A 72,089-nucleotide genomic window follows, 5' to 3' on the forward strand; every position below is an offset into this window, starting at 1 on the left:
TGGTACATGACTCTTTTTGAATTATGGTTTTCTCAGGGTATATGCCCAGCAGTGGGATTGCTGGGTCATATAGTAGTTCTATTTTTAGTTTTTTAAGGAACCTCCATACTGTTCTCCATAGTGGCTGTATCAGTTCACAATCCCACCAACAGTGCAAAAGTTTTCCATTTCTCCACACCCTCTCCAGCATTTATTGTTTCTAGATTTTTTGATGATGGCCATTCTGACTGGTAAGAGGTGATACCTCATTTTAGTTTTGATTTGCATTTCTCTAATGATTAGTGATGTTGAGCATCCTTTCATGTGTTTGTTGGCAATCTGTATATCTTTGGAGAAATGTCTGTTTAGGACTTCTGCCCATTTTTGGATTGGGTTGTTTGTTTTTTTGATACTGAGCTGCATGAGCTGCCTGTATATTTTGGAGATTAATCCTTTGTTAGTTGCTTCGTTTGAAAATATTTTCTCCCATTCTGAGGGTTGTCTTTTCATCTTGTTTATGGTTTCCTTCACTGTGCAAAAGCTTTTAAGTTTCATTAGGTACCATTTATTTTTGTTTTTATTGCCATTACTCTAGGAGGTGGGTCGAAAAGGATCTTGCTGTGATGTATGTCATAGAGTGTTCTACCTAAGTTTTCCTCTAAGAGTTTTATAGTGTCTGGCCTTACATTTAGGTCTTTAATTCATTTTGAGTTTATTTTTGTGTATGGTGTTAGGAAGTGTTTTAATTTCATTTGTTTATATGTAGCTGTTCAGTTTTCCCAGCACCACTTATTGAAGAGGCTGTCTTTCCTCCACTGTATATTCTTGCCTCCTTTATCAATGATAAGGTGACATATGTGCGTAAGTTTATCTCTGGGATTTCTATTCTGTTCCATTGATTTATATTCCTGTTTTTGTGTCAGTACCATACTGTCTTGATTACTGTAGCTTTGTATTACAGTCTGAAGCCAGGGAGCCTGATTCTTCCAGCTCCGTTTTCCTTTCTCAAGATTACTTTGTCTATTCAGGGTCTTTTGTGTTTCCATACAAATTGTGAAATTTTTTGTTCTAGGTCTGTGAAAAATGCCATTGGTAGTTTGATAGGGATTGCAATGAATCTGTAGATTGCTTTGGGTAGTACAGTTGTTTTCACTATGTTGATCTTCCATTCCAAGAACATGGTATATCTCTCCATCTGTTTGTATCCTCTTTAATTTCTTTCAATAGAGTCTTATAGTTTTCTGCATACAGGTCTTTTGTCTCCCTAGGTAGGTTTATTCCTAGGTATTTTATTCTTTTTGTTGTAAGGGTAAATGGGAGTGTTTCCTTAATTTCTGTTTCAGATTTTTTCATCATTAGTATATAGGAATGCAAGAGATTTCTGTGCATTAATTTTGTATCCTGCTAATATACCAAATTCATTGATTAACTCTAGTAGTTTTCTGATAGCATCTTTGAGATTCTCTATGTATAGTATTATGTCATCGGCAAAGAGTGACAGCTTTACTTCTTCTTTTCCAAATTGGATTCCTTTTATTTCTTTTTCTTCTCTGATTGCTGTGGCTAAAACTTCCAAAACTGTGTTGAATAATAGTGGTGAGAGTGGGCAACCTTGTCTTGTTCCCAATCTTAGAGGAAATGGTTTCAGTTTTTCACCATTGATTGGCTGTGGGTTTGTCATTTATGGCCTTTATTATGTGGAGGTAAGTTCCCTCTATGCCTACTTTCTGGAGGATTTTTATCATAAATGGGTGTTGAATTTTGTCGAAAGCTTTTTCTGCATCTATTGAGATGATCATATGGTTTTTCTCCTTCAGTTTGTTAATATGGTTTATCACATTGATTGATTTGCATATATTGAAGAATCCTTGCATTCCTGGCAAAACCCCACTTGATCATGGTGTATGATCCTTTTAGTGTGCTGTTGGATTCTGTTTGCTAGTATTTTGTTCAGGATTTTTGCATCTATGTTCATCAGTGATATTGGTCTGTACTTTTTGTGTGTGTGTGACATCTTTCTCTGGTTTTGGTATGAGGGTGATGGTGGCCTCTTAGAATGAGTTTGGGAGTGTTCCTTCCTTTGCTATATTTTGGAAGAGTTTGAGAAGGATAGGTGTTTGCTCTTCTCTAAATGTTTGATAGAATTCACTTGTGAAGCCATCTGGTCCCTGGATTTTTTTGTTGGCAGATTTTTAATCACAGTTTCAATTGCAGTGCTTGTGATTGGTCTGTTTACATTTGTATTTCTTCGTGGCTCAGGCTCAGGAGGTTGTGCTTTTCTAAGAACTTGTCCTTTTCATTGGAATACAGTCGCTTCTAGTAATCTCTCATGATCCTTTATTTCTGCAGAGTCACTTATGTCCCCTTTTTCATTTCTAATTCTATTCATATGAGTCTTCTCCCTTTTTTTCTTGATGAGTCTGGCTAATGGTTTATCAATTTTGTTTATCTTCTCAAAGAACCACCTTTTAGTTTTACTGATCTTAGCTCTTGTTTCCTTCACTTCTTCATTTATTTCTGATTTTTATGTTTTCTTTCCTTCTGCTAACTTTGGGATTTTTTGTTCTTTCTCTAATTGCTTTAGGTGTAAGGTTAGGTTTTTTATTTGAGATGTTTCTTGTTTCTTGAGGTAGGATTGTATTGCTATAAACTACCCTCTTAGAACTGTTTTTGCTGCATCCCATAGGTTTTGGGTTGTTGTATTTTCACTGTCATTTGTTTCTAGGTATTTTTTGATTTCCTCTTTGATATCTTCAGTGATCTCATGGTTATTTAGTAATGTATTGTTTTGCAGCCATGTGTTTTTATTTTTTTACCAATTTTTTCCTGTAATTGACATCTAGTCTCATAGTGTTGTAGTCAGAAAAGATACTTGATATGATTTCAATTTTCTTAAATTTACCAAGGCTTGACTTTTGACCCAGAATATGATCTATCCTGAAGAATGTTCCATAAGCACTTGAGAAGAAAGTGTATTCTGTTGTTTTTGGATGAAATGTCCTATAAATATCAATTAAGTCCATCTTGTTTAATGTATCATTTAAAGCTTGTGTTTCCTTATTAATTTTAAATTTGGATGATCTGTCCATTGGTGAAAGTGGGGTGTTAAAGTCCCCTACTATGATTGTGTTACTGTCGATTTCCCCTTTTATGGCTGTTAGCATTTGCCTTAAGTATTGAGGTGCTCCTATGCTGGGGGCATAAATATTTACAATTTTTATATCTTTTTCGATTGATCCCTTGATCGTTATGTAGTGTCCTTCTTTGTGTCTTGTAACAGTCTTTATTTTAAAGTCTCTTTTGTCTGATATGAGAATTGCTACTCCAGCTTTCTTTTGATTTCCGTTTGCATGGAATATCTTTTTCCATCCCCTCACTTTCAGTATGTGTCCCTAGGTCTGAAGTGGGTCTCTTGTAGACAGCATATATATGGGTCTTGTTCTTGTATCCATTCAGCCAGTCTGTTTCTTTTGGTTGGAGCATTTAATCCATTTACATTTAAGGTTGTTATTGATATGAATGTTCCTATTAACATTTTCTTAATTGTTTTGGGTTTGTTTTTGTAGGCCTTGTCCTTCTCTTGTGTTTCCTGCCTAGGGGAGTTCCTTTAGCATTTGTTGTAAAGCTGGTTTGGTGGTGCTGAATTCTCTTAGCATTTCCTTGTCTGTAAAGCTTTTAATTTCTTCATTGAATCTGAATGAGATCCTTGCTGGTTAGAGTAATCTTGGTTTTAGATTTTTCCCTTTCATCACTTTAAATATTTCCTGTAACTCCCTTCTGGCTAGCAGAGTTTCTGCTGAAAGATCAGCTCTTAACCTTATGGGGATTCCCTTGTATGTTATTTGTTGATTTCCCCTTGCTGCTTTTAATATTTTTTCTTTGTATTTAATTTTTGATAGTTTGATTAACATGTGTCTTGGCATGTTTCTCCTTGGATTTATCCTTATGGGACTCTCTGTGCTTCCTGGACTTAATTGACTATTTCCTTTCCCATATTAGAGAAGGTTTCAACTATAATCTCTTCTAATATTTTCTCAGACCCTTTCTTTTTCTCTTCTTCTTCTGGGGCTCCTATAATTCTAATGTTGGTGTTTTTAATGTTGTGCCAGAGTCTCTGAGACTCCTCAATCCTTTTCATTCTTTTTTATTTATTCTGTTCTGCAGTATTTTTTCCACTATTTTATCTTCCAGGTCACTTATCCATTTTTCTGCCTCAGTTATTCTACTATTGATTCCTTCTAGAGAATTTTTAATTTCATTTATTGTGTTGTTCATCATTGTTTGTTTGCTCTTTAGTTCTTCTCGGTACTTGTTAAACGTTTCTTGTATTTTCTGCATTCTATTTCCAAGATTTTGCATCATCTTTAGTATCATTACTCTGAATTCTTTTTCAGGTACACTGCCTATTTCCTCTTCATTTGTTAGGTCTGGTGGGTTTTTACCTTGCTCCTTCATCTGCTGTGTGTTTTTCTGTTGTCTCATTTTGCTTAACTTACTGTGTTTGGGGTCTCCTTTCTGCAGGCTGCAGGTTTGTAGTTCCCATTGTTTTTGATGTCTGCCCCCAGTGGGTTAGGTTGGTTCAGTGGGTTGTGTTGGCTTCCTGGTGGAGGGGACTGGTGCCTGTGTTCTGGTGGATGAGGCTGGATCTTGTCTTTCTAGTTGGCAGGACTGCATCCAGTGGTGTGTTTTGGGGTATCTGTGAACTTATTATGATTTTAGGCAGCCTCTCTGCTGATGGGTAGGGTTGTGTTCCTGTCTTGCTTGTTGTTTGGCATAGGGTGTCCAGCACTGGAGCTTTCTGTTCATTGAGTGGAGCTGTGTCTTGGTGTTTAGATGGAAATCTCCGAGAGAGCTATTGCCATTTGATATTATGGGGAGCCGGGAGGTCTCTGGTGGACCCATGTTCTGAACTTAGCTCTCCCACCTCAGAGGCTCAAGCCTGACACCCGGCTGGAGCACCAAGACTCGGTCAGCCACCCGGCTCACTCTGGGCTTTTATTTTGATGATGTGGCTGTGGAGAGCTTGGGCCACTTTTCTGGGAATTGGCCAAGGAGCAGCATGAGAGTTCTGAGCATCTTGAAAATGCAAAACCAGTGTGGCGGCCGTCCTCTATTCCAGGAAGTGCAGAAGCCTCCCCAAGATGAGTGGGGTAAAACCCAAGATGCTGTGGGAATCGCTGTGCTTGTGGAGAAGAATCTGAACCCAGCCCTTGTGGACCTGCATGCCCTGGGTTCTGCCCCTGCCTCCACACCTTTTAAAAAAAAAAAGAAAAAAAAGTAATCATTTTATGTCCACAGGTAGGAAGCAGTGTAGCTTTGGAGATACTAATCATTGCATTTCATGTCATGAGTAATACATTTAAGTTCTCTGCTGTACTTTATCTAATAATATGTATATGCAGCATGTTTACCCTTTGCATGCATATTGTAGCTCTTAACGGTGTATTATGTATAGGCAGTTAGTTCCATTTATTTTTTTAGGGCTTATGATAAAATCATGCTACTGTAAAATGAAAAACTAGTAGTCATGCTCAGAGATATTGGAGTCTTTATTAAAAGACAAGCCTGGTCCTGGTCTTAACTTTTTGCTGGGCTGGAGGTACAACTAAAAATAGAGGTTGACATACCATATATCTAAATATTTAAAAGTTACAAATGAAGCTAACAAAATTATAAGAAAATATGTGCTATCTTCCTACCTTGATGAACAGGTCTTCACAATAAATCACAAGACCAGTTAGAACTTGAAATTCTTGGAATACTTGGAGCTTCCTAGGGAGAGCCAGACATATGGCCTTTGGCTTCTTACTCATCCCACCAAGCTCTCCATTCCGAATCACAGGGTGCTTGGTACCTTGTGCCCATGTGTGCATGCTGCAGTCCCCATCGGCAAGCTTCATGTATAGCTGCCCCTTGCACACACATCTTTTTGGCCACTTTCTGGCTTGGCAATGGTGGCTTTGCTTACTGTCTGGTGAGAGGCCTGTGCAAGTCCTGGAAACACACTAAGGCTGTTTTAGTAGCTATTTCCAGGGTCCCAAGGCCCCAAAGCCTTGGTGCCGCACAAGGTGTGGAGGACCATAGCTGGGAGAGGGTAAGAGCAGACTGTAAATGCACTGGCTCAGGCCAGGAGCCCTCTTGTCCAAGTGGTACTTGAGAGTCCAATCTAGAAATTTAGTCTTCACTTACTTTACCTGATGGTTGCATTGTTTTGAAGGTTGAACTTCAGCAATCCAAATGAAAAGAGACGCTCTGTTCATTTACTCACATGCAGATATTTTAGAAGTAAAAGTGAGTTACCAAGGAAAATATGAGAGGAACTAATATATGTAATAAACCATGATATTTAAGGGAACTTTTATCATGACAGTAAATACACTTCTGTGATTTTGTGCATTGTGGGTTTTACTTAAAATCGAAATAGCAAAATTCAGTGTGATTTCCGGTTGCCTGTAAGTCATTAGGCATTTGTAGTCTTCACAAAATGCAAGTTTTTATGCATGAACTTATATTTTTCACTTAATTTTTTTCTAGAGGTTTTAGGTATTAATCTGCTAAGAAAGTTCCCTTTGATATGTAATACAAAAGTCAATTCCGTAGATGAGAATAAGTAACCAAAAGAATTTAATAACTCTACACTTTGATTCACTTGTCTTCAAACCTAAACATATAGTTAAGTAACTAAAAATAATCAATTTTTAAAACTGCCAGTAATTTTGCAATAGAAAGAATAACAATACCCCTTCTGGGATTATACCATGAGAAGAGGCCACACCCTTCCTCTTAACTTTTCTGCAATTTTCTATCACAACTGTTGCCTAATCAGTCTGAGAGAAATATTTGCCCAGATTAACTATAGATTATTGTATTCCATTTCAAACTGAAAATTTTATTACAAGTACATAGTCAAGGATTTAGTCTTCCTTCACTCCTGGTATTTTATCAAACCACATTTAATATACTCATTTGAAAGCATATCCCTTGTTAAATAACAAGGATACTTTTTGCTTTTTGCTTTACAAATGACAAAGATGAAATCAACTTTCTATCAGGTCAGGCAAAGGCTCTTTATATGGCTGTGTTTAGTAAGAAGGCAGAGGGCAGGTTACCCAAAGGCAGGATGTAGTTTCACCTGTGCAAGATACATAGGCAAATGTATGAAGTGAGATCCTAAGGCATAGAACCCTTTGCAAAAATTATTTTGGTGAGATACTGGCTCATTTTTCTGCATCAGTTTTGCTGTATTTTGGTGCTTAACGACTCCAAGTCATAGAAGCATCTGCTTCAGGCACGCAAATGTTACTTCCAAAAAGCACACTATTTGCTGCTGCAGTCTGGGTTTTAAAGAACCACTTGTATCATTTGTGAAAGTATCCCAGAAATTAGAGCAGGAACTTGGTCTCAATAAAGTCCTGGCCTCATCTCTGCGGTCAGAGGATTACATGGGGAAATTTCTTATTAATACTGTACATTAATCGGTGCCTCAGTCCACGCATGTGCTGGGAGAAATTTTATTATATTTGGAAGGTAAAATCCCCACTGACTAGAAACCCTCAAAGGATATATTCAGCTGCCATTAAATGCATTGACAGTGCAGTGACATTTATATGCACACATTTCCATCACTGAAAGTAAAATAAATTACACGAAGTAATTTCAATTACTTTATCAAACACATCTGCAGGATTTCATGACATTTAAATCATTACACACGGGCCGTCATAAGGAACAAGTGTCTGAAGTGAGATTCAGTCCTAAGGGAGTAGCACAATTTTTTCTCTGAAGAGTTTCTGTACTGAGAATGAATATGTGTTCAGTCTTTTTGAATCTTGTTCAGTGCCATTACTTTTCAGCAATAGGCCAGAAATCGTGGATTATGGGTTTTTTCATAGGGCCTACCATAATTTGAGTATTAGCCTATCAATGACAGTTCCTCTGATTGCAAGTTCTTACTATGGAATTTTTCTTCTTTCATTAAAATGATTTAAGAAATAACTGTGGAAACTAGGCATCAGATTTTCAATTTACAAGACCAGAACTGGAAAAATTTTCTGGTCTATTATGGTGGTGGGATGAGTCTAAGAGTTGGCCTTGAGGAGTTTGGGGCCTTCCTGAACTTTTTTTTTCTGTCAAATCTATGTTGCAATGGACACAGAAGGTATTTTGAAGGGAGTAAATTAGTTGGAGGAGTTGTTTGGAGAGGAATGGTAATAGTGGTGATGTAGGGCCATGAGCAGCTTTGACCTTTTCGAGCATCAGCAGAGAGGTTCTGCATTATTTCTCTCAACTCCAGGAGCTGAGAATCAGGTCCAGCCCCAGGCCTCACAGCACCACCCGCATCTCAAAGACTGCTTGGTTGACGACTTTCACTCTTTTCCATTGATGATTATTTTCTTAGTATGTTCTTTATCTAAATTTAAATTATTATAACAGCCTCCAAAAGAGACCCCAGTAGACATTAATTTCAAACAAGTGGTTTTAGAATATCAACAAGAAAAAATGAAGTAATGATGTTATACAGAGGAGTAGTGTTTAAATAAATATCCAGTTACAGTAAGTAATGGTGAGCACAGGGGTTGCAAAGGTAACTTTAGGAGAAGACTTAGATAATTTTTCATGTAAGATTACATTATGGGTTTTGGATTCAAGAGGGGTCAAATGACAATTTTATTTCTTCACTAGTTTTTATGGAAATTAAGAAAAGTGCTTTGTTTGAACCTTAGTTCCCCTCAAAGTAGAACGGGGATAATGCCATTTCTCAGAATTTTTGTGAGGTTTGTAAACAATATATGCAAAATTACTAACATAGTATTTTTCTGTGTGCAGTTAATAAATTGTATCTGTTATATCAAATTGCTAAATGAATAGGAGAGATTCAGATAAAAAAAATAAAACTCAAAGAAGAAAGAAGCATTTATAATGAAAAAACCCAGATAGCTATTACATATGGGAAATCAGGATAAAGGTAAGAATGCTAAGATATGGTGGAGAGGTATTAGGAGGAAGTAGGTAAGAATGTAGGCTTGAAATCCAAATTACTTGTGTTCAAGTCCCAGTTCTACCATTGAACAGCTGTGTTTCATTAGGCAAATGGCAAGCACTTTATATTTCATTTTATATTTTACAGTTTATTCATCTGTAAAATGGGGATAATGGTAACCATACCTACTTGATATGATTGTTCTGAGGAATGAATGAGTTGATATTTATAGATCTAAATGCTAGCATGTAGAAAAGCACTGAGTAAACATTAGTCTTCAGTATGATTGCTTGGACTCTTGGGTGCTATTTGATACTTTTCTTTTTTGCTTTTTCAGACATAGTAATAGGGAAGATTGTCTTAACAACGATTAAAAAAAAATTTCACCAAATGGTTTTTAGTTTGAATGTAAAATGTCCTAACAGGCCATCAGTCTCTAACAACCAAAACAAACCAGATAAACTATAAAAATCATAGTTAAAAAATATCCCTATTATAAAACTGAGCACATAAAGAAACACAAACAAATAAAACATCAGAGTGAGGATCCCTTTATAGGAGAAGAGAGACTTACCACTGCTCTCATCATTGGAGGAAATGTCTACCAAAGATAGGAGAGGGAAATACTAGCTGAACTGCTAACATATGTTTAATAGCCATGTATGGGCTGTTGTAATAGAACTACCAGGGACACCCCACCATAGAGCAAGTCTTCACTCACCACCAATTGGAAAATAACATTTTAAAAATGTACAATACCATAAAAAATCAGATAAGAAAAAAATCAACCTAATGATACTTAAGATCTCCATACTAAAAACTGTAAAATATTACTGAGAAATTAAATAAGACATAAAAATGGAGATACACTACATGTTTCTAGATTGAAAAATGAACTTTGCTGAGATGGCTATACTTTCTAATTTGATATATACATTCAATGTAATTTATATCAAAAAGGCAACATTGCTATTCTGAGGAAGTAGACAAGATGGTTCTAAATACATATAGAAATGAAAATAAAATAGGATAGCTAAAACATCTTGAAAGAAGAAGTTGGAGGACTTTACCTGGTTTCAAAATTTATTATAAATATACAGTAATCAAGGCAGTGGTATTGGCCTAAGCATAGACAAATAGAATATGGAACAGGATAGAGTCTAGGAACAGACCCATACATATTCAGTCAACTGACTTTTTTTTTTTTTTTTTTTAACAAAAGTGCCAAAGCTACTTTTGGGAGTTGTTCCAATTTTTGCAAGTTGTTCCTGCAATATCTGTCTTTCCAACAGATATTGCAGGAACAACTTGGTATCTGTATGGAAGAAAATATATTTTGACTCTGATCACATACCATACACAAAAATTAATTCTAGATGGGTCATAGATCTAAACCAGATTCAAAAAGTTCTAGAAGAAAACAGAAAAATACCTTCATGACCTCAGGTTAGGCAAAACTTTCCTGTATAGGACACAAAAAACATAAAGCATAAGTTGATTATTAGACTTAGGCAAAATTAAATTCTGCCCATCAAGACTCCTAAAGGGCTTCCCTGGTGGCGCAGTGGTTGAGAGTCTGCCTGCCGATGCAGGGGACACGGGTTCGTGCCCCGGTCCGGGAAGATCCCACATGCCGCGGAGCGGCTGGGCCTGTGAGCCATGGCCGCTGAGCCTGTGTGTCTGGAGCCTGTGCTCCGCAACGGGAGAGGCCACAACAGTGAGAGGCCGGCGTACCGCAAAAAAAAAAAAAAAAAAAAAAAATTAATACATAAATCATGAACTAGAAAAATTTATTGTATCTTACAAAGGATTAGTATACAGAATACATAAAGAATTCCAACCAATCAACTATAAAAACACAAATAAACAAATAGAAATATGTGCAATAGACCTGAATAGATACTTCACAGAAGTACATTAAAAAAGTATTGTGTTATTAGTTATCAGGCTATGCAAACTAAAACAAAAATGAGATGCTACTAAACATGCCCTGGAATGGCTAAAATAAAAAAGACTGAAAACATCAAATTTTGATGAAGATATGGAGTGATAGAACCTCTCATACAATGGTGATGGGAGTGTTAGCAGTACAACTGCTTAGGAAAACTGTTTGGCAGTTTCTTAAATTTAAACATACATCTCCCCTATGACCCAGGAATAGTTCTCAGAGGTATTTGCCATGACTTGTAGAAGAATGTTTATAGCAGCCATATTTATAATAGCCTTATACTAGAATCAACCCAAATGTCTAACAATAGGAGAATTGATAGACAAATTGTAGTATATCCATAGAATTGAATGCTACTTGGTAATAAAAGGAAAAACTAATGATACACAGAGCAGTATGGATACATATCAACATTATATTAAAAGAAGCTATACACAGAAGAGCACATACTGTAGGAGTTCATATATATGATATCCAAATGCAGACAAAAGTAATCTATGGTGATAGAAATCCCATATTAGATGTAGGAGTAGAGAGAGATATAACTGGAAAGGAATGCCAGGGAACATTTGTTCTACTGTATACATTTTGAATGGTGGTCGCATGGCTGTATTTAATTGTCAGAGTTCATCAAACTGAACATTTAAAGTTCATGCATTTTATTGGATATTAATTACATCTCAATAAAGTGGGAACCTGCCGAGAAAAATCAGATCGTTGGTTAAAAAGAAATCACAGAACAGTCGAACAATTTTCATTTCCGAATGATGAAAAGAGTTTTCCAAGAATAACACGTAAAGGTCACAAAAATAATCATTTGCTTTGTTTGTTTGTTAGCAGAATAGAATCATGCCCCAGTACAAAATCCTTTTTGTCCTGAAGTGTGTCAGTACCTAAGCGCAGCTTTCTTGAGTTGTGTCTCTAATCCCTAGAGTATTCTGATCTTTAGTGCAGCCAATTCTTATGTCTAAATAATTAACATTTCTGCTCTTTGTTGTAAATAAAACAAATGTTGCAACAACTTAACATTTTATGCGTCTTACATTTTCATCAGAAAGCAATTCCTTGCAATGCAACCTGTCATGTTTTTATTATTTCGTACCTTATTTTGCCAAATATGTGATGACAACGTGTGTGTGTGTGTTGTGGGCAGGAGGAGTTAGGAGGTAGAAAGTGAGAGTGTATTGGACTTCAGTGAGGTTGGATGAAGGATATTCAAATCCCTGAATAAGGAAAAGCCTAGTGGAAGGAATTTCTCTACTTAATGGAACACAATAAATTCTCTGAGTCTGTAGATGTTCCATAATGGATTGATAAATAATTTTATGTACTCCCCTAACTGAGGAAGTTTCCTGCTGCAGTTTTAAAGAACTATCAGATCTACTACTTTCAAAATACGTGCATCCTTCATCGTCAGCCTGTTTTAAGAGCATATAATTGTTCAAGTGCTTTGGAATAATCTTTATTACTATCTTATGATTATGTGGAGTGCTGAAGTCAGGAGTGACAACTATGGAAGCACCTTAATAAGCTTTTTTTTTAATGCTACTGTCACTCCAATTCAACCTGAGCCTGATGAAAAGATATTCTCTTTTCCTAGTTTAGCTGAAAAGCATCTAAATATATAATTTGTGGTGTGGTGCTCATTTAAATCAGATCACCTTGGAATTCAATTTACATATAGCTCTTAGCAAGTTTTTTTCTCACTAGAACTTTGAAGAAAAAGGCTTAATGAGTTCTGATGCATTGTTGGATTGAGTTCCTATAGTTATTTAGGATGTATCAATTAGGTATTGTGGAGTCACGCACATTCTGAGGGAGAATTTCTTGTCTGGGAGAGTATTCTGCCCTGGGATCATAGCAATGAGTCAGAAAACATATCAGAAGCCACTTTTTTATGTTACTTTTTTGTTCATGACACCCAAAAGTGGGTCTCTTCCCTTTTTGAGTGCCTGATGCTCAGTGGTGGATGAATTAGGAAGGATATGGACATAAGAGTCTTCTTCCCTAGTTTATCTAACGGATGCTGAGTGGCAGTCTGTATACCTAGATAGTATAAAAAGTATGTGTGTGTGTGTGTAATATGTATGTTTCAATATACTTTTTATACATTTTACATATATGTATGTGTATACATGCAGATATGCACACATATATATAGATGGTTGATTGACCAGGTAAGAATTATCTTTCGGCATCAATTGGCCAGTTCATAGGAAGTTTTTTGGAGAACAAATTAGCAGGCTCAATCAAATTGGAAATGTACATAATCTTTGGCCAAATAACTTTACCTCTAAAAATCTATCCTACAGAAATTTTTGTACATTCTCAAAGACATATATATGACCATTGCAAGCTTTTTTTGATGCCAAGCATTTGAAAGCAACTTGAATGTCCATCAGTGAATTATGCAACATTCCTTCTGTCAAATATTGTGTGATTACAAAAATAAGACCTTGATAAAAGGAAAACGTAATTCACTGAGTGCTGTCTATAGCATGATCCCATTTATGATAAACAAAACAATCAAGTAAATTGCCTTTATGTATGCACAAAATATTCTGAAAGGAATTTTAAACTGTTACTTCTTGGGCAAAGAGAGGAATTAGGCAATGAGTACTAAAGGGGAATAATTCTTTCCTCTTTTCTTTTGTGTTGAATTTTAAGGTTGTATATATGTATTACATGTTTAAACAGGAAAAAATGAATCAATTGCAAGATTTCTTTGTCAATAATTGTGATCTATTAAAGAAGTAGTGAGTTCCCAAATTAGAATATGGTTAACAATAATGAAAGTTACATGATAATGTAGCAGATATTGATTGAAAAGATTGCTATTTAAACTTGTAACTCCAAAAGGTGTATTGAAAGATCTTAAATTTTTCATTGAAATGCTATTTTTTGTAAATAGTTGAAAAACTTGATATTTGACTACTTCCTTTTCAGAGTGTGAGATATCTATACTACCTATATTTTATAACTGAGTGATTGTTCATGTAGCATTCTGTAGTGGGTTCAATGATGGATCCCCAAAAGATACATCCAAGTCCTAATCCCTAGAACCTGTGAATGTCTGTGCTCTTATTTGGAAGCAGTCTTTGTACATGTAACTGAAAGGATCTTGGGATGAGATGATCCTGAATTATCTAGGTGGGCCCTAAATCCAATGTTAAGTATCCTTATAAGAGTTAGGGACATGCAGATCTTATAGACAGAGGAGATTTTATAGACACAGAGGAGAAGGTCATGTGAAGATGAAGGCAGAGATTGGAGTGATGCAGCCACTAGCTAAATAAGACCTGAGGTCACCTGAAACTGGAGGAACGAGGAATGATTGTCCCCTAGAGCCTTCACAGGGAGTGTGGCCCTGCAGACACCTTGATTTTAGACTTTTGGCCTCCAGAGCTGTAAAAGAATAAATTTCTGTTATTTTAGCTTCTAGATTTATGGTAATGTGTTACAATAGCCATAAGAAACTAATATACTGTATGTCTCCTAAATAAAAACTAGCAGAGGAGATGAGAATTTTAAAACAGATTATTTCAAATTTCCTCTTAAATTTTGAAAAAAAAGAAAAAACCCACCAAGTCATTATGATTACTGGGGAAATGAAACGTTATTCCATGTGTTTCCTCAGGACTACTAAATATTGGAAGATTCCTTAGGGATCATCTGGTCCAGCAGCCATGCACAGAAGAGTCCATAAGATGTCAGGAAGGAGTCCTGGGTGTTGGAATTGGGCTGGGTTAGGGCAGAAGTGAGTAGTGACTGATAACAAGTGAAGTGTCTAGTCTACCCAAATGCATCGCAAATCAAACAATTACAAACCCTGTGAAGGCAAAAGAAATAGAACTATCTGGCCCCTGCATGCCCATTAAAACTTAGGGGGATCTCCTACCAAAATGAAGAAGAAAGTGAAAACTGGAAGACAGTAGGCTGTCCCTGTCACAACCAAACTAACAGCTGAGCTGGGATAAGCATCCCTGGTTCCTCCCTCCTACTCTATCTAGGGTTATTCCACCTCCAGTTCCCTTTATCTCTGCAAAGCAGAATGGAAGGAAACTAAGATGTGTTGACCATCGTGTGTTGGACACCATGCCAGGTTCTTTCAGATATGTAATCTCATTTAATTCTCACAACACAGCTCCCAGAGGTTGGTTGCCTAAGATCCCTCAAGTAGAAATGCAGGTCCCTCTGGCTGGGGAAACTCATGCTGTTTCCAACACATAACACTGCTTCCAAAGGAGGGCACAACCGGCTGTGAGACTTTGGGGGCAATACAAATATGTTCTCTTTCCAAAGATATGTCATAGTTATTTTTAATAATCATTAATTTTTAATATGCTTGAATTAGGAAAGTAATTTTTTTGCCGTCATACAATTACCTTCACTAATTATTTTCTGTTACAAATCATGTAGGTTTTTCTCTTATCTTTTTGGCTTTATAAGAATTTCCTTTCCCTTAATAAATCCAAGACAGCAGACTTAATTGCTTAATTTTTTTCCCTTGATTATTCTCCAACTGCTGAAATCATTGGATTGTTTGGAATGTGATCTGATTTCCTCTGTACTTGCTAAATGAAGTAATTATTTTGTTTATCTGCCTTTTTATTTAAACAGTTTGTACCTCTAACAATTTTGTCTTGTGGATTTTATACATTCTTAAAGAGTTAAGCTTGGCTCTGCTAGAAGACAGTCATTTTTTTGGTTGTTGACACATGGGGAAAATGCACTTTTAGATAATACATTTTGGGAAGGAGTCTTTTGCCTGTAGTCATTCTGCCAAATGATGTAGGAATTTTCTACTCATTGTCCTCATTTAGTTAACCAATAAATATTTATTCATGGCCTATTATGTGCTCAGCATGTTACTTGTAGACCATTTTAGATGTCTTAAAAGAAATAAAGAAATATGATTGTAGTCTTTATACACTTGCAACTTAGCTATGAAAATAAGACTAACAGAATCAGAGATGTGGATGCCTAATTGAGCATTAGGAACTCAAAAATTAAGCAGCCCAGTATGAACTAAAGTAGAGAAGATTTCATGGGGATTGTGGAATTTGAGCTAGATGTACAAAAATGAGTAGGATGAATTGGTAGGAGATAAGTTTGTTTTATTTATTTACTTTTGTGGAAAGAATAGAATTATAAAGGTAAATGTGGAAATTTGTGTAATTGGAGCATAGTGAATGAATGGTTAATCACCAGTAAGAAGTAAGGAGAATAAGAAATTAGGTGTGGTAGCCAAATGGGAAAACAATAAATGCTTTAAAAGCCAGTCTAAGGAATTTAGATTTGAAAGCAGTAGATGATAATCTTATGCTGGAAAATGAATAAAATAAAAGGAATTTATAAAGGAGATTTAGCATCAAAACATATGACAGTTGGATTAGAGTAGAAGCAGGGTCAGCGTTAGAGTCAAGTAAGCTGAGCAGCTAAGACACTGCTGTGCTAATCTGGTTGTGGTATAGGGAGGGTTTGGACTAGGGTGGTGGTAGTGGGGAAGATGGGATAAAACAGATTCTTCCAGGAGACACTGAAGGAAGAAACAATGAGCCTCGTTTAGATATTAGAGAGTGGAGATGCCTGAAGGCAGCTAGAAAGGACCTATGATTGAGTAGGGAAGGAAACGCAGGCCTGATAATAGATCACATAGCTGAAGATGCCCAGTCTTACTATAGTAGGAAAACCAGAGGGATGAGCTTAAAGAACACTCTGCATTTAGGAACCCTGTAGAGGAAAGGAGAGGAGAGATTGGAGAAGCCTTTAATGTACCAAAGATGCCAAAGGATGAGAGAATTTCATGAGTGATGGTTTGTAACATCAAACATTATAAGATGTGTGAGGAAAGGCCAAGGCCATCAGTTTAGCAGGAAGAGATTATTGGTAATCTTCAAGGAAATAGTTTCTGTGGAGTGGTATGTAACCAAAGTATTGGGTTGGCCAAAAAGTTCGTTCGGGTTTTTTCCATACGCTCTTATGGAAAAACCGGAACGAACTTTTTGGCCAACCCAATAGATGGTAAAGGGAACAAGAAGGAATTAAAATCATTAAAAAGAGGAGAGGAAAGATGTAGATCAAATATTTGAAGAGCCTGGCAGCAAAACCAGCGTGGGGCATTAGTTACTAAGTAAATAGATAGGCAGGAATAAAAGAAGGATGTTATGATAGCTGGGATCCAAGATGGTACCCAGTGATCTTCACTTCCTGCTATTCATAACCTTGTATAGTTCCCTCTCACATGAAATGATGCTGACTTGAATAACCATTAGTATATTGCAGAAATAATGGTGTATGACTTCTGAGGCTGGGTCATAAAAGATATCGTTGGTTTTGCCATGTTCTCTCATAGATTGCTCATGCTGGGGGAAGCCAGCCATCATGTCATGATGACAGTGATGCAGCTTGTGGAGAGGAACCTGAGGACTCCTCCCAACAACTGGCATCAGGTTAGTGAGCTTTCTTAGGAACAGATCCTCCAGGTCAAATCAAGCCTTCCGATGTCTGCAGACATGGCTGACATCCTGACTGCAACCTCATAAGAGACCCAAAGTCAAAAGCCCCCAGGTAAGCCAGAACTGAATTCCTGACCCATGGAAACCAGAGGTGAGAAATGTTTATTGTTTTAAGACACTAAGTTTTGGAGTGTTATGTGATGTTAACTAATACAGATTTCTTTAGATACTTTTGTGTGTGTGTTTATCTTTTATGTATTGTTTTTTTGATTTTGGCTGGTGGAAACCCAAATGTGTTTTAAGGTCCTTATGGATATTGGAATGATTTGAGATGAGAATATCAGGAAGAGAATTGCAAGGCTAAGCTCTGAGTGGCTGAAAAAATCGGATGACTAAAAGCTGGGGAGATGATTTTCAAAAAGTAACAGTGCTGTATTTTCTGAAAGTAATGGAAAGTTTAAAATACATGTAGACTCCATTCCATCCTGAGATGAGGACAGGAGTGCCTGAAATAACTCAGTTAAGATCATTTCAATTTACTAAGTCCTCTATGTGTACATAACCCTCTGCATTTATGTTTTTACCTAAATAGGCTAGTAGATACTCTACCTATAAAAAGAAATTTTCTGTGATGGTATGCTTTTAAGAAAAATTGTGAAAATGTTAATCATTCCTCACAAAGGTCAGGAATCTGCTAAGTGATGTACTAAATGAATATTTAATACTTTATAATGATACAAGTAGTTTTACTTTTGGTTATCTGCATAATTTTTCTTCAGAGGTTGCTTATAACTTTTTTAACCCATTGACTTATCTTGGCATCAGGGAACTATGTGCATGAATTCTGTAGGTCCTCTTTGCCATCTAAAGGGCAAATGGACTTTTGAACTTGTGTCTTGTGTTCTAAAAGGTTTACTAGGCTGTTAGTCTAATAGAGGGGGTTGAAGAGCAGTACAGATGAGATTACATAGATGTGATTTGTGAATTGATTTTGACCCTGTACAGATTCTGAGATTCTGCTGTATGCTCTTTAATATGTATCTTCAAGATGAGAATATTCATTTATCAATATCGTTTGAACATGATCCATTTGTAGGGTGTTGTATGAATACCTCTAAAGGTGAAAAACATCAATTAGAATCTTTCCCCAAGTAGTTTATAGTCAAATATGATTTCTATAGGCAGGGATGGTCTGGGTGTCAGAGAAAAGGAGTAAGAGTGCACGTATGCCCTGAATGCCTCACCTGATTATTGCATATGAGTTCCTAAAACAGGGTTCTTCTTAGAGTGCTCTTTGGGATGAGGTAAAGAAATTAGGGAGTGTGTCGTCATTCTAACGTGCATTCACAAGCAGCAGTTTACCATATGAAATATTGTTACTGACGACCCAGATGGCATCAACATTCCCCTCAGCTTGACTGAACTTTAGACATGTTGCTTCCTTACTATAGGCCCCTGATCTCCCTTTTCTTAAAGCATTTAATTTAGAAAAATTGAAATTGTACAGTCTTTCTCTGCCCCTTTGAAATGTATATAAATTTTCTCCCAGCGTTTTGCCACTTTTATAACCTAGGAAATGTCTTAGAGACTGGGGGACTATCTCTTTGAGATGTACCTCTGTCTCCCAGTAGGAGAGGTAGGAGCCTAACTTTGATGGGTACCAACTAGCAAACCCAGATGGCCTAATCACAGGTGCTGGAAATCTTGCTCCACACATTGCTTTGGTCAACTTACCCCCTCATATCCTCCAGTGCTTTCCCCCTAGCTCACCCCATCACTTAAAAATCCTCTTGCCTTTTGTGTCAGCAGAATGGAGTCTTTCTCTCCTATTGTAATAGCCTGAATAAAGTTTTGCCTCCTCAGCTTTGGTACAGTTTTTGCTTTGGTACTGGAAATCCTGATGTCATCTGGCCTTGCATACCAATCTTAGTGAAGATGACATTTAGATGAAATCTTCTTAGTCCAACTTCTTTGATGTGATGAGAGACACAAATAAATGCTCAATTAAGTATTTAGATGTAAGTTGAGGTAAGAATTTACAGGAGTCTGGAAATTGAATACTGGACATTATTTCAAATTAATAAAATAATAATTCGGTTGAAAAAACAATCAAACCCTAACCCAAACTTCACAAAAAGGTATACAACAAAGAATGAATGTGTCCCCTATTCCTCTTCTCTAGTCTGCTTTTCAGGTATAGCACTTTGAACTGTTTTTAACTTTTGTTATTATCATAATGCTAAATAATACACTTCTATCAACATTACTTAATTTATCAACTCTTGGTATTATTTATGATGTCCTATAATAGCTGACAATTAATGCATTTCAATGCCTTCTTCTCCCTCACATGTTCCACTCTTGATTTTCTTATTTATATTTTTATATAGAGAAACACTTTTATAGTTATTCTGGTGGTTACCTTTTTCACTTAAAATAATTTTAAGACCTCTATTTCTTGATGTGACAAAGATTATTTGTTCTCAAACTTTAGCATGCATCAAAATCACCTGGAGGGCATGTTAGAACTCAGGTTGCTGGGCCCCACCCCTAGAATGTGATGTAGCAGGTGTTGTGACTTTGTTAAATTAATATTTGTTAGGTAGAGCTGGGGCTTACCCATTGTATAGTGAGTCAAGGTTTAACAAAAGACTAGAAGGGAATTGAAATAAAGAAGCTTATTACTCACAAGTCCTAGAGGAAGTACACGGGATGCCTCAAGGGGACTACACGGGAGGTCAAGGCGGGATACAGCCAGAGAGAGCAGGCAGGACCTGGGAACATGCCTTTTTTAGAGTGGGTGGGTGGAATGCTTGAGGATTCTTGGGTTAGGACCAGGTTGGTCAATTCAAACCCAAAGGAGCAGGGGTTTTGGTAAGCTTTTCAGGGGATCTTATCTAAGGGGTGCACAAGAGGAATGCCCTGGGAGGTGGGGGAAGATGCTTATTATAAGGGTGGTTGAGGGAGTCACGTTTACAATACCTGTGGTTCTGCCCTCTGTTACTCAGGGCATTTGCTTAGGGAGGGGCTTGTGTCAGTTCACAGCCGCTTGGCCTCACAAAATAAGTGCTGAACAACAGTACCATGGAGTAGTTTAGTTGGACTTGCAACAACAGGTCTGGCGTGAGAATCTGTGTTTCTAACACTGCTTTAGATAGTATTTATTGAGTCACTGTCACACAGGATGAAGAAATTTGTGGATCTACACTTCCCTTTACTCTTCGTTCCTTTTCCACATCAACTTCTGTCAGCTCTACCATCACTTCCACGTTGTCAATATGTACAAAATTGCATTGTTTCTTATTCTTTTAATTATGTGTCCTGTTATTTGTATATAATTCAAAAATTTGAAAACCCATTAATAGTATTTATAATATAATAATAAAGTTAAATAGTGATATTCGATCCACGAAGAAGAAAATATAAGCTATGTATATAGGACCAAAACTATGAATGCTTTGAGAGTCTCGGTTTCACTCCCACCTTCACCTTCAAGTGTTGGTTCTGGCTTTGACCCTCAAATACCTTTTCCTCCTCCACTTCCTGGGGATGTTCCAGGTCGCACACCAGGTTTGGGGCCTTTGTGATGCAGAAACCAGAGGAAAGGAAAAGAGTCATAGGTCAAAGGACGTGTTAAGCCTGGGAAGGAGTTTTGGGGGATGTTTGAAGAGAAGGAATAAGAATAATTTTGTGTGTAAGGGAATTATCTGGAAGATTTATAAGAATTTGAAGAAGTATTGTCTATATAGTCCTTTACAGGGTACAAAAAGTGCCAAGAAAGATTCCGACTGTGCCTTTTTAATAGTTTTTTTTCCAAGTTCTCTATCTCTTTCTTTCTCTTTTGTTGATTGAAAAGTCAAATGATTCTTATTTCTTTATTAAGAAGTTCTAGACTTCTAATAAACACAATTTGTATACTGAAATTTAGCTTCTTCCTAAAGACACTTGAACTCTGAATTCCTTTTCTCATATTTTTTTCTTGATTAAGGAAGTCTTTTGAATTCTTAGAGATGTAGATTTCTTCCTCAACTGTTGTTCTTACGAATGCACAACACAGGAAATTATAAGTGTAATAGATTGGTTAATATAAGTCTCCTTGATCTCAGGGCCATTGTATACTCCTAAAAATTATTGAGGAACCCTAAGAACTTTTGTTTATATGAGTTATATCTACCTGTATTTATTGTATTAAAATCACAACTGAGAACATTTTAAAATATTTACGTATTAATTCATTTAAAAATAATACAACTATTTATTAACATAAACACTGTTATGAAAGTTTACACTTTTCCAAAATAAAAAATAGTTATTAGAGTAGCATTGTTTTACATTTGTGTAAACTGCTTTAATGTCTGGCTTGATAGAAGACAGCTGTATTCTCATATCTGATTCTGCATCATTCTGCTGCCATATATTGTTTTGGTAGAAATACACAGAGAAAGTCTGTCTTCACACTTCTGTAACTGGAAGAGGGAGGAGTGTTTTAATAGATTTTTTAGATAATTGTGACTATTTTTTTAATACTATGCTGAAAGTTAATAAGTGGTAGTTTCTAAAAGTTTAGTCGCAGTGTGGAATCTGAAACTATACTGTATTAGTTTTTTATTGCTGCCTCAACAAATTACCACAAACTAAGTGGATGGCAACAGAATTTTATTCTCTCACAGTTGCAGAGCAGGAGTCTGGAATCCTGTTGGGCGGCGCTCCCTCTAAGGCTCTAGGAGAGAGTCTGTTCTGTGCCTCTTTGATCCCCTGATGACTGTTGTCATTCCTTGATTTTTGATCTTATCACTCCAATCTCTGCCTCCGTGGTCACATTGCTTTATCCTCTACTGCCTATAAAATCTTCCTCTGCCTAACCCTTATAACAATAATTTCACTGGATTTAGGACCCACCCAGATAATCCAGGATAAGCTTCTTCTCTCAGAAACCTTAATGTAATTATATCTTTTGACATGTAATTCGTTCTTTTATCATACAAAGTCCAGGTTCTTGGGGTTAAGACATGGACATATCTTTTCTAGGGCCACCCTTCAACCTGCTAAATGTTATCAGTGACCTTGTCCTACTCTATTGCATTAAAATTCATTGGTTTACCTTGCAATCTGAATTGTATTTTACCATGCATAGTATTTTAACATCATGCATTAGTCATTTGGAAAATACTCATTCATGAGTTATGAGGATCCTCCAAATATTGACACATTTTATTATGTAGTATCAAAAACCTCTGCTTATTAATATCAACACAGAACTTATCAGAAAAATCTTTGAAGATTGGGAACATGCATAGTGGCAGATACAAGTTTTCCAATTCTAATTTTCACTTGGAAGTGCCAGTTTTATCAATGGCAACAAATCTAGTCAGTTCTTTTTCTTGAAGTGACAGGCTCACTTTGCTCATTTTAAAGAAATGTTCTACCAAATATCTCCAACCCGAATAACTATCATTTGTTTGTCTGTCATTCTTTCAAGGAAAAATAGTATTCCATGAAAAAGTAACTAGTTCAGCTTACAACTCAATTGCATGAGTGCTTTTCCCAAATGCAACCATTCTACTTGGATGCAGCAAAGTACTTTATGTATATTTCCCCTTTGTCAAATAGAATATTTAAAAGATGCATACCAAAGAGTTGGGATTTAATGCTATTAATAATTTCTACTGCTTCTTAAGGATATTTTTAAGTGAAATTGACTTCTCTCCCTTATTATTAATTTTTTTGGTAGTGTGTGGGGTGAAAATATCACTGCTGGTACAGCTTGATACTGCTCGATTCATGTGAAGGTGCCAGCAATTTTACCCATGATTGCTGGCACATGTCAATGTGGTGAATAGGCAAATAGTACATTAAAATGATGAAATATTGTTTTGACCTTGCAGAACGCTGAAAGGTCTCAGGGACCCCCTGAGAATTTCTGAGTTGAGGTGTTCTCAAAGCTCTCTGCATTTAGAGTCTGGCACTTTTAGATTTAAGGGGTTTGATGCCTTTTTCCATACAGAATTATACTCCTGTATCATCAATGACATTAAAAGTATAGCGTTTCTTAAAAGGATGCTCTACCATATACCCTGCAATTTTTTTCCAAGCTAATGCTATCCATCCAGTATATTTTGATATTGAACTCCTTCTGTTGATAATTTCTGTAAATAACATGAAAAGTTCAGACGATAAGCAGGATGTATATTCCTTCCTCAAATAGTTTCAAAGCTGTTTACGACTGGACAGTTAAGGGGTTGCAATTGTCTAGTTTTGCCATTAGGGCTGATAACTGAGGTCATGGTTGTACAAGCAATGATTAACATTCACGTGATATCGAATCGTATGTGCAGAAATACAGTATGTTGTACCTTTTGTTCTAGCTGCTTCTGTGCCTTTCAGGAGCATTTTATGGCTTTCCTCACATAGGTTTGGAACATTTCTAAACTTGAAAATAAATATAATCCTAATGGGGTCCTCTCTTTCATTATATCCTGTAATTGATTTTGAGTTGTGTGTTTATATACTGTATTCCTTCATAGAAATATTTAACATCATATAAATATTAATATTTTATAAATTAATAAATTAATTCAGTCTCAGTGGAATTATCATTTAGTTTTTTTCTCTCTGGGGATAAACGTGTTGATTAGCCATTTAATTTGGAAAAACAAATAAGCAAGTCCAGCCATGAATGTCCTGATAAAGAGTAGTGGTATGTGGAGTGAAATAGCTCTGTCAGATATTAAAACATATAAAGATCAAAATAGTGTATTATGACATTTAGACAAAGAGAAAGGAATAAGAAAATCTGTAAATAGATCCTAATCCTTGTGAAAATTTGTAAAGTCAGCATATCAAATCACTGGCAAAAATATACATATTTTTAAATAAGTGACGTTGGGATAACTGACTAGACATATAGAAAAAGTAAAAATTCTATTCATTCTCACATCATACTGAAAGGAAAATTTAAAATGGATGAGAAATACAAATTTAAAAAACAAAGTATACAAGTACCGGAAGGAAACCTGAGTATGTTCCTCTGTAGCCTAGGAGTAGTGAAATTTCTTAACTATGATTAAAAGACAAGTGACAGGGCTTCCCTGGTGGCGCAGTGGTTGAGAGTCCGCCTGCCGATGCAGGGGACACGGGTTCGTGCCCCGGTCCGGGTAAATCCCACATGCCGTGGAGCGGCTGGGCCCGTGAACCATGGCCGCTGAGCCTGCGCGTCCGGAGCCTGTGCTCCGCAACGGAAGAGGCCACAACAGTGAGAGGCCCGCGCACCGCAAAAAAAAAAAAAAAAAAAGTGACAGAGGCTGGTATATTTGATCACTTAAAAAAATTGAATGACAAAAGAATTATAAACAAAATCAAAGATAAATGATAAATTGCAAGTTATTTAGTTTATTTCAAAAATAGTTACTATGTTACAGAGGTTCTAAAAATAAATTACTACAACTGTAGAGAAAAATTAGCAGTTCATGGAAGAAGAGAGGTTAAATGATTCTGAAACGTAGGAAAAGTTTCTCAACTTTGTTCCCAACAAGTAAAAGGCAAATTGAAACCATAATGAGATTCCATTTTATTAGACTGACAAAAGTTCCAATTTGACAACATGTTCTTTGATCGAGCCTGTGGGGAAATAGGTGTTCTCATATGCTGCTAGTGGGAATACAAAATGATACAGCTATAAGGAAGAGAAGCTTTGCAGTGTCTAGTAAAATTATGTGTGTCTTTAATTTTTGACTCGGCAATTCCTCTGATTGAAATCTATTGCAAAGATACTCAGGCAAAAATGCAAAAAGATACTTGCATAAGACCCTTCATTCTAGGACTGTTAATTTTTCCAGTACCCTTTGATGTATATTTGGGTTTGATACTGTGTAAGAACTCTTACAGCCACACAATGGAGTTTTATTCAGTTGTAAAAGAATGAAAAAATTCTATATATACTGCCATGGAGTATTTATATATATATTATTATAGTATATAATAAGGTATAAAGATGTGTATAACGTATTATTGTTATATCTATATGTTTAGATATATACATATAAACCTATATATACACACACGTATATATTTATATTTATACACATATGCGTATGTATATATAAATTTTACATATTGTATAAACTTACATGTGTATATTATATGAAATAGGTATATGTATGTGAATATACATAAATATGTATATATAAATTTGCTTATATTAAAACAATGTTTGAATAAATAAGAATATTAAAAGGTGAACAATATGTGGAGGGCACATAAATAGAAACCAAACTGCTTTGAATATACTACATTTTATGGATTTGACTTTGAAACCAGGTAAATATGTTTATGTTTCCATAAGATTAGAAAATTTATACAAAGAAACACAAAAATGTTACATAAAATAAAAAGCAAAATGAACTGAAAACCTAATTTTGACTCATGATTGTATAAATCATAAAGAAAGGAATTATTATATGTGATTTTAAATTCTGATAAATTTACCATAGATCCCTAGTGGATTATATTCTAAGGAAAAAATTACATACTGTTGACCTTTGAACAACATGAGGGCGTTGGGGCATCGTCAGTTGAGCTGTGGAAATTTCCGTATAACTTTAGTTTGCCCTCCGTATCCACAGTTCTACATCCTCAGATTCAACCAACTTTGGATCCTGTAGTATGTAGTATTTACTATTAAAAAGAAATCCACGTGTAAGTGGACCCATGCAGTTCAAACCTGTGTTGTTCAAGGGTCAATTGTACTTGAAAATTGTATTTTTTTAAGTAGTTATACTATTCATTATAATACTGGGATTGTTATTTTCTTATTAGTAGAATAAAAGAACTAAGGAATACATTAATGCCACGTGGAACCAAAGTTTTCCAGAATTGAGGGAAAAGAGATAAAAATAATTTAAATTTGTATAGAAATAACATGAACTCACACTTCACGCTGCATTGTCTCTTTTAAGAAATGCGTATCTCCTTGGTTTGTCTACTGAAAAGCCTAGAAATAATGAACTCTGTAGCAATAAACACCTGTAGTACTCAGATTATTGTCTCTATATACCATTCCCTGTCTTTTTTCAAAATTTATATTATTGAAGTATAGTTGATTTACAATGTGTTAATTTCTGCCATGTAGCGAAGTGATTCAGTTATACATACATATATATATACTTTTTTTATATTCTTATCCATTATGGTTTATCACAGAATATTGAATATAGTTCCCTGTGCTATACAGTAGGACCTTGTTGTTTATCCATTCTATATATAATAGTTTGCCTCTGCTAATCCCAAACTCCCAATCCAGCTCTCCCCCAATTCCCTCCTCCTTGGCAACCAGAAGTCTGTTCTCTATGTCTCTGAGTCAGTTTCTGTTTTGTAGATAGGTTTATTTGGCCATATTTTAGATTTCACATACAAGTGATATCATATGGTATTTCTCTTTTTCTGTCTGACTTACTTCACTTAGTATGATAATCTCCAGGTCCATCCATGTTGATGCAAATGGCATTATTTCATTCTTTTTAATGGCTGAGTAATATTCCATTGTATATATGTACCACATCTTCTTTATCCATTCATCTGTCAGTGGACATTTAGGTTGTTTCCATGTCTTGGCTATGGTGAATAGCGCTGCTGTGAACATAGGGGTGCACGTATACCACCCTGGATGTGCCCGATCTTGTCCCTATCTTTCTGGAAACCAAAACATCTGGGGAAAATGAGAGACTTGAGTATAGAGCAAAGAAAGCTGTCAAAGACTTGCTTTTTTTGTTTTCTGCTTAGGACGTACTGTGCTTCTTGGTTGTCTTGATGTATATTTTTCTTCCATTCTGGAATATACTCAGGCTTTATTTAGCTCTTAAATATTGCCTCTTCTCCATTTACCTTTTGTGATTCCAGCAAGTATTTGATTCCTGATTCTGTCCTCCATGCCTTCTAATCTCTTACACATTTTTCATCTCTTTCTCGTTTCATTCTGGATAAATTATTTGTATGTATCTTTTAGTTCATGAAGTCTCTTTTCTACTGTATCTTTCCTGCTGTTTTAAACATTCATTGAATTATTTATTTCAAATTCACTTCTACAAATTCTGTTTTTTCAATTTTATGTATTTATCTCTGAGAGTTTCTGATTTATGCTTATCTTTGCCATTGCCCAGTTTGTTCATTTAAACATTTCATTCATGGTTCTTCTGAACGCTGGGACCGACGATTTCAAAATCTTCAAGGATTGCAAGTATTAATTTTTTATTAATCTGTGATTTCTTGTTTTTGCTGGATATGACTTAAAGTTGCTTACTTTCCTACATGTGTGGCAATCTTTGTAAAGTTAGGTATGCTTTTTATCTCTGGAAACTTTGCAGGCCCACTCCATAGGATCTCTGTGCTTTTTAAGGGTATGGGTTTGGAGCAGATAGCTCAGGCTCAGCTTCTCTTCTGAGTCAGTATCCCCAAAACTGTGTTGCTGGAAGGCTTGTCCTCAGGGCTTCCTTGCTTCTTCCTGCTGCCCCACATGTAGGCCAGCTTACTCTTTCCTACTCTCTGCCTCTCTGGCTCTCAAGTACTGACTCCACTTTCCCACATGGTTCTCCGAGGCATAACTGCTCTAGTTCCCAGCTACGAAAGCCTTGGTGTTAGAAATTGAAGACATTAGAGAACTTTAGTTCCCATCTCTGCTTCATCATTTACATACTGGTGTTAGCCAATACTCATAATTTTCTTTTTAACTTCATAAATGAGACACTATAATCATAATTATTATTTTATCTAGACTCTTTAACATTTTTTACACTCGTTTTTTCTTCTTGTGTTGGTACTGATGGGAAGAGTGGCTAATTTGGGGTGTGTAAAAAGATTTAAAAGATTTTAGAAGACTTTGGGTCCTCATGGAAGTCATTGCTGCCTTAGACATTAGTAAACATTTTTCTAGTGTATTTTAGTAAGTAAATACAGTAAATTTTTCTTGGGGTGGGTCTGCAGGGGACAGAAAAATTGTATGCTAGATAGAGGATTTTGCTTCATGCCAGGGGGCTCTCCCATAGACTTTATTTCAATGAGGAAATCATGGCCTGTAGCTTGAGCCAGCAATTTACAGATTAGTAGACAAGAAGATTTATTGAACTAAACAGTAAAAAGGAAAAGCCATTTTATAATATGTGATAGAATACGCTAACCAAAAAATTATTGTCTCCCCAATCTATACATAAATCAGTGCTTTATCATTTCTGTGCAGTCATGCTTACAATTTTCTACCCTGGAATTATGAGCAAAATCTTTGTAATACTGGCCCTAGAATACATTTTTTATGTCACATCTAATAAGCATTTTTAAAAACTGCCATTCTCCAATTTTTTTCTCATGTTTATTCTGACTCTCTCTGTTAGAAACTTCCAATCCAGTAACTCACTCTGTGTATCATAAACAGAACCTAAGCAGCCCTGTGCAGGTGGCTCATCCTCAGATGTGATACATGACTCTGCCTGGAGAAAATAGGAAATTCAGGATCAGTACTCCAGCCTTAATGTTACCAGGGTCTGTTTTCTGTTGCAGGAAGTATGATTTTAGTGGTGGTTATTACTAAGGATGGGTAAGATCTGTTTGAGGCTGGTTTGGTTTTGTTCTTTCTCAAATTGACCCTTAAGGGATAAATATTTTTCTAGTGTTCATAATTCCATTCTTCATTTCCATCTCCTTCCTTTCTCTGTTTCTTCTGCTGCTCCAGCCTCATTTCAGAAATTGCTGTTGACAGGAAGCGATGTGCGTAATGTGAGTTATCTGTCTGGGTTAGATCACATCCCCATCATCAGTAAGATGGTTTAGAATCAGTCTTAGTGTCGTAAAAAAATAAAATAAAATTGTGAAAAACAGTGGAAATGAGAGACAGAGACTATGCAGGGCTCTAATGTATTAGTTCCTAGGTGTGAAAAAAAATCCTGTGTTCAGGACAGATATTTCTAAATATTAGAAGGGACAATATTTCTAAAGGAGGTGATGTTTGAGAGAGGAGGTAGTTTTCCTGTTGGTAAGGCAAGTGGTAAGTAAAGCAATTAATTAAAAAATGAAAGCAAAGAAGCCATAGTTATACCCCAAGTTTGTTATACCCCAAGCACCATAGAAACACCCTGGATTACTTTTTTTGCTTCCTTCCTCCTCTTAGCTTCCAGGAGGGCACCACCATTCTGAGATTCTGAATTTGTGATAATCATTCTCACACATTTCTTTCTAATTTTATAAAAAAAAGAAATGTCTCCTTCAACAATGTACCATTTTGCCCTTAAAAAAAATTTGTAGATGTGGAATCATATTGTATGTATTCTGTGAGTTCCTTGTTTGGTTTCTTCCTGTTAATGAGATTAGTCCATCTAGTTTTACTATCATATAGTGTTTCATTGTGTTTATCTGAGTGTACATGGGAATGTACATATGCGTGTATACATACATTTTCATGCACATACACATCATGATGGTTTATTTATTCATTCTACTAGTGATGCATATTTGCAGTGTTTCCAGGTTTTTTGTTATGATTAATAATCCTGCTGTGAATAATAACAGCTTAAGCTATAATACTTCATATGTGCCCGGTAATGTTCCAAGCACTTTATGTATATCAACTCATTTAAATAAAAGCACAAGCCTGTAGGCTAGGCTTTATTATCAACTTATAGATGAGGAGACTAAGACATAAAAATACTAATAAATTAACTAAGATACAGCTACCAAGTAGCAGAGATGAGATTTCAATGTCAAGACCCTGGCTACGTAGTCCATGCTCTTAACTGAGGGGCTCTGTTGCTTGATTCTTGCAATGCCTGTGAAACACATGTATAGATATGTCTCTATACTTGAGACACAGACATGGAACTGCTAGATTGTAGGGTTTGCACATGATCTGTTTTACAAGGTAATGCCACACCTTCCCAAGGGGTTGTTCTAATTTACCCTCCTACTAGCAGTGGATGAGAATTTTTGTTATTGCACATCCTTGCCAAAACTTGGTATCATCTGGCTTTTTAAATGTTACAGCTCTTGAGGGTATGAAGGGGTATTTGATTGTGATTTTCATTTTCTTTTTTAATGAGGTTGCATGTTTTTCATATGTTTACGTAGGAATTTTGTGTTTTCTGGGAAAAGTCTTTTTTTTTAAATCAGTATTTTTCTAAATATTTGTCTTTTATTGATTCATAAGTTTTTTTTCTTGGGTAATATGCCTTTGCAGTTTATGTATGTTGCTAATATCTTCTCCTAGTTTATGGTTTGCTTTTTTTAATATTGGTGTATAAAAGTCTTAGTTTTACTGTAGCCAAATTCATAATTTCCTCTGGTATGCATTTTTTTGTATTTTAAAGTCATAGACATGTTTTTCTTCATGGTATTCTAATAGTTTTTTAATAGATTTTCCTTTCAATTATAAATGTTCAAACTTTATTTTTTGTTTGTGATAAGGTAGAAGTCCACTTTTATTTTCTTTTTTTATGATAACCAGTAACCCTAGTACCATGTATGTAATGAAGAGTCCATCTTTTCCCCATTGAACAGGAGCTCCTATTCCATTATTAAGAATCCGATGTGTTTATATGACTGAGTGTGTGTGCATACATGTGTGTGCATTTATGGATTCATAGCCTATCTTTCTCTTTATATGTGTACTTTATTGTCTATCCAAAATTTTCTTCACAAGTGTTATAAAGTTTTAAATTTATTTCTAGGTACTTGGTATTTTTTTGTTGCTATAGGAAAATGATACCATTAAAATTATATTTTCTGTTTATGTTATGTAGAAATATAACCGTTTTATATTTTTATTTAAAAGACATTTGGGGCCTCCCTGGTGGCGCAGTGGTTGAGAGTCCGCCTGCCGATGCAGGGGATACGGGTTCGTGCCCCGGTCTGGGAGGATCCCATATGCCGCGGAGCGGCTGGGCCCGTGAGCCATGGCTGCTGAGCCTGTGCATCCGGAGCCTGTGCTCCGCAACGGGAGAGGCCACAACAGTGAGAGGCCCGCGTACCACAAAAAAAAAAAAAAAAAAAAAAAAAAAAAAAAAAAAAAAAAAAAAAAAAGACATTTGTTTTGATTTCCAGCAGTATTCCGATGCTCTTCTTCATGCTAACAGTTACCTTTAGGTTATTTTGTGTGTATTAGGTAGATAACTATATTATCTAAGAATAATGACTTGTTTTCTTTTTTTCCAATTGTGATCACTTTTAATTTTCTTTTTTTTATTCTACTGGTCAGAACTTCTAATACAAAGTTGAACAGGAGTGATGTAGCAACCATTCTTGTGTATAAAGAAAATAATTTTATAATGTCACCACTAAGTAAGACATTTACTAAGGGTTTTTATAATGCCTTCAATCAGATTAAAAACATTTCTTCATTTTGAAGTTTATCATGAGTGGATATTGAATTTTATTGACTGATTTTTGTGTGTTTATCGACTTTTCTTTTTGGTCTGTGGTAAATTACATTACTTGATTTTATAATATTACATTTAACTGTGCATACTTAATGTTAAACAGTATATTTTCTTTCTTCTAGGACAATTCATATAGGTTTACCAAATAAAATGCAGGACACACGGTTAAATTTAAACTTTAGATAAACAAAATGGATTTTTATGTGCTAAATCTGGCAGCCCTAAATTCACAAACATAAAAATGGCTTTGATTCTTATCAAGCAGATACTGTCCTTCTGTGTCTAGCTTATTTCACTTAGCTTAAATGTCCTTCAGGTTTAACCATATTATCACAAATGGCAGGATTTCCATCTTTCTCATGGCTGAATAATATTCCATTGTATGTGTATGCCACAATTTAAAAAAATCTGTTCATCTGTGGATGGATATTTAGGTTGCTTCCATGTCTTGGCTATTGTGAATAATGTTGCAATGAACTTGGGAGTGCAGATATCTCTTTGAGATCCTGATTTGAATTCTTTTGAATATACACCCAGAAGTGGGTTGCTGGATGATACGCTAGTTCTATTTTTTAAGTTTTTGAGGAACTCGGGTATTCTTTTCCATATGACTGTACCAATTTACATTCCTATGAATTATGCAATGATTCTCATTTCTTCAAATCCTCACCAACACTAGTTATCTTTTGTTTTTTGTTGATAGTCATCCCAATTTGTATGAGATGATACCTCACTGTGGTTTGGTTTGCACTTCCCTGATGATTAGTGATATCGAGCACCTTTTCATAAACTTCTTGGCCATTTGTATGTCATCTTTGGAGAAAGGTCTATTCAGTTCCTTTGCCAACTTTTAAAATGGGTTATTTGGATTTGCTGTTGAGGTCCCTGTGTAGTTTGGATATTAATCCTTTATCAGATGTATAGTTTGCCAGTATTTTCTCCCATTCTACAGATTGCCTTTTCAGTTTTTCATTGCTTTGCAGAGCTTTTTAGTTTGATGAAGTCTCGCATTCTGTTTTTGCTTTTGTTTCCTGTTTTTGGTGTCATAACAAAGAAATCCAAAGCCAAAGTTTAGAAAATTTTTCCTAAGTTTTCTTTTAGAATTTTTATGATTTCAGGTCTTACATCTAAATCTTTAATTTATTTTGAGTTAGTTTTTGTGCAGAATGTGAGAGAAGGGTCAATTTTTGTTCTTTTGCATGTAGATATCCAGTTTTCCTAGCACCATTTATTGAAGAGATTACACTTTGCCCATTATATAATACTTGGGACCTTTGTGGAAGATTTGTTGACTGTATATGTGTGGGTTATTTCTGTGTTCTCTATTTTGTTTCATTGGCCTATATGTCTTTTTATGCCAGTACTATACTGTTTTGAAAACTGTAGTTTTGTAATATATTTTGAATTCAGGAAATGTGATGTTCCCAGCTTTTTTGTTCTTGCTCAAAATTTCTTTGGCTATTCAAGGTCTTTTGTGATTTCATATGAATTTTTTAAACTTTAATGAATTAGAACTGACAAAATTGTATATATTCAAAGCATACAACTTGATGTTTTTGATGTTTTAAATATATATTTTAAATGATTACTTCAATCAAATTAACTAACATATCCATCATCTCACATTTTCTCTCTTTCTCTTTTTTTGTGCTTAAAATTTACTCTTAAGTACACAATACATTACTGTTAACTATAGTCATCATGCTGGTACATTAGAACTTCTGAATTTATTCATCTTGCATAACTGAAACTTTGTACCCTTTGACCAACTTCTCTCCATTTTCTTGTACCTGCCCCTAGTTCCTTACACAGTTGTCTCTTGGTACCTGAGGGGGGGTGGTTCCAGAACCCCCACAGATGCTCAAGTCCCTTATACAAAATGATATAGTACAGTTGATCTGCCATCAGTTGAATCTACAGATATGGAACCCACAGATATGGAGGACTAACTGGATAATTTAGATATTAGCCACGTATCAGATGTATTGTTTGCAAATACTTTCTGCCATTCCATAGGTTGCCTTTTCGTTTTGTTTGTTTCATTTCCTTTGCTGAAACGTTTTAGTTTGATGTAGTCTCACTTGGTTATTTTTGCTTTTTCTGTCTGTGCTTTTGATTTCATATCCAAAAAAATCATAACCAAGACTGTCAAGAAGCTTTTTCCCTATTGATGATTTCAGGTCTTATCTTTAAATCTTTATTCCATTTCTTTGAGGTGTATTTGTTTTTTTCCACAGCTTAAAAATATTATTGACATATAACATTGTGTGACTTTAAGGTGTACAATGTGCTGGTTTGATATACTTATATATTGCAAAAAGATTGTTACCAGAGCATTAGCTTACAACTCTATCACATTACATAATTACTATTTCTTTTTTTTTTTTTGTGGTGAGAACATGTAAGATCTACTCTCTGGTAACTTTCAAGTACATGATGCTGTATTATTAACTATAATTACCATGCTGTACATAGTGTTTATGAGTGCGTTGTTCTTTCTTTATCCCATGGAAGGACTTATGCTCTGAGGGGGTCTCTCATGTTCCAAGGGGATCTCTCTTAGAACTGTGCTTTGTCAGGTTGGGGGAGGGGTGATATAGATAAAGTGAAACTTTGCTTCTTAACCTTGGCAGTGCTTTTTTTTTTTTTTCTCATTTCTCTGCTTTACTGGGATAGTGTAACCTCTTACTTGGGTTCTGGAGCTCTTGCAAAGGTATTTTCATACATAGATGATTGTTAAATCAGTGTTTCTGTTGGGGGAAGAGTGTGGGACTGCCTATTCCACCATACAGCTAATATCACTGCCCTGTTGAATATTAATTACAATTATAACTGCTAACGCTTTTTGACTATTTACTATGTGCAGACACTAGGCATTATGTAATGTAATCTTTGCAGCAAATATATAAGATGCTATTTTTATCCCAATTACCAGTGATAACATCGAGACTCAAAGTCACATAGCCTTGTGGTGGAGCTGTAACTCTGACCCTGTATGACTTTAAAGCCGATAGTTGTAACCTGTATTATATATCAACTCTACTTCTTCTGTAGTATCTCCAGAACCCTGTGGCAAAGTGGAAGTGTTGTACATTGCTTTTGGGTAGGGAAATATTTCAAACCAGGTATCTTGGAAAAGCTAATAGAGTAAATCTACAACCTTTATGGTTAGAATATTTGTGCTCCTGAGTGGCTACTTAGTGTCAAAATAAATTTTTTCTTTGCTGGCTTTATATATTTTAAAATTACACAACACTATTAAAGAAAAGTTGGTGTTTCCCTCTAAGATAATTTTAGAGGTCACACAGTGTGTGTGGGGCTGGGGGGAGGTTCAGAAATAAGATACTTTAAATCTGACATTGAGAGTTTCTGGTTGTAAGGTGCCAAATAGAACTGCTGATTGAATAGGAAATAAGTTCAGTTTATATTTTTGTAATATTTCATTGAGGGAAGCCTCTCATTCTAAAACAGTTGTTTTAGATATACTGTACAGTGATTTTGTTTTCTAATTAATTCCTTTAAGTAAAATTCTTTTTTTCGGATTTCTGTCTTTATAGAATATGGAAAGATTTTACATCTTGGGAGGAAACTTCCTGGCTGATGTGAGATATTTGTCTCTTTAAAAGTATTTATTACAAAGTATTTGAGAATAATGTCATAAACAAAGCAAGTTTCTGAATTGGTTAGCCCAAATAAAGCTGGAAAAGGTTGGTGATTCATAATCTCAGAGAACGCAGAGGATGTGAATGATTCGTTCCTATTTCTTTATGAGCTCCTTGCGTAGAGAATCAATGAACAGATTAGACCAAGTTTGAATTACATCTTTTCCTCTTGCTCAAATAAATCCTTTTTTTTTTGCGGTACGCGGACCTTTCACTGTTGCAGCCTCTCCCGTTGCGGAGCACAGGCTCCGGACGCACAGGCCCAGTGGCCATGGCTCACGGGCCCAGCCGGGACCGGGACACGAACCCGCGTCCCCCACATCGGCAGGTGGACTCTCAACCACTGCGCCACCAGGGAAGCCCCTCAAATAAATCCTTTTATACTAAGCATATTATGGGTTTTTTTTTGTTGTTTGTTTGTTTGTTTTGTTTTTTTTCTTCAGCCACTAACTTTTTGTCTCATGAAACAGATGGTTGGATTCTGGTTTGTTTTCTAGCATCAGTCTAGGTAATTGAAGTGAGAAGAAACTGTGTGGTCCTGGCAGTTCTGGATTAACCAATTAGCATCTGATGCTTGGGGTGAAAACATTAGTTAACAAGCCCAGGTCTCAAATGCCTTTCTCACACCCATAATCAGACAACAGCTAAAGAATCGGCCATCTAGGGATAATGATTTCCATCACTGTTGGCCTAGTGAAGTCCAAATGGCCACCGTGGAAGGAACATTGCTGTGCATTATATGTTGCCTTCCCATTGCTCCATGTCCTCTCCTTCACGTGGTTTCCATGCCATCGTGCCTTTGCTGGCTGCAGCGTCTATCTCTAGGAATCTCCTAAATAAATAATCAGGTTTGCTCTTAGGTTGTCTTTTATTGATGCTTCTAAAGTGTTTTAGTTCCTATCCCTTCAAGGTTTAGCTTTTAACAGTTATAAAGAAACCTTTTCACCTACGAAGCTTCAATTAACTTCAGTACTTACTCATTTAGAAGGTGTATTATTATGTTGCTTTTTTATTGTAGAGACATTTATCATGTAGTCAAATCACTAGTAACCTCTGGAACTGAGTGTGAAATGAAGACTTTAAAGGCCCTCCCCAAGCTCTTTGTATTTATTTATGAAGAAATTTCCCCAACTAATTTTATTAAATATATGTCCTTTTGCCTTGAAATAAATAATTGTTGGCTGGCACTGTCACGCTGTCTTGAGCAGAACCAAGTGGTGCTCTTACACGTTTTTCTGAGAAGAACACATGGATGTAGTTACTTACGGGAAAATGATTGGGGAAAATAAAGACTTGAGGCAGAAATGTTTTAGACTTTTTAAACCCTGGGTCTAAATGTTTGCATATGTTTTATGTGTTGTACCTATGGTGTGGGGTCTGTTTTATGGTTATGGAAAGAGAGAATATCCAATGTACGATTTCTTTGGGGGCATCTTTATTGGGGTTGCCATGAATTTTCTCTAAGTATTGGCCAAGAAGGAGGAAGTAAGTACAGATTTTTGGATTTAGTAAAATCTTTTTGATCAAAGAGGAATACTTCCCTTGACAGATTGTTCTTTTTATCCTTAACTCCAAAAGAGAAGAGTATTTATTAAATTAGGACAGTTGAGGCACAAGGACAATGTTGCTGTTTGACAGCAGGAGCTATGAAAAGTAAACTGTGTAATGTGATTTCTTTGTGAGTTGCACAACCAGCCATGTTTTTCACATGTATAATTGTGTTAGCAGGATATTAATTCATTTGTGCTGCCACAGGTACTACCTTCTGTTAGAGAGTTGACAGGCTCCTTATGTGTGGTGGTAATGGAGGTGTGTGCCATTTGTTACATTTTCCTCACTTTACTTCCCTGGGTTGGTGATCAGCGTTATCTGACTTTATATAGAAAACATGGATTCTTAATACACATACGGAAAGAAATATCTTCCAACTGTTACACTGAAGGGGAAATAGAGTCTGGAAGAAATCCCTCCCCCACCCCCACTGTTGGCAGAAAGAAAGCTATTGCTGATATTTTTTTCCTTTGGGAAAGAATTAGGAAACAGAATGCTTTTAAAGTATGACAACATAAATATGGTTCTACTTTGTCTTATCACATTATTCTAGGCAAACATTTTACTACATCACAAGAATTGTCAACAGAGCCTCTGAAGTCTAGACAAACAGAGCAGGAATATTCACTGAGGCAGAAACAGAAATAGTAAAAATCCTGCAGAGTGAATGCCTTAGATTTGTTACATTTTTTTTTTTTTTTCCAATCAGGAACTTCTGAAGATGAATGGATCTTGTTTGTTCAGTTGGATCTAGAATAGATCTAGTTAGTTTAGATTTCGGAAGAAAATCAAACTAAAGACAGAATTAGACTTAGGGGTCAAAAGAAGTTAGGAGGGAGCAAAAGTTCTGGAAAGAAGTGGCAAAATGAAGAATTTTTTTTTTTAAAAAAGGCATGAAAATTATGCTGTGTGACTTTGGCTAGTTGCTTGTATTCTCTGGGTCTCCAACTTCTCTATCCGTGTAAAGAGCAGTGGTGATCTATGGAGGGAGGGGGTGGTGATCAGAAAGTTCCACCGGGTGCAGGTTATAAGGGGGAGTATCAACTGTAGAGAATTTAAACTGAAATTTAGTAGCCTTTCTTTTCTTTTCTTTTTTTTTAGATCACCATACACAGGCAATTCTAAATGATGTTAGTGATAAAATAACCCTTACCACAGGGGAGGGCCACTCTTGCTGGCTGCCCTCTATATTGCGATGCTGTTTCCTTCTCTACATCTCATTTACATCAGTCTTGGTAGTAGAAGCAATGTTGAATATTCATAATTTACTGCTGAATCTAAGGAAATGAGAACTAATGCCTTACTATATTAATGATGAAACTACAACATGACAAAACAACAGGGAATGTTTATTGAACAACTGTGATATCCTAGGCACTATACATAAATGCGTTTCTCTTTACTACAATCACAAAACAATTATTACTACATTTTTCAGTTGAGAAATTTGAGAACTTAAGAAATTTGGTTTAGGTGCTAATATTCATGTCCAGGTCTGTCTGATTTCAAATCCTACATTGTTTTCCATTATAAATACACAGTTTCCTGCTAACTTGGTCTTCTATGGAGAATGCTTTTTAAAAAAATTTTTTTTTTTATATTGGAGTATAGTTGATTAACAGTGTTGTGTTTTGGATGTACAGTAAAGTGATTCAGTTGTACATATACATGTATCTATTCTTTTTCAAATTCTTTTCCCATTTAGGTTATTACAGAATATTAAGCAGAGTTCCCTGTGCTAAATAGTAGGTCCTTGTTGGTTATCCATTTTAAATACAGTAGTGTGTATATTTCAATTCCAGTCTCCCAGTTTATCCCCCCCTCCACCTTTCCCCTTTGGTAACCATAAGTTTGTTTTCTAAGTCTGTGAGTCTGTTAATATATAAGTGATATTGTATGATACTCATCTTTCTCTGACTTATTTCCCTTAGTATGATAATCTCCAGGTCCATCCATGTTGCTACAAATGGCATTATTTCATTCATTTTAATGGCTGAGTAATATTCCATTGTATATATGTACCACATCTTCTTTATCCATTCCTCTGTTGACGGACATTTATGTTGCTTCCATGTCTTGGCTATCGTAAACAGCGCTCAATGAACATTGAGGTGCATGTATCCTTTCGAACCATGGTTTTCTCTGGATATATGCCCAGCAGTGGGATTGCTGTATCATATAATAGCTCTATTTTCAGGGTTTTTTTTTTTTTTTGCGGTATGTGGGCCTCTCACTGCTTTGGCCTCTCCTGTTGCGGAGCACAGGCTCTGGACGCGCAGGCTCAGCGGCCATGGCTCACGGGCCCAGCCGCTCCGTGGCATGTGAGATCTTCCCAGACCGGGGCATGAACCCGTGTCCCCTGCATCGGCAGGCGGGCTCTCAACCACTGCACCACCAGGGAAGCCCTATTTTCAGTTTTTTAAGGAACCTTCATGCTGTTCTCCATAGTGGCTGTACCAATTTACATTCCCACCAGTAGTGTAGAAGGGTTCCCTTTTTGGAGAATGCTTTTTAATGAAACTTTGATAATAATTTTGTTCCTTTTCTTCTAGCTCCTATTCCCCTTTCATTTTTCCATTCTCTTAAGAAGGGCTTTAATATTCTCTTTATCTCTTGACTCCTTTGGCAAGTACCTCAGCTTGCCCTAAGTCAGATGTGGCTTTCTTGACAGATCCTGCAAGGCACTTGTGGCAGTTTGGGAAATAGGCATGCAATCCACAACTTTCTAACCTGTTCACTTGAGTAAGAAGCCAATGATGAAAGTGGGTCTATGGATAGGGTATAACCTAGTTTCCTCTTGTTAATTGTGGTGGGTCTGGTGTTATTTGTCACCAAGAGCACCTTCTTGCTGAATCTCATTGCCACTTGTTATGGACTCCATGTTTGTGTTCTTCCAAAATTCATATGTTGAAAGCCTAATCTCCTGTGTTATGGTATTTGGAGATGGGGCCCTTGGGAGGTAATTAGGTCATGAGGGTGGAGCCCTTATTATGGGATCAGTGACCATGTAAGAGATGTGGGACAGCTTGCTTCTCTCTGCCATGTGAGGACATAGTGAGAAGACCACCATCTGCAAACCAGGAGGAGGGCTCTCATCAGAACTTGACCACTCTGGCACCCTGACCTCAGACTTCCCAGCCTCTAGAACTGTGGGAAATAAATTTCTGTTCTGTAAGCCACTTGGTCTATGGTATTCTGTTATGGCAGCCTGACTAAGACATTACCCAGTGGGATTCTACCTGAATGGAGAATCAACATCAAGGAGGAAGGAGGAAGGCTGTCATTACTCTTTTTTTTTTTTTACGACTTTACTTTTTTAGAGAAGTTTTAGGTTTACAACAAAATTGAGAAGGAGGTACAGAGATTTCCCATATGTATCCTGCGCCCACATGGGCACAGCCTCTTCCATGATCAATACCACTTACCAGAATGCTACATTTTTACCAATGATGAACCTAAGTTGACATATCATAATCACCCAAAGTTTTACCTTAGGGTTCACTCTTGGTGTTGTACATTCTGTGGGTTTGGACAAATGTACAGTGACATATGTCCATTATACTATACAGAGTATTTTCTCTGCCCTAAAAATCCTCTGTGCTCTATTGATTGCTCTGCCCCCACCCCAACCCTTGGCAACCACTGATCTTTATACTGTCTCTACACTTTCGTCTTTTCCCAAATGTCGCATAGTTGCGATCATACAGCCTTTTCAGATTGGCTTTTTCCATTTAGTAATATGCATTTACATTTCCTCACTGTCTTGCAGTGGCTTGATAGCTCATTTCTTTTTAGCTCTGAATAATATTCCATTGTCTGGATGTACCATGGTTTATGTATCTATTCACCTACTGAGGGACATCTTGGTTACTTCCAAGTTTTGGCAATTATGAATGGAGCCACTATAAACATCCATGTGCAGGTTTTTGTGTAGACCTAGGTTTTCAGCTCCCTTTGGTAAATATCAAGGAGCAGGTTTGCTGTGTAGTAAGAATATGTTAAACTTTGTGGGAAACTGCCAAACTGGTTTCCAGAGTGGCTGTACCATTTTGTATTTTGGCAATGAATGAGAATTGCAGTTGCTTCACATCTTCATCAGCATTTGGTGTTGCCAGTGTGCTGGATTTTGGCCATTCTAATATATGTGTAGTGGTGTCTCATTGTTTTAGTTTGCTCTTCTCTGATAACATATGATGTGGAGCATCTTTTCATATAGATATTTGCCATCCGTGTATCTTCTTTGGTGTAGTGTCTGTTAAGGGCTTTGGGCCATTTTTTAATTGGGTTGTTTTCTTATTTCAATAATTCTTTGTATATTTTGGATAACAGTCCTTTATGTCATTACCTTTTTAAAAGATATTGAGGGAAACAGGAAAATTACAGTATTGATTTTATTCCTTCTGACTATTTTTTGGACTACAATATGATCTGTGGTCCCAACTGCAACCACTCTTTTAACTTTGATTTGAATTGCAATGGATTTGCAGCTATGAACAATGATTAAATAGTGATTATATAATGAATATTTGATGTTACTGAATAATCATTTAAAATTTAATTTTGAATGTTTTAAAATATTCTTTACATAATTAAGGAGATACCTCCTTTTGCATTTCCTAAAACTGGTACAAAAGGACCCCTCCCCCCATCACAATAAAATTAGTTTTAAAATTAGTTTTAGTTTCTTCCAAATATTTAATTGTGACTATTGTAGATCTTCACAAATGCAAAAAATCCCAAATCCCTGTGCTGTCAGCTTCATGCGAGCCCTATTATTCACAGCGATGGCACAATCAAAATGCGTGACCAGATAAAATGGGGTTGGAAATAGCAGTTCCCAAAGGGTATAGAAAATTGCATTCTGTATCCAAGGCTACATGTTGTGATGCATACAGCAACATACAAAGGGCAAATAACCAGTATCATTTAGATGAACAATTACTTCATAACTAATTTTGTTAGTATGTATTACGTGAAATATCACCCTGTTTTGCTAATTTATAATACAAAAGATGATTAGATGAAATGCAATATTTTCTCAAGCTGTGTTTTTGTCTATAAATGTATCCATTTGTCTATCTTAACCCATCCATCCTTAGTGCTGAGTTAAAATGCTTCGTAGAGAAAACAGACCTATATGCCCTTATTATCCATGGGCTACAGAACACTAAAGTGAGAAAAAGAGGTTGATATCTTGTAAAAGTGGAATGCAAATTATTTGTATGTGCTATTTTCAGGAAAAGACAGATATATTTAATAAGTGAAGGAGAATAAATGCAAACTATTAACCTATAAGCCACGTACCCTCATTGATTGCTTATTTCATATGACTTTGGGGAGTGGAGAGGATTATTTTACCCCTCATTGCTCCATGTGCAGAGTCTCTGCTGGCTTAGGACTGCTGGCTCCTTTGCTGACACATCACTCACTCCTCCTTGCTGAGTGCAGTTTAGAGAGAAAGAATAGAGAAAGCCAGCCGAGCCCTTTTCCTTCTATTTTTAGGAATAGCTTCCTCCACTTTTTCCCTTTTCTCTCCTACACTCAGGTGAACTCCCAGGGATGGGTAAAGCCTGCAGTCCTGCCTGTCACTTGGTGTGTGAGTCTGTCTACTTCAGGGATGGAGTGCTGGGAAATCCTTTGGGTGCAGGTTTAAAGCCATATTCTCTAATCTGCTTTTTCAGCGACAAAGCTGTCATTTAAATCCCCATCTATCCCCTGTGCTTTATTTTTAATTGGTTCTGAACCTAAGATGGAAAGAAAGGAGTATTATATATTGACCTCATAAGAGACGAAAGGTATCACACTGAAATCCCTGGAGCATATGTTTCTGTGAAATGTGGAAAATAAAGCCACCCTGTTGGAAATTCAGATGAAAATATGACTGACTTACATTCAAATGAACGCTGTTGTATTTTTTTTTAAATCCATTTAAAATTTCTAAAATGTGAACGAATCGAATATAAAATCCAAAATCATAAATACATTTATTTTGGCATTCTTCATCAAGGTCAGATATAGAGAAACTATTCAATTCCAATGTATAAATATAAATATAAATCCCATGATTTATTACTTCAAAGATAGTGATTTGGGCTTTAGCCTGTGTTGTGGTTCATTATATAGTGTGTTTAATCATTCAAAAAAAAACATCTTGTGAAAGTCCTTTCCTAAGTTCAGTCTTATTGCCTTTCTCCAATACCAAGTTAATCTAAGAACTAGTGCATGATATTTATGTATGAAAAATTTAAAATAAAAGGGGACATAATTTTGTTCGGGCTTTTAAAAGTTTTTACACTTGGGAAGGACATTTTACAGTACGTTTCACATCTTACAATACTTAGGGAGCATAATACAACTTTATTAGTTATCCTCATTGAATTAAATTTCTTCTTCAAATTTTTTGTTACCTATTTTTAACATTCTGGCCACAAAGTGAACTTTTCATTTTTATTGTCAAAGAATTGAAGAAGTTGAGGAATAAGATTGCCTTGCCTTTCAATATTTTGTATCTTTGGTATTTCTCCTAGTAAAGGAGTATTCTTAAGATGCCAGATTTTCTGGTTCTATTTACCAAATTACATATGTATTATTGCAAATAAGTTCTGCCACAAAGTCCACAGTGAAAATATTAAAGGGAATTAAAGTGCTGTTTATAACATGTGAGCTAGCTCCATTAATCTGAGGGCAAAGGGATTGAGCTATTATGTTCCCAGATGGCATCAGGCAATGAATGAACAGTCCTTTCTAAAGTGTTAAGTTTTTTTTTTTTCTTTTTTTCCTGAAGGTTAGGCCTAGGAGCAACAAATTGACGCTGGTTAATTGAAGTCCCTGAGAAGCATTTCAACTCAAGTTTAAATCTTTATGCCCTGAGTCATTAGGTCCCTGTTAACTAGAAAAAGATGTTTAAAGTTTTAAAGAGATACCTCCTGAGCCATATTTGGGGGTAAAAACAGGAGTTAAACTAAGTCTGTATATACATTTGTTCTGCAGATTTGTAGGCATAATTGATTTTTCTTAAGTTTTTAGGCTCTCAGATGGGTATTTTGTGAGACAAGAATGAGATTGTGATTGTTACAAATGCCAAATTGTTGAAAAATATTGTTTCCTGGCCAAAAAAAAAAAATTTTTTTTTTGATCATGCAATAGGGACTTCCTTTTGTCCATTCCTCTGAATTCTTAGTATTTATTTTCTTGTAGTGATTATTCGACCCTCAGAGTGTACTACCTTACCACACTCATTGTATAGCAGAAAGAGCAAAAACTTTGGAATCAGACATACTTGGGGTATGTCTAGCACTCGTGAGCTATCGGACTTGGACTATTTTCTCTTAACTGATGTGAATCTCAATTTTCTTAGCTGTAAAATAGAACAATAAGTACATTACAGAAAAGTTGCAATGATTTAATAAATTATATAATGTCCCTAGCAAAGTTCCTGGCACGAAGTAGGTGCTCAACACATTTAAATATAACAAAGTCTTGTATTTCCCACTAAGGCATCACGTGCTTGAGGAAAGGAACTATGCTGCTTTTTTAGTGTTGGAATAATTATCTGTGGCTGCAGCTGCAGCTGCATTCCCTTCATGAAGATTCCTTTACTGGCACAGGTAGAGCTCTTGTAAGGGTTTTCAGTGACTGAGCAGACAGGGCACGTCAGACTTCACTGTAGAACTGCCTTGTGTTCTTTGATTTAACTCCTTTGGCTCTAGATGGAGAGGGGGGATGAGATGATGTCGGAGAGGTTTCCTGTCTTGCGGGCACCCTGGGCATCCTGGAGACCACAGTTCCAGGACTCCATTGCCTTTAGGGTTTTGGTTACATCCTGGCAATTAAAGGCTTTCATGAAGATTCAGAATGGGAAAGGGGAGAAACCGTTCTCCAGTTGCATCAGATCAGGCACATGGCATATGCAGATGGCTGAGATGGGTTTTGCCTGCAGTTTGGGGGCATCTTCCTCAAAATCTCTCCTTTGATTATGCAGGCAGATGGGATTACTGATGGCAGCTTCCTTCTAACCCCGGAACTCTGGATTTCCTGGGAGAGCTCACAATGTCTAGAGTAGCTTTTGTTCTTATGTCTAGAGTAGCTTTTGTTCTTCTGATCAAACTTTAATAGATACCTAATACTGGCTTCTTTCAGTTTAACAGCTGACATAGGAAACTTGTTATCCATTTTTATGAGCCAACAAACTAAACCTAAGCCTGGTTTGTGTACTCAAATTCATTTGAAAGAAAAGGAAAGCTAATAATTTATTACCTTCAATTTTGAACAGATTATTTTGGTGATAATATCTTGTTCATGGTAAAACTAAGTGAAATTTTGAATAAGCTATTGAAAGTTATCAGTTTCAGGTTAATAAGGCATTTGGTATCCTCTGTCCTCCTATGAATTGATTTTTAGTGAAAAGGAGAAAGGGAAAAGAGTTATTAATTAATTTGAAAAACTTATTTTGGTAAGCAGAAAGAAAAGAGATGATTCAGGCTGCTTTTTTTTTCTTTTGGATTGGGAAATACTTCAGTGCACTTTTGGATGCTGTGGCTTGTAAATACTTGTGTAAAACATGCTAGAATGTTTTCTGGGAATATAGACACATAGAATTAAAAAATAAATAAGTGATTTCAATAATTATGTTTCTCAGATCATCCTGTACAATTAGAAATTGGTTAATGTAGGAAAATTCATATGGTCATATGGATTGTACCTCTGAATTGGATTTCCATATCTGATAGCTGTGCTATTTCAGGATGACTTTCCACCAGAGTTGAGGGTAGAGCGATGACTTGGCCAAAATCTCTGATTCTGAAAACTACAATCTTCTGGGGAGAAAACTTAAGTGTAGATGTTAATATGATATTTATAAGAGTGCTTTTAGGACCTATTATTTGGGAATGGTAATGACTGATTTGAGGGTAACAAAAAGTCAAAAAAATTTAATACCCTCTTTCCTAAACATTTCCTAAAATTGTTCACATTATACAGTAATTTTTAGATCAAGATTTAAGCAGAGTTTTATGAGATTGTGGGATTAATGGTTCCAAGGTGTGCTGCTGAGCTGGTCTGTATGAGTGGGTCAGGGTCTGTTAATCCGTGATACCACTGTCCTCCAATCCTGACCCAAGTCTCAACAGTGGCCATCGGGAGGGGTAAGAGTATGTACCCACGTAAGCTCATGCTCATTTGAGAGTTCATACCTGTTGTGGAGGGCCACTATGATGTCCTTCATAACATATATCTTTAAAGCATTTTTTATAAAACTTCATATAACACCTGTACATTCATTATCTTATATGTTTCCCAGTCACCTTGCAAAAAAAAAAAGATATTTTCATCTTTATTTTAAACGATGCAGAATCTCAAGATCAAAGCACATCAATGTCTTGGCTAAGGTTATCTAGGAAGTTTAAAGGGAGGGTCGAGGGTGGAATCTGGGTGCACTGACCTCTAGGCCAGTGTTTTTTCTACTGCCATCTGAGCAGTAGTAATGGGTTTATTTTAATTTCGGGCACTGGGAATCTTGAGTGAGAGAATGACATAGCTCTAACATATAATATTAATAAAAAAGATATCACTAGTAGAAAATAATTGCAGGCACTGTAAAAGATATGAAGCCCCACATTGCAAATTTTCTTTCAAACTTCAGTGTCTTATCTTTTCATTCAGTCAAGGATGTGCTGTTAGTCATCCATTGTTGCCAGAATGAACAACTTCAAAGAAACCATCAGCCGCCTGGCAAGGTTTTCCCCCCAACACTGATCCAATGAATCTATGCCAGGCTATTTGCACCATCTGTTGGGCATGATTCAGTGGAGGGAGGAAGGGTGGACAGCTGGAGCTGTCAGCTTTGAAATGCCACTTACTGGGGAAATACCAGAGTTCACAGCAAAAGGCATCAAAGCAAAGTCCTCTGCCAGTCCAAAAAGAAGACTGGTTAAATATGGTGGCATTTCTGACGAAGGTCTTCTCTTTCCAGACACTCAGGTCCCTTTTTTATCCTTCCTAGCCTCCTTCTGAGGGAGGGTTTTGTTGTGCCATATGAAAGAGATGTGAGCAGAGACTTTTCCTGTGAGTATAGTAGGAAATTGGGAAGCAGGGCATCTTGAAACTTTTGTTTGATTTTGCATTAGAGGAAGAGTTATACATTCATACTTGTGTCCATTTAGCTATTCACCCATTTATTGAATGCTTACTGTACTCCAAGTGCTGATGGATGAAAGAGAATAACTACCATTTATTATGTACCTACCATGTGCAGTGTGCTTTAAATATGATAATTACTGTTGGCAAGAATACAACGGTACGAGAAGTATTTTCTCATTTTTCCAAGACAAATAACCAATTCTGTGACTGTAACCAATTTTTAAAATAACCCAGGATTTCAATCCCAGATAAGTCCCTTTCACTTATCTGGTGATTTGGCACAAATTTACTTAGAGAAATCTAAAAAGTAAGAATTGAAAGTTCTCTACCTCTCGAACTTCACTCTTCAGAAGTCACCACCATTTAATAACACAATATCTTACAATAAATTGTTTTAATTAAAATGGAATCTTAACAAACATAATGGGTTGGAGGTTACTTTTATTAAAAAATAATGTATTATGGACATCTTTCTAGGTCAGTAGATTATATTTACTTATTCTCTTTTTTACTGTACACTTAGTATTCCATAGTAAGGTTATATCATAATTTATACTACTGTTTCATTTTGATGGCTGTTTAAACTATTTTCAGTATATTGCTTTTACAAGATAAAGCTATAATGAAAATAATGTCTTTATGGCATTCATAGTAATAGATTGAAACATAATTAATGAAAAATACCAAATATTCTAATGCATGAAATTATTCATTCAAATCTTTATTCATTACTGTGAAAGGTTGCCCCCCCATTCCTTTCATAGAGTTTTGCCAATGTCTTAAGTAGAAAAAATTGTGTTGATTTACATTTACAAGGGACTCTGTCCAATCATGCTGCTCTCTTACATGATAGAACCTTGTATCTCAAGAATTAAGTTAGGGCTTCCCTGGTGGCGCCGTGGTTGAGAGTCCGCCTGCCAATGCAGGGGACACGGGTTCGTGCCCCGGTCTGGGAAGATCCCACATGCCACAGAGCGGCTGGGCCCGTGAGCCATGGCCGCTGAGCCTGCGCGTATGGAGCCTGTGCTCTGCAACGGGAGATGCCACAACAGTGAGAGGCCCGCGTACCGCAAAAAAAAAAAAAAAAAAGAATTAAGTTATATGAAAATAAAGCACCCAATTTTGTTAATTCTATTTACCATACTTACATTAAAGTGAAAGATAGTCATAAGGGAAGAGCAAACAGAAAGACTACACAGTCCTGTTAGCATTCTTGTATTTGCTAATATCATTGAGATGGAAATTGATGAGTTTAATCACACAGGAAAATCAAATCCTAGACAAAAACCTCTTTATAATTGCTTGTAGAAAGAGAATTTCACTGGAAGGATTTATATCCTAAGGAATACAGTAATTTTAATGGAAAACATTCTTTCAGAAGATCAAAAGACATACTATTTAGATTAGAATATTTTTAACTTAGTATAAATATCTAGTCAGGTGGATCTGAACTACATTCTAATAATCTCATCTGAATCAACTGTTTCTTTGATATTCAATTAATGATAATTTGCTTGTTAAGTATTTATGAAAAGTCCACACAATATCTTTGTTATACTTAATAACATAGCTCATAATTTGTAGGCTATTATATTCTGTATGACATCGCTTAGCATAATACCATTGAAAAAACTATACAAACATATACTTGTCATTTTAAAATCTTTTAAGCCAAATCCTCTTATAACAAAACTTTATTTAGTGTAGTGAAAATGTCTTTTAAAGTATTTAAGCCACATTAATTCAATCATCTCAAAAGGTATTTAGGTTAGTAAGATTCTAGGTTAAACAAATAGTACCTTCATCTTCGGGATATGCTGAAATAAACATACTTTTTTTGATCATAAAAGCCAAAGACAGTTTCAAGTACAAAAAAGTCATCATCCTACTACTATTAATCTTGTTATCTTTATCTTTTTCATACAGAACTTTTATTTTTTAATCTTACTCTATGAACAATTTGGATTTGGATCCTAGTTTTCCTTTTATTTAATTAATTAATTAATTAATTTATGGCTGCATTGGGTCTTTGTTGGTGCACAAGGGCTTTCTCTAGTTGTGCCAGGTGGAGGCTACTCTTCGTTGCAGTGTGGTGGCTTCTTTCGTTGTGGAGCATTGGCTCTAGGTGCACGGGCTTCAGTAGTTGTGGCATGTGGGCTCAGTAGTTGTGGCTCATGGGCTCTAGAGCACAGGCTTAGTAGTTGTGGCACATGGATTTAGTTGCTCTGCTGCACGTGGGATCTTCCCAGACCAGGGCTCGAATCTGTGTCCCCTGCATTGGCAGGTGGAGTCTTCACCACTGTGCCACCTAGGAAGTCCTTCCTTTATGTTTATAGCATAATTTGCCTTGCCTATTGGTTTATGGTATTCATAAGCATAATTTTTTTAAGATCATAAGCATAATTTTTAATTACTGCAAATATTTCATTATGTGTTTATCCATCAGTAACCTAAGTCATTTCTTGATTGTTGGACATTCATTTTGTATTAATTTTTCACTCATAAATAATGTTGAGAGGATGAATACTCATGTATATATTGTTTAACCTATTATGAGTTATTTTATTAGGACATATTGCTTGAAGTTAAATGTCTAGATTAAATGGAATGGACATAAGTAAAATGTTCTGTCTGTTTTATTTTAGCAGTATAATATCAACAAAATTTTAAAAATACACTGTTAGGGATCAAATTGCCCGAAATATATATGTGTGTATATGTATGAATATGTATATACCTGTGTGTGTATATATACACACGTGTGTGTGTGTATGCAGTTCTAAGAGGGAAGTTTATAGGAATACAATCCTACCTCAAGAAACAAGAAACAAGAAAAATCTCAAATAAACAACATAATCGTACATGTAAAACAGTTAGAGAAAGAAGAACAAAAAAACTTCAAATTTAGCAGAAGGAAAGAAATCATAAAGATCAGATCAGAAATAAATAAAAAAGAAAAGAAGGAAACAGTAGCAGAGATCAATAAAAGTAAAAGCTGGTTCTTTGAGAAGATAAACAAAATTGATAAAGCATTAGCCAGACTCATTGAGAAAAGAAGGGAGAAGACTCAAATAAATAGAATTAGAAATGAAAAAGGAGAAGTAACAACTGACACTACAGAAATACAAAGGATCACGAGAGACTACTAAATGCATCTCTATGCCAGTAAAATGGACAACCTGGAAAAAATGGACCAATTCTTAGAAAAGCACAACCTTCTGAGACTGAACCAGGAAGAAATAGAAAATATAAAGAGACCAATCATAAGCACTGATGTTGAGATTGTGATTAAAAATCTTCTGACAAACAAAAGCCCAGGACCAGATGGCTTCACAGGTGAATTCTGTCAAACATTTAGAGAAGAGCTAGCATCTATCCTTCTCAAACTCTTCTAAAATAAAGCAGAAGGAGGAACACTCCCAAATTCATTCTGCGAGGCCACCATAACACTAATACCAAAACCAGACAAAGATGTTACAAAGAAAGAAAACTACAGACCAATAGCACTGATGAATATAGATGCAAAAATCCTCAACAAAATAGTAGCAAACAGACTCCAGCAGCACATTAAAAGGATCATACACCAGGATCAAGTAGGGTTTATCCCAGGAATGCAAGGATTCTTCAAGATACGCAAATCCATCAATGTTATAAAACATGTTAACAAATTCAAGGAGAAAAACCATATGATCATCTCAATAGATGCAGGAAAAGCTTTTGACAAAATTCAATACCCATTTATGATAAAAACCTTCCAGAAAGTAGGCATAGAGGGAACTTACCTCAACATAATAAAGGTCATATATGACAAAACCACAGCCAACATAGTTCTCAATGGTGAAAACCTGAAACCATTTCCTCTAAGATCAGGAACAAGACAAGGTTGTCCACTCTCACCACTATTTTTCAACATAATTTTGGAAGTTTTAGCCACAGCAATCAGAGAAGAAAAAGAAATAAAAAATCCAAATTGGAAAAGAAGTAAAGCTGTCACTGTTTGCAGATGACATGATACTATACATAGAGAATCTCAAAGATGCTACTAGAAAACTAGAGCTAATCAATGAACTTTGTAAAGTAATAGGATACAAAATTAAGGCACAGAAATCTCTTGAATTCCTATATACTAATGGTGAAAAATCTGAAAGAGAAATTAAGGAGACACTCCCACTTACCATTGCAACAAAAAGAATAAAATACCTAGGAATAAAACTACCTAAGGAGACAAAAGACCTGTATGCAGAAAACTATAAGACACTATTGAAAGAAATTACAGGTGATACAAACAGATGGAGAGATATACCATGTTCTAGGATTGGAAGAATCAACATTGTGAAAATGACTATACTACCCAAAGAAATCTACAGATTCAATGCAATCCCTCTCAAACTACCAATGGCATTTTTCACATAACTAGAACAAAAAATTTCACAATTTGTATGGAAACACAAAAGACCCCGAAGAGCCAAAGCAATCTTGAGAAAGAAAAACGAAGCTGGAGGAATCAGGCTTCTGGACTTAAGACTGTACTACGAAGCTACAGTAATCAAGACAGTATGGTACTGGCACAAAGACAGAAATACAGTTCAGTGGAACAGGATAGAAAGCCCAGAGATAAACCCACACAAATACTTCACCTTATTTTTGATAAAGGAGGCAGGAATATACAATGGAGAAAAGACAGCCTCTTTGATAAGTTGTGCTGGGAAAACTGGACAGCTACATGTAAAAGAATGAAATTAGAATGCTCCCTAACACCATACACAAAAATAAACTCAAAATGGATTAAAGACCTAATTGTAAGGCCAGACACTATAAAACTCTTAGAGGAAGACATAGGCAGAACATTCTTTGACATACATCACAGCAAGATCCTTTTGACCCACCTTCTAGAGAAATGGAAATAAAAACACAAATAAACAAATGGGACCTAATGAAACTTAAAAGCTTTTTTACACAGCAAAGAAAACCATAAACAAGACAAAAAGACAGGCCTCAGAATGGGAGAAAATATTTGCAAATGAAGCAACTGACAGAGGATTAATGTCCAAAATTTACAGGCAGCTCATGCAGCTCAATATCAGAAAAACAAACAACCCAATCCAAAAATGGGCAGAAGACCTAAATAGACATTTCTCCAAAGAAGATATACAGATTGCCAACAAACACATGAAAGGATGATCAACATCACTAATCATTAGAGAAGTACAAATCAAAACTGCTATGAGGTATCACCTCACACCAGTCAGAATGGCCATCATCGAAAAATCTACAAACAAACGCTGAAGAGGGTGTGGAGAAAAGGGAACCCTCTCACACTGTTGGTGGGATTGTAAATTGATACAGCCACTATGGGGGAACAGTATGGAGGTTTCTTAAAAAACTAAAAATAGAACTATCATATGACCCAGTAATCCCACTATTGGACATATACTCTGAGAAAACCATAATTCAAAATGAGTCACGTACCACAATGTTCATTGCAGCTCTATTTACAATAGCGAGGACATGCAAAGAACCTAAGTGTCCACAGACAGATGAATGGATAAAGATGTGGCCCATATATATAATGGAATATTACTCAGCCATAAAAAGAGACAGTTGAGTTATTTGTAGTGAGGTGGATGGACCTAGAGACTGTCATACAGAGTGAAGTAAGTGAGAAAGAGAAAAACAAATACCATATGCTAATACATATATATGGAATCTAAAAAAGAAACAAAATTGTTCTGAAGAACCAAGGGGCAAGGCAGGAATAAAGATACAGACATAGATAATGGACTTGAGGATACGGGGAGGGGAAGGGTAAGCTGGGGCGAAGTGAGAGAGTGGCATGGACATATATACATTATCAAATATAAAACAGATAGCTAGTGGGAAGCTGCCACATGGTACAGGGAGATCAGCTGGGTGATTTTTGACTACCTAGAGGGGTGGGATAGGGAGTGTGGAGGGAGACTCAAGACGGGGGAGATATGGGGGTATGTGTGTATCTGATTCACTTTGTAATAAAACAGAAACTAACACACCACTGTAAAGCAGTTATACTCCAATAATGATGTAAAAAAAAAAGCAAATTACTGGTCCAGTGTAGTTCATTATAATGGGATCTTACTCATATTTGTATTTTATCAAGAATATAAATCAACCTGCTAGAGGTTTTCTTTAGCCTCCCTTTCTGGAAGCCACCTGCCAATTTAATTTATGTATTCTGCTCTCATGAGGGGGTACTTAGGAAAGCCAGTCCTGTGTGTTTCAGCATTACATGACAGATATGAAGTGTTTGCCATTCATTTGATAAGATTCACAAATGAGATGAGATACAGTGGTGTAATTTTTGTGTTATTAGGTTGTAACAGACTTTAGGAAAATACTTTCAAAGAGGCTACCCTTTGTCTATAGCATGGAAACCAGAATTTACCTTGCATGAGACATTCAGGATGGGTTTATTTTCCAGAGGAAAGATGATAGGCAAAATAATCACTCCTTGGACCCATGAAGAGGACTTTATGAGTTCAATCTGCCTTAAATAATAATAAACAATTGTAGCCCTTATCATATACCACATATTTTTCTAAGCTCTTGTATTAACTCAGTCAGTCCTTTCCATAGCTGTATGAGATGTAGATAGATTATTATTTGTTTTTGGATGAAGAAACTAAAGCACAGTTAAATAAGTTACCTGAGGTTACACAGCTACCAAATGGTAGAGCTGAGAATCAAATCCTGGCAATCCCAGTCCAGAATGCATCCTCTTAATCACTGCTCCCATTGGGAGGTTGGAGAGATGGGGTACAGGGAGAGATGATACTGGAATGTCTAGGCTAGATGCTGCCTCTTTTCCAAATGCAAATTGTACCTAAGAAAGTATGAGGGACCAGTGTCTCTGTCATAGGCCAGTAAAACAGACTCATAGTTCTCAAAGTTCAGCATACACAGGAATTACCTGAACAGCTTGTTAAAACACAGATTTCCAGGCTCCATTTTCAGATATTCTGATTTGAGATTGTGCACAAAGATTTATATGTCTAATAAGTTGTAGTTGATGCTTATTCTGGCTTAGGGGTCACATTTTGAGCAGCACTGGTATGAAGGACACCTGGACCCTGAGGATCCCAGATGAGTAACATCCCCAGTGGGATAAGATACAACTCTGGCTAAGAATTCAAAAGTTATCCAGTGAATAAAAAGTCAGAATGTCATTGGCTGACAAGATTGCCTTTGTTTTTCCAGTAGAGTTTATTTTACATGTTCGATCATTTTAATTTAACAGGGCTTCACAGAAAGTGGGGAATGAGTGAGGAGGTCACAGCCCAATAACCAGGGAGCAGAGTCATACCAATGAAGGGATGGAGATTTGACAAAACAGAGTTGAAAAGGAACCTCTAGGTCCTTTCAAGGTTTAAGGCAGGCTGAGGACTCCTAAGCCTTGCACTGTTTCTCAGGAAATGTTTAGGTATCAGTCTTTACGGTTTGAGGTGAATATTTGCTAACTGAGGGCTTCAATATGCTTGTGTGTTAGTCTAGCTACTACATGTTTGTTAAGGAGTGTCTTATGTTACTCATACTTAGTATTTTATGGCTGGAAGTTTCTTTTTTCCTTTCAACCCTCTCTTCCTTATTTTCAGAAACATTTATAGAACAAACTACTATGTGCTATACTTTGAAGTATTGATAAGTAGAGGGGATCATGGTGTCTGTGGTCAAGCAAGGGGAAACAGACACTAAACACACAATGAAGCAAGTACTCCATGAATTAATCGCAATAGTGATTAGTTCTGTGAAGGAGATGCTGGGGATGGGGGTGGAAGGTTGGCGTGGTACATCTTTGAAAGATTGGACATCATTCCTTATGATACTAAATCTACCACAGGGAAATCTCCATAGTAGACAAGGTCAGACTGCCTTTCTCTGTGGTATCTGTCACATGATTACGTTGTAAAGAGACAATTTGTTGCTACTTGGGTTTGAGTTATTTCATTTTTGAACAAGAAAGAAAGGCCATATTTCAATGGACTTGTGGATGCTCATCCTAAATACCACCCCCCAAAAATGCATGTGAATGTCTAAACTCTTTGACAGTTACTGTTTATTACTTTTGTGGTGGCCATATGACCTACATACACATGCTCTGTTCTGTTGTCTGTTTCAGATTGTAAAACTACTACAGGTCAGAGGCCCAGAGCTATGCAATTAATTTTCTCAGCACTGAGAGCTTCATGCATGATTAGGTGCTTAAACATTTTTTCATTCTAGGGATAATGCTCATTGAAGTTTTTGTATGAATTTGATTGATAGCCCAAATGATGTTTGGTTTTACACAGATAATATTAATGACTGTTTAATACAGTGTTAAGATGATTATGCTTATAAGCCAAAGTTTCAAAAATTAGTGAGAAAGCCATACATGGCCTTTTGTTATGTCATAGGGCCATATGCTTATGTAGAGTTAGTTATTTTTGATTAAATTTCTGGGTTGTGCTAGAGGGCAAGGGATAAATGTGGAGTATGGCAAGATGTCACAATAGGTTTGTTAAATAGACATTAATGCTAAACTTTACTAAGTATTACAAAGATAAGTAAAGTCATGTTCTAATGTGGCATGGTTATCTGTATAGACATTGAATCTTTTCTCTATATAACTGATGAGAAAGTTGCAATCATTTTTTATGACCCCAGTCCTCTGATAAATACTATATATTGATATATATTAATATGTAATAATGTTAAAAACTATATGTTAATTATTAATATATATTGAAATCAGTATGAAAGTGCAAACTTAGTTCTCTAGGAAAATAAGCAAAAATCCTCCTTTGAGCAAGAATTAGGTAAACAGAAACATTTTGAAGACATTGAAGGTGTTCTATAAATTTTAACCTTTCTTAACTACTGCTTTTATATTATATTTTGTGATGCATATTAAAATTCCAAAGAGAATTTTCTGGGACTTGTGAAACAATGTTGAGTCTTGGTGTTCACTTAACAATAATCTGCTAGCATCTTGGCATAGAGGGCATCAGGCTGCTTTAAGGGTCTGCATTTCCAGGATTGCTGTCTTTGCAACAAGGAACTGTCTTGTCTGGCCATTCAGAAGGTGTGGAATCTGATCCATTCAGTGTTCCTCTTTTTCCTTCCAGCACTAAATTTTTCCTGATTTCCTTATTCTGCTTCTTAGCTAACACCCATATCTGGGACAATTTGCTGTCAAACTTGGAAAGCACTGTAGCTACTTAGAGTAGTGCCTAAAATACACATTTGTTCAGCTTTTCCTCAAGGGTGAATCCAGCTCAACTAAACCTAGACATTGTGGATAAACATTTTCCTTTTTTGATAATTCTCTGCTAAAACTATCAATCCAAAATGAGTCTGTCCCATGTTTGCTGCTCATTTACTTGATTTCCTTTTGCGTACCTAGAGCATGTTAGCTTGGATTTTTCCAGCTCTGTGATTTCTAGATTTTCTCAATCTGAGTCCTTTTGCTGACAATAAGCCTTCATAACTCTCAGTTCTCTCATTTGTAAAAAAAAAATAACACTTTCTTATAGGTTGTTGTAAGGATTAAATAAAATTAATGTGTAAAAAGTGCTTATCACAATAGTTGGCACAGAGCGTGAGTATTCAGGAATTTTTTTATTTAATTAAATAAAATATAGATATATGATTTGAGAATCATAAAGGGAACATTCAGTTGAACACTAAAGTCCTTAACTGATGGAGTAATTAAGAATCAAATTTGTAGAAGTACCCAAATTTTAAGAAGTAGTGAAATATGTAATGTCAAGTAGAAAGTAAAAGCATACAACAACTTGAAGGCTAATATACTAAAGATTTAACATCTAACATCACACTCAATGGTGAAAAGCTGGAAGCGCTTTCTTCTAAGATCAGGAAGAAGATAAGGATGCCCACTCTTGCCACTTTTATTCAACATGGTATTGGAAATCGTGGCCAGAACAATTATGCAAGAAAAATAAATAAAAGGCATCCAAATTGGAGAGGAAGAGGTAAACCATTTATCACTCTTTGTGGATAAAATGGCTTTATATATAGAAAACCCTAAAGACTTCACCAAGAAACTGTTAGGACTAATAAATGAATTCAGTAAAGTTGCAGGATACAAAATGAATATGCAAAAATATATTTTGTGTATTCAGTTGCATTTCTGTACACAAACTATCAGAGAAGTTAAGAATACAGTTCCATTTGCAATTGTATCAAAAAGAGTAAAATACCTAGGAATAAATTTAACCAAGGAGGTGAAAGACCTGTACACTGAAAACTGTAAGATACTGATGAAAGAAATTGGGGAAGACACAAATAAATAAAAATATATCCTATGTTCATGGATTGGAAAAATTAATACTGTTAAAATGTCCATACTATCCAAAGCAATCTACAGATTCAATGCAAGCCCTATCAAAATTCCACTGGCATTTTTCACAGAAACAGAAAAAAAAAATCGTAAAATTTGTATGGAAACACAAAAGACCCTAACTAGCCAAGGCAACCTTGAGAAAGTAGAGCAAAGTTGGAGGCAATACACGCCTTGATTTCTAATCATGTTACAAAGCTATAGTAATCAAAACAGTCTTGTACTGACAGATAAGTAGCTCAATGGAACAGAATAGAGAGAGAGAGCCCAGAAATAAACCCACTCATATATGGTCCATTAATTTACACCTAAAGAGGCAAGAATATACAATGGGGAAATGACAGTCTCTTCAATAAATGGTGTTGGGAAAACTGGAGAGCAGAATACAACAGAATGAAACTAGACTACTATCTTATACCATATATAAAAATTAACTCAAAATGGATTAAAGACTTGAAAGAACTGAAACCACAAAACTCCTAGAGGAAAACATGGGCAGTAAGCTCCTTGACATTGATTTTGGTGATGATTATTTGGATCTGACTCCAAAAGTAAAGGCAACAAATGTAAAAATAAATAAGTAAGGACTAAACAAAGCTAAAAAGCTTCTGTGCAGCAAAGGAAACCGTCAACAAAATGAAAAGGTAGAAATGGGAGAAATTTACAAATCATATATCTGGTAAGAGGTTAATATTCAAAATATATAAAGAACTCATACAAGTCAATATAAAAAAAATCAATCTGATTGAAAAATGATCTGAATGGAGATTTTTCCAAAGAAGACAGAGAGATAGTCGAGGCATAAAAGATCTTCAGGGCTTCCCTGGTGGCGCAGTGGTTGAGAGTCTGCCTGCCGATGCAGGGGACACGGGTTCGTGCCCCAGTCCGGGAGAATCCCACATGCCGCAGAGCGGCTGGGCCCGTGAGCCATGGCTGCTGAGCCTGCGTGTCCGGAGCCTGTGCTCTGCAACGGGAGAGGCCACAACAGTGAGAGGCCCGTGTACCAAAAAAAAAAAAAAAAAAAAAAATCTTCAACATCACTAAACTTCAGGGAAATGAAAATCAAAATCATAATGGGATATCACCTCAAACCTGTTAAATGAAAGGCCCTTATCAAAAAGACAAGGAAATAACAAGTGTTGGTGAGGATTGGCGAGACGGGGACCCTTGTGCACTGTTGGTGGGAATGTAAATTGATGCAACCACTATGAAAAACAGTATAGAGGTTCCTCAAAATATTAAAAATAGAACTACTATATGATCCAGCAATTCCACTTCTGGCTATTTATCCTACGAAAATGAAAACACTAATTCAAAAAGATAGTATGCATGCCCATATTCATTGCAGGATTAACTAGAATAGACAAGACATGGAAATAACCTAAGTGTCCATCTATGGATGAATGGATAAAGAAACACAACGTATGTATATAATGCAATACTATTCAGCCATAAAAAAGAATGAAATCTTGCCATTTGCAACAACATAGAAGGACCTTGAGAGCATTATGCTAAGTGAAATAAGTCAGGGGAAGACAAATACCATGTGATCTCACTTACATGTGGAATCTAAAAAACAAAACAAAACCAGTGGAACTTCCCTGGTGGTCCAGTGGTTGACTCCGTGCTTCCACTGCGAGGACGCTGGTTCCACCTCTGGTCAGGGAACTAGGATCCTGCATGCCTGTAGTGTGGCCCAAAACAAAACCAAGGTAACAGAGAGAACAGATCGTGGTTGCCAGAAGACAGAGGAGTAGGGGGAGGGTGCAGTGGTTGAAGGGGGTCAAAGGGTACAAACTTCCAATTGTGAAATAAATAAGCATAGGGCTGTAATGTACAGCATGGTGACTATAGTTAATAACACTGTATTGCGTATTTCAAAGTTGCTAAGAGAGTAGATCTAAAAAGTCCTTGTCATAAGAAAAACACGTTTCTAACTACATATGGGAAGAGATGGTATCGAGATTTATTGTGGCGATCATTTCACACTGTATACAAATATTGAGTAATTATGTTGTACACCTGAGACTAATATAATCTTATGTTATTTGTACCTCAATTAAAAAATTTAAATCACGTTTGCATGATTTAACATTCATATAGTCAAACTTGTAAATCAAAAGTTTTCCTAACACATTTCATTTTGAAGGGAAATTTTCAAATTTTAATTATTTCAGTAAATAATTATTGCATTCTCTTTATGATAAGCTAAATATTGTAGATAGGGTTAAAATTCTTTTCTTTTCTCTCTGTAGGGTTAAAATAATTCTTGTCTGTTTCATATATGCATCCATCCTTCTATTGTTTGTGTATATGCAGAACAAATGGAAACATGTTACTTTAATTTAAAGTGTCTATAAATGGTATGGTGCGTATATTTTGGAACTTAAATTTTTTCCTAGCAAAATGCCTTGATGAGTTTTCCATGTCAGTACATATAGATAGAGCTTTTAAACTGTTGCTTACAATGGATATACTACTGAATTATAATTTCTTTAGTAACCCAGGGGAAAAGGGGGCTCCTGACCTTGGCCTCACATATTACAAACTCAAATGATACATTTATTTAGGAACTAAAACACACTTGACATTTTGGATCTGGTACTCTGGGCTAGAAATAACAATTGTAGCCCTAAACATGTATTTCATGACTAACCCAATTCAGGCCCCAGCAAAATGCCTTTCCAGCTCTCACCTATGTCCACAAACGAAAAGTGATATATCTGAAGGATATAGCACTGTGGGTAGTTCCTCTACTAAAGTTAGAGGTGGACACTGCTCCAGAATGGGGGAGGATTTTGTCCACAAAATCACTGAGATAAGAGAAAAGGAGTTAATTAACATGTCCAGTTCTTCCCAGCATATGCAATAGATTTTTGCAAAGTAAAATATCATTTCAAACAGTTGAGAATGCATATTTTGTGCTATTACTATTCATCCTGTTCCAATTCTAAGTACCGTAAATTAGCACAGCATTCACAAATGTGCTGCATGGTGCCTGGGAACATTTTACAGGATTAAACAATTCACATTACTATTAAAAACCCAAATGCATCATGGGTGAAGTAGGATACTAATTTTTTACATTAACAAATATATGGAAGTTAAATTACAGAATTGAAAATCATTTTACTTTTCTAGTAGTATTGAGATTTAATTAAATTTTCATAACACTAAATTTATTGTTGGTTTTACTTAATTTTGATTTAAAAATTAGTTAAGTTACAATTTAAACTTTACTTTTTAATTTTAGTATTTAATTTCAAATATTTTAAAAGTAAAATAATTTTAAAAGATATTAATATTTTGATGTTTTTACATTTATCTTAATTTATGATTTTTCAATGAATTTATTATATTTCTGACTATAAATATTTGGGAGGAAAATATACTAAATTTTTTTTACTCTATAAATACAACTATATTTCATTTTTAATTCTTTCAAAAGAATAAATAAGGTCAAGATAATGGTGGAAACAATGAAAGTGGAGTTTAGAAAAGAAACAAAACTGAAAAGAAAAAAATCTTCAGAGAGGCAGTGTGATTCATTTGTTAAATTGGAAACAATAAAGTAAGCATTTTATGCTGTTAAGCCCAAACTACGTAAAATTTGCTAATAGGACAATATGGATTTGTGATTTGTTGAAGGTAATTACTGATAAAATAATGACAGTGATCAAGAAAATCAATCTCACCAAATTCAAACCTACAATTTGAGCAGGTCAGATAAAATCCCTGCAGCTTATATTTGTGCTACTAAATGAAGTTTTAATTGTTGATTACAATCATGAGAATTAAAAAAAAATTATTCATATTGAATTCACAGATTAAAATTTAAAAAGTGCAACTCTCCCCATGACTTTTTCATTGATTGTACATCTGTTATAGAAAGTACAATTTTCTGTTTGAGAGGAAAATTGCAAAAATGATTTTGAATATTAACTAACACATGATGAAGAGTAAGTTTATTGGTAAAGGAAAAAAGTGTACAAGTAAGCATCTTGGTCAAAATATTAGTAAGTATTCTATGGCATATTTGGCAACATAGTATAAGTTTATTCTCATGAAATGTGGGCTCAACTGTCCTAGGAACAAGTCAAAAATCATATCTGATCTTTGTGCCCAAACATTAAATGTCCTCATCAATCACATGACAGATATGACATTAAATCTCTTGGATGCATGGTGAGATGTGCTGATAAAAACAGTTATATTTAATTGAGATAAGATGTGAATGAAATGCAGTAGAATAATTGTGTGAAACAACAGCATATCTCCAAATAAATGCCATATGGTCTTCGGTGAAAAACTTATTTTGAACTTGTACTACCCACAGTCATTTGACTATGAACTATTGCATATTATTAAAAATGTTAGCAAAAGTGTACCAAATATCTAAGTGTGGATATTTCAACTGTTTAAAGATTAGAATTTTTTTTATTTTAGGTAAAAACTTTTAATAGAAAGAAACAAACTGATATAAACAAAAGTAACATTTGAATTAAAAATGACAAAAATATATATACCTATAAAGGAGATTTATGAGCAAATAAATCTGAAACTAACTTCTACTGAGACCATTTCTGTTGTCAAGATATAGTCTCAAAAAGGTTGCTCACAAATTGAGTAACATGCTTCTATTTTTGATTTTTAAAAAATGCTATCTTAACATTGAAAACCTTGAAGAAAGAATTTAACAGTTTATGGGCCTAGATATTGATCTAAGTGATGTTAAAAATCATGCTGTGGTAGTCATTTATACAACTAAATTAAAATGTTTTGTAGTATGTTCTGCAACAATGATAATTTATCATATGTAGTTCATTGCAGTGTTTGGATACCATATATATAATGTGTTATCTGTAATCTACATATGATTTATCAGTTCTATTAATAATTTCAGTTTATATCTCCTCAGCAGTAAGAAGTGGCTCCAACTAAAAATAAATAAAAACTATGTAAGAACTACACTAGCATCAGAAGACTATCTACTTCGATATTAATACAACAAAAAATTTTTGAAAATCTGGATTATGGCATAGTCTAGTTATTGACTTAATTGAAAAAATCAAGAAAGATAAGTTTTATGGAATGAATGTGTAATAATTTATGGATTATCACATCTTTGTTTAATTCAAATATTGCTAGCCCATTAAAAGACCTTTTAGACAATGGTAATAATAACTACACCAGTCACTTGTTGATATCGTGCTGACTTTCAGTAATATAAAAATGTAGCTCTACACATGCTTTTCAATTTTGAGATTATGATGGTCTCTTTATCAAGAGGGAAGAGCATATTAAAAGTTACAGCCTTGGTTTAAAACTTTTTCTAAGACGTAAGGTAAAACGTTTTCAGATTTCATAGATATCGCTAAACTGCCCTGATTTTAGTCTCCTTCCCTCCAGTTCCCCATACCTTTGCCAACACTCAGTCAATCCTGTCTTCTGCATCTCTTCCTTGTTAAACTTTAATATCTTTTAACTGTAGATTAGAATCTACAGAAAGTTGTAAAATTCTAGTCTACTTTTAACTTTATTGAGAATGTTTCCAACATTATACCATACTTTAAGTTTCTGATAGATGTTCCCAGTCTATTTAGAGAAATTTTCTTCATTTTTCTTAAATTTGAAGTTGATACTTGCTTATATGTTTATCTTTTTATTTGAGGTTCATACTTAGGGGAAGGTGTGAGATGAGTTGAAGCAGTTTTTCTTCAACCTTTGCTCACAGAGATTCAGAGAGGGAGAGAAGCCCAGACAGTGCTGATATTGAACAGGTTGCCTTTTGCACGTTTCTCATTTTTACTGACATATATAAACAAATATATTGAAAGTTTGATTAGGGATGGGATACTTACATAGTTTCACAGTAATACCCCCCTCCCCCAATATTTATTAACTGGTATAGGGGGAAAAGAGTAACTTTTTAGTGGAGAAGCCTGGTAGACACCACCTAATAAAATGACCAAAGTTACCAATACCTCTAATAAGGCCAATCAAAATGTGTACAGACTTACAAGATGCAATGGAAAATACAGCATCACTTCTATGATACTCCTCCTGTAAAGATTTGTAACCTGAATCTGATTGTGAGAAAATGTCAGACCAAGCCAAATTGAGAAGCTTCTTACAAAATAATTGAACTGTAATGTGGAAAAGTGTCAAGGTCATGAAAGTCAGGAAAAGACAGAGGATCTCTTCCAGATTAAAAGAGAATGAAAACAAATGCACATGTGATTCTGAACTAGTTGCTTTGCTATAACAGACATTATTGAGATGAATGCCGACCCTTGACTGAGGTCTCAAGATTAGATGGTAGCAGCATGTCATTGTTACTTTTCTGATTTTGATTGTTGTTTTGTGGTTATGTAGGAGAATGTCCTTATTTTCAAGATAATTCTAAAGATATTTAAAACTTTAAGAATTTAAAAATACATGAAAAAATTTACTAAAGTACTTAGGGTGGAATAGGAAATCAGGATGGCAGCTTATTCTCATATGGTTCAGGAAAAATCACAATTCTATTTTCTTGCAACTTTTCTATAATTTTTTATTATTGCAAAATAAAATATATTTTAATTGTACTGTATTCATATGTATTATAATTAAAGCTAATGTTTATTAAATATTCCTCTAAGGGATTACCACATAGTAAGTTATTCAGTCTTTGTAGCAACCTTGTGAGACTGGTACTATTATCATCCCTACTGTACAGTGTAGGAAACCAAAGAAAGCACGGAGGAGTCAGATGACTGCCTCATATTTATATGGCGATAAGTGATGGAATTGTGTTTTGAACGAAGGCATTCTCATGGCTAAACCCTCCCTTGTAACTACTAAGCTTCCCTGCCCCCTGGCAATTCAGACTTTGTTTCTATAATCGTATCAGTCATCTAATTTTTTTTCTATAATTTGGGTCTGGGGAAATTCCCCTTGATCCGTACTTCTTATAACAGCTTTGTTTCCATTTATGAATCCCAACATTTCCTAAGCCAGAGCTTCCCAATCCATGTACCATGAATGGGTAACACATGCATTGAGGTAGTGATTCCTTAGCCCTGGGTGGACCAGGGCTAGTAGGACCAGGGGCAGCCACACCCCAATGGCCAGGCTCCTGTGGCCCCTGAGAAGTAGTGCAGACAGATCATTTGCTAGGAACACCATGATCTGGGATAGGGAAGCATTTTTAGGATAGTATTCCTCTTTCCTTCAGCCTGTTACTTATTAGAGCCAAAGTTGCAAGAATTTTCTTCTGTCATTACCTAGGGAGGATATACCACACTCTTAGTCTTGAGATCACATTAGGTTCTTTGTTTGCCCACATCAAACTCTTGACTTGGGATTGACATATTGTTGATTTAAATGTCTCTTTTTATCATTTAGGTGCTGCTAATCCACACCTCTATGATCTATTGTGGTGATATTTTTCCTGTAGATGCAGGGCCTTCTATTTAACCAGTTACATTTATCTTAGATTTGACTCAATATTCCAAGCTATTCTGATCTTTTTGAGTTCTGAAAGTGCACCAGTATCTTTGGTACTCTTCCATTTGTATCACCTGAAAATTTACACATATATTCTTTGCCTTTATCCAATTTATTGCTTCATAAATTGAGTAATCCAGGGCCATAGATGGAGCCTTGAGCATGGCACTAGCTCAGCTACAGGGGTCTAGTTCAGCTGTAAGCCAATGCCCACTTACAGTGAAACAACTAAGGGATAGAATGTAGATGGCCCTGGGTTTCTGGCTTTGGCTAGTGCTTAGTAAGCAATGATTTGTTCTGTATTCATCACTCTGAAGGTCTCAAAACACTCTCCCTCCTAGTTCTTCCCTTGACTTTTCTTTAAAACTCTCAGGATAAGGATATTCTTGTTACAAGTTTCTTTTCGCAGAAAATCGGTCAAATCAGCTACCCATAACCTTTTAATGGTAGTTATTCTCAGTGATACAAAGTGTTGTATCTACCTTAGGTGTCTCAAAGTGAGTTACTTTGTTCAGCTTACCCTCAATAGTACAGCTGAGTACAGTGTGACCTCTCTCATTGAACAAGCAGAAATCTATGGGTTTAATGTCTCATGGTCTGCTTTACTATGAGGTCTGCTTTTTCTTGCTCACTTGGGTGTACTGAGTTTACTGTGGATTTTCTCATATTCACTTAAACTTTATCTGGCAACATGTAGGGCTTTGGAAGGTGTGGTACAGAATTCCCACATTTAATCCTCAAATTGTCCACTTCTTTATTTATTTATTTGTTTGGCTGCATTGGGTCTTCGTTGCTGCACGCAGGCCTTCTCTAGTTGCGGCGAGCAGGGGGCTGCTCGTTGTGGTGCACAGGCTTTTCATTGCGGTGGCTTCTCTTGTTGCAGAGCACGGGCTCTAGGCTCACAGGCTTCAGTAGTTGTGGCACGTGGGCTTAGTAGTTGTGGCTCACGGGCTCTAGAGCACAGGGTCAGTAGTTGCTGTGCACGGGCTTAGTTGCTCTGTGGTATGTGGGATCTTCCCAGACCAGGGATCGAACCTGTGTCCCCTGCACTGTCAGGTGGATTCTTAACCACTGGAAGTCCCTCAAATTGCCCACTTCTTTAGAATTGGCCAAGGAGCAGTATTGTTGTAAGTGACCAAGTAGGGTCTAGGCCAGTGGCTGTGAGCTGACATGTTGGAATTGTAAGTGGAGGGGGGAGAAAAATGTTTAGCTTCAGTTTTCTATGCTTTATTATTATTTATCCTTATTGGTTTTTGTTGCAGTGGTAAATGGGATTCTTTCCTTAATTTCTCTTTCTGATCTTTCATTGGTAGTGTATAAGAATGCAAGAGATTTCTGTGTATTAATTTTCTATCCTGCAACTTTACTAAATTCATTGATTAGCTCTAGTAGAGTTCTGGTGGCATCTTTAGGATTTTGTCATGTCATCTGCAAACAGTGACAGTTTTACTTCTTCTTTTTCAATTTGGATTCCTTTTATTTCTTTTTCTTCTCGGATTGTTGTGGCTAGGACTTCCAAAACTATGTTGAATGATAGTGGCGAGAGTGGACATCCTTGTCTTATCCCTGATCTTAGAGGAAATGCTTTCAGTTTTTCACCATTGAGAATGACGTTTGCTGTGGGTCTGTCGTATATGGCCTTTATTATGTTGAGGCAGGTTCCCTCTATGCCCACTTTCTGGAGAGTTTTTATCATAAATGTGTGTTGAATTTTGTCAAAAGCTCTTTCTGCATCTATTGAGATGATCATATGGTTTTTATTCTTCAATTTGTTAATATAGTGTATCACATTGATTTGTGTATATTGAAGAATCCTTTAATATATGCAAATTGAAGTGGGATAAATCACAGTTGATCATGGTGTGTGATCCTTTTAATGTGCTGTTGGATTCTGTTTGCTAGTATTTTGTTGAGGTTTTTTGCGTCTATGTTCATCAGTGATATTGGTCTGTAATTTTCTTTTTTTGTGATATCTTTGTCTGATTTTGGTATCAGGGTGATGGTGGCCTCATAGAATGAGCTTGAGAATATTCCTCCCTCTACAATTTTTTGGAAGAGTTTGAGAAGGATAGGTGTTAGCTCTTCTCTAAATGCTTGATAGAATTCGCCTGTGAAGCCATCTGTTCCTGGACTTTTGTTTTTTGGAAGATTAATGTTATTAATATAATGATTCTCATTCTCCCCCGTAAATGTTTTATATGTTAGGCTGTTGCATAATACTGTCTCAGACCTTGGCCTTTTCAAAGCAGAGGTAGAGTCAGTAAGGAGATGGTTATAGGAAAGAGAAGCCAGTCATCAAGTTTATTTTCACTCAACCAGGATATAAATACAGATCTCCACAGTTGAAAGAATTGTTTCTGTTGAGTTATCTGGCCCCTTTTATTATGGCAATTAATAAATCTCAAAATAATTTCATTCTCAAGCTTATTTTAGATACCTATCTCCAGTGGGTACCTAATGGAACACTCACTTTCTGGGGCCTGGAAGGGGTACTGGCGGACACAGAATAGAGTTCTGACTTTTTCAGTAGCCCTGTTGCCTATACATTTTATCTTCTCCATTTAAAAATCATACAGTGTGATACCATAGGCCCCAAACTCATCTTAAAGAACATCAGGTTTGCTTTTTTAAAGCCTTAATTAGTAGACACGCTGACAGATTTTATTTTTTTAGTATTGGTGGTCAATAAAATCTTTACTGTGGTTGGAACACATAGTGTTTTGAACTTTTTGATATATTTGATCTAAAGAATACTATTTCACATAATAAAATACTTACTCTTTCCTTTTAAGAAGAATGCTATAATTGTAAGATATTCTGTTTGGTTTGCTTTACAAATAGAAAGCATTTGCAAATAAATTAAAATCTAAACTAGTTCAGTATCAGATAATTGGCAAATAGAAGTAACAGTGCAGGGCTTCCCTGGTGGCGCAGTGGTTGAGAGTCCGCCTGCCGATGCAGGGGACGCGGGTTCGTGCCCCGGTCTGGGAGGATCCCACATGCCGCAGAGCGGCTGGGCCCGTGAGCCGTGGCCGCTGAGCCTGCGCGTCCGGAGCCTGTGCTCCGCAGCGGGGGCGCCACAGCAATGAGAGGCCCACATACAGCAAAAAAAAAAAAAGAAGTAACTGCAGCAAATGGCTCCTATAGCCAGAAGTTAATACAAAAATGATAAAGCAGTATTGCTTCTGTCAGGAAATCCAGTCAACATTTATGTCATATCCTTCCTATGGTCAAGTAATATTATAATTGTCTCTGGGTTAATAGCGAAGGAATTTCATAACAGCTTTGAAAAATAATATATAATTGCCCAAAACAATTTTAGCAGTAGACTTTCTGTGCCATGATGACATTTAGTACATTTTGAACTGGCCTCATGAGATCAACACAGAGTTTCCTAGAAATGATGTTGTTTCATTCTCTTTGTATTGTCTTTAGGGGCATATGATACCATTCCTATGTTCAACAGTTGATTGTGTTTTTTAAGTGTGAAGAAATAATCTCTTCCTATTCCCACCCTTCAAGTGGGTCAGTGGCAAAGCCCCTTTAAGTAGTCTTTGAAAATATTACTTGAATAGAACATTTGGATATTTCTAGTTTACATGAGTATAATCTACCAGGACATGAAAACAAATTTAACCACTGAGACAAATTTTATAATGTAGAGAGGGAGAGACAACCTTATAATGCAGTCAGGTGACACTGAGTACTTCAAAATATACCCCTGTTGGACTTAGCCAGGTCGCCTCTCTACAGTTTGTATTGTAAACTATATTGGGTATGTCTTCAACTTTTGTACAGTACACTGAAAGTAGCGAATTCAAACAGATATGTTCATATTTGGTATTCTTTGTTTGACACTTAACCAAAACACTAAAATTCCCCCATACCTCGTTAACTCAAAAATGACAAAATTGACTCTAATCATCTTTGCTTCTGTGGGCTCGATGATAATAGTAAGTAAATACTGTACAGTTATTTACACTGCATTGACTTCCAAATTAGAGTGGAAGGGATGAAATATACCATTATGCAAATATAAAAAATGATCTAGTAGCATAATGTAACTTTCTTTTAAAAATTATAATCTTTGCATCACCATAAAAATCCACTTCAAAGGTGCCTTTATCTTTGAATCACCAACCCGGTGCCGTCAGAGATGATGAGAACAGAGCCAGCCTAATTGTCATTTTTCCTGCACAATGAGTTTATAAAACAATGGAACATAGTTCTTTCCGTTGCTCCTGCTGCAGGGCTCTGGTGTTTGGCAGTAAAGCCTGCACGCTGAGAGGGTTGGTAAGTCGATGTACTGTATCCACCAGATGTGATGCTTGTTGTGCTCGACTTTTCAGCCAAATCTGAAATGTTATCCATAGGAAATTAGATAGTAAATGCAGATAGGACTTTTAATATTCCTGCTGTCCACATTTTTCCAGTTTTATAAATGGGATGATAACTAAGCTTGGGAGGGATGAGCCCTTACTCTTCATCATATAGAAAACTCTGAAAATAAGAGCGGAAGAAATCATTTCTGCCCTCTGAGCATCCCTGAGGAGAGTAAGGCGAGTGCAAATGGATTTGAAAATGGCTCTTGCTACCCCATGCTGGCAGCGTAATTGCTTTGATAGTACTCTTTCAGAACTGTCAGCCACAAGAATGATATCTAGGAATTGTACCCTATCTTCTCAAATTCCTAGTGTATTTTTTAACTGTGTTGCAGTCCAGGGAGAAGTAATCCAAAAGCCTGGTCGTGGCTGCAGGATCGACCTCCATCTTTGTTTTACACTTTGCCAATCCTTTCCTGCTCCAGTCCTGCATTAGTCCCCCATCATACTTAGATTTCTTTTTTGTTTGTTTATTTAATTTATTTTTTTATACAGCAGGTTCTTATTAGTCATCCATTTTATACACATCAGTGTATACATGTCAATCCCAATCTCCCAGTTCATCACACCACCACCACCACCCTCCCCGCTTTCCCCCCTTGGTGTCCATACGTTCTCTGTATCTGTCTCTGTTTCTGCCTTGCAAACCAGTTCATCTGTACCATTTTTCTAGATTCCACATATATGTGTTAATATATGATATTTGTCTTTCTCTTTCTGGCTTACTTCACTCTGTATGACAGTCTCTAGGTCCATCCACGTCTCTACAAATGACCCAATTTCGTTCCTTTCTATGGCTGAGTAATATTCCACTGTATCTATGTACCACATCTTCTTTATCCATTCCTCTGTCGATGGGCATTTAGATTGCTTTCATGACCTGGCTATTGTAAATAGTGCTGCATGCATTGGGGTGCATGTGTCTTTTTGAATTATGGTTTTCTCTGGGTATATGCCCAGTAGTGGGATTGCTGGGTCATATGGTAATTCTATTTTTAGTTTTCTAAGGAACTTCCATACTGTTCTCCATAGTGGCTGTATCAACTTACATTCCCACCAACAGTGGGAGGGTTCACTTTTCTTCACACCCTCTCCAGCATTTATTGTTTGTAGATTTTCTGATGATGCCCATTCTAACTGGTGTGAGGTGATACCTCATTGTAGTTTTGATTTGCATTTCTCTAATAATTAGTGATGTTGAGCAGCTTTTCATGTGCCTTTTGGCCATCTGTATGTCTTCTTTGGAGAACTGTCTATTTAGGTCTTCTGCACATTTTTTGATTGGGTTGTTTGTTTTTTTAATATTGAGCTGCATGTGCTGTTTATATATTTTGGAGATTAATCCTTTGTCCAATTGATTCATTTGCAAATATTTTCTCCCATTCTGAGGGTTGTCTATTCATCCTGTTTATCATTTCCTTTGCTTGGCAAAAGCTTTTAAGTTTCATCAGGTCCCATTTATTTATTTTTATTTTTATTTCCATTACTCTAGGAGGTGGGCCAAAAATATCTTGCTGTAATTTATGTCAAAAAGTGTTCTTCCTGTGTTTTCCTCCAAGAGTTTTATAGTGTCTGGCCTTACATTTAATCCATTTGAGTTTATTTTTGTGTATGGTCTTAGGGAGGGTTCTAATTTCATTCTTTTAAGTGTAGCTGCCCAGTTTTCCCAGCACCACTTATTGAAGAGACTGTCTTTTCTCCCTTGTATACCTTAGATTTCTGATGGAAGTAGTGGGCAAACATTTTCCAGACTCAACAAGACTATATCATGTAGTCCTTATCCACATTAACTATGTTGGGTTCTTAAAAAGATACAGCCTGGGCTTCCCTGGTGGTGCAGTGGTTGAGAGTCCGCCTGCCGATGCAGGGGACATGGGTTCGTGCCCCGGTCTGGGAAGATCCCACATGCTGTGGAGCGGCTGGGCCCGTGAGCCATGGCCGCTGAGCCTGCGTGTCTGGAGCCTGTGCTCTGCAACGGGAGAGGCCATAACAGTGAGAGGCCCACATACCGGAAAAAAAAAAGAAAAAAAAAAAGATACAGCCTTATTGAGTTCTACTGTCTCTCTTACAGGGTTCAGGGAAGTGTTGAATTATAATTTTAGTGTCAAATTTATTCTAACACAGTTTATGACATTTTACAAACTTCTAAGTTATTATGTTCAACATCCATGGCTCTGTTATCTGAATGGTTGTATTCAAGTACTGAATATATCCCATTGGATAGAACATTGTTCCTTTTAAGACCCTCTTCTTGAAATTCATTGTTATATATATTTTTTCCTTTTTTATGTTTTTGTCATTCTCATAGCCTATTTATTTCCCTTAACAAATTAAAGGTTTAGAAATGTAACCCAAATCCATTCTGGGGCAAGAGTGGTAGTTTGTTCGGCAGTATTCATCTTCCTTCTATTCTAAGGCAGTAGGAACCCCAGTTTTTAGGTAGGTACATAATTGCTCAGAAAAAGGACTCTATTTCCCAGCCTCCTTTACATCTAGGTGTGAGCATGTGACTTAATCTTTATTAATGAGGTATAAGCAGAAGTGTTCTTTTGTGGTTTCTAGGACATTACTTAAAAAATAGTAAGGTTATATCCTTTCTTCACTGATGGCTCTTCATTTATCCTGTTGCCTGGTAAGCAGATGTGAGTAGAATTAGCTGTTTGGAACCACATAGATTAGGTCCTAAGGGATGGTTAGCCATCGAACTTAAAGCAGCTT

Source organism: Hyperoodon ampullatus (assembly GCF_949752795.1).
Source record: "Hyperoodon ampullatus genome assembly, chromosome: 9".
NCBI lineage: Eukaryota > Metazoa > Chordata > Mammalia > Artiodactyla > Ziphiidae > Hyperoodon > Hyperoodon ampullatus.